The 58080-nt window shown below is 43.3% G+C and overlaps 2 protein-coding genes and 2 pseudogenes across 2 annotated transcripts; 2 read left to right on the top strand and 2 right to left on the bottom strand.

Moving 5' to 3' along the window:
• Positions 1-7195: 7195 nt before the first annotated feature.
• LOC125701100 (uncharacterized) lies at positions 7196-7922 on the top strand (annotated as a pseudogene).
• A 1091-nt stretch (positions 7923-9013) lies between these two features.
• LOC125701102 (nucleoporin NUP42-like) lies at positions 9014-15148 on the bottom strand. Its single transcript, XM_048962657.1, is given in 5 exon segments — positions 9014-9535; positions 9537-9717; positions 9720-9899; positions 9902-9940; positions 11947-15148. Coding segments are annotated over 5 exon segments (612 nt in total). The 5' UTR covers positions 12005-15148; the 3' UTR covers positions 9014-9381.
• Positions 15149-27390: 12242 nt separating this feature from the next.
• On the top strand, positions 27391-57619 carry LOC125701101 (nucleoporin NUP42-like). The gene is given in 9 exon segments (XM_048962656.1): positions 27391-27491; positions 29498-29536; positions 29539-29718; positions 29721-29901; positions 29903-42526; positions 45249-45451; positions 45880-46021; positions 46122-46207; positions 50250-57619. Coding segments are annotated over 5 exon segments (612 nt in total). The 5' UTR covers positions 27391-27433; the 3' UTR covers positions 30057-42526; positions 45249-45451; positions 45880-46021; positions 46122-46207; positions 50250-57619.
• Positions 31516-32443, bottom strand: LOC125701098 (uncharacterized; annotated as a pseudogene).
• Positions 57620-58080: the final 461 nt, after the last annotated feature.

The raw sequence follows: 58080 nt of genomic DNA, 5'->3' as shown, positions 1-58080 counted from the left end.
AGTGCAGAATGTGCTCCAGAAGGAACATCAACTTCTGTTCCAACAGAACCATAAGAAGACCGCCAACAATCACCTTGCAACAATCACCTGTCAATCAAATCATTGATAAGTACTGTACCTGCATCACAAAGCACGTTGTACTTCATGTTTCCCAAAACAGCAGGAGTTTACCCCTGACCTACTCACTCTTTGGTTCAGGCTGTGACCTGGCACCTCTGCTGCACTCCATCCCTTCACAGCCTGAACCAATGATTGAACATTAATGGAGAGGTCAAGGCTATCCCAGGGAGCTCAGGTGCAAGCAATGATTGGAAAAGGTGCTTTTCTTTAAGTGTTAGCAGCAGAGGGAGCAGTGTCTCTCTGAGTTTCTCTTCTTTTGAGTTGTTACTAGTTTCTGGAAGGGGTGAGCTAATTTTTCTTCATTACCTGCTGCTATGGTTCTTGTAGGTTATGTATGGTTACCTGTTAGGTATGGTCATATGGTCTTGTATGGTTACCTGCTGTGGTGCTTATATCCCATTAGAGAACACTGTCATTACATTCTTTTGCCACGTGACTTTGTTTAAAATATTTTCTTCAGGAGACAGCCTTTTCTCAGTTGTGTTGTTTTATTTGTCAATGCTGCTCTGTAAACCTTGCTGTGACTCTGGGCTAGGCCTGGCCACTCATCGGGGTAGAGCTGCTGCCATGATAGACACAGCTGTAGGGGGTGCAAGTTGAGTTGGGATACACGTAGCATGTGGGTTACAGGTTGTGTATGCCTGAGTATCTAATTCACACTAAAATGTCTTGGCTGTATGCATGTGGTGGCTGGAATCCCTTTGCATTGTAGAAGCAAAGTTGAGAGCCAGAAAGTAAGGGAACGCAAAATGATGAAAAAAAGAAGAAATGATCTATGGAAAATTAATTGTTACAGATGTTCTTTGATCCTGGAAAATCATAAAAATAGCCCGGGGGGGGGTGAGTAGAAAAAAAAGCAGGTAACTGTCAAAATGTTAGCTAAATACACTAAACACTAATACGCCTGTATATACGTATGTATGTATACAGATACGTAATATACATGTAGTGGAATACTGTTGAGAAGGTACATCCTCTATTGTCACACCGCCAGCATCAGCCTCTGATATTGTGGACGAATATAATCAAATAGGAGACGTTACTGTTGAAGCAGACCTCATACATACTCATTGAATCAGCTGTACAATTTTCTCTTCAGAGGCCTGATTTGTTTAGGCAATCAACACCATCAGTAAGAACATCTATTGTATAATGCACCAAGATCTACCTGACTTCCTAGTAATCGAGGTGCTGAGACTGTAACTTGTCAACTGAATCAATGTATATTGATTTTATATTGCTTTTGCCACAGTGTATTTGGTGTGTTGATTTTATGGGCACTAGACACTCACTCAGCCTCTCTCTCACTCCCCCTCCAAAGAAAGCCAGAGAGAGAGAGGAAAGCCCATGGGAATATTACCTCAGAAGTAAAACAAATTTGACTTGGGGAAAATAAATTTCATTTCTTCATCCCATTCCCTGCTCAGCAGGTCTTCCTCACCCCTCCGTTTCTGACTCCTTAATCTGTCAAAGAGTAGTTCCTCTCCGCTTTCCCTTCCTCCTCACACCTCTCCCTGATCCAGCATACGCTCTTCAGGAGCTGCAGGGTGAGCGTTGCTGGGGGCACATAGCACCTTCTCCATGACCTTCTTCCAAGGTCTTCCCACTCTTTTCTGCGATCTTTCTTCTGAGCTCCACTTCCTCTCAGCTGCCTGCTCAATGGCTAATGGGTCCTGTGGGGCAGTAGGAGGGAGTAGCAGTGGGCTGGAACTAGTTGGAGCTGGAAGAAAAAATAGACAAATTTTATTTTACCTGCTTCATCAAAGTACATACAATGGAATTTGTTTGAGAGAAGAATGAACTTTTTTATATTGCAGATGGAAGGACAGAACCTGCCTGTACAAATCTACATGAATACATGGCAGAATACCTTAGCCATTAGCAGATAACTCCTTTCTTAAAAGCGCAACTTCTGACACTCTTGACAGCAATACCTGAAATGCAGTTTGTGAGTCTTGGAAAAGGAAGGCAGACGGAAAAAAGACACCATTTAGTCAGGATTTGATTAACATTACTCCGTTGCTCTCAGTTGGTTGCAGAACTTAACCTACAATGACAGGGGGCGTCACTGACACTTTGCATCATATCTGTTTGAATTCTAGGCACCTTTCAGTCAAATTTGGCAGAGAGGAAAGAGTTTTGAAAATGTTTTGGTTTTTTGTTTTTATTTATTGAAGAGGATAATGATCCAGTTGTAGCAATAACATATTTCTATTTGAAAAGTAAGTCATAGTGGTATTCCCCAAGATCTATTTTTGAGCGTTTTTCAGACTTCACATATAGGAACTTCCTACCAGGTCAGTGACAGGTGAACACAGCTCCAACAGATAGCTGATCTCTCTGAAGGATAAAATGCACACAAGGCATGCGATTCTGAAGTTCAAAGGAGATTTCAAATGGTTGTATTTCAGTATGCTTAAATAATGTTCTACCTATTCTGCACTTCCTTAGAAAAATCTAAAATCTATTTTTCAGTAATTATCTGTTTTTCATTGAAGAAGACCTTCCAATAATTCATAAGCTTGACCTTCATTATCCCGTGTTCATTTTTATAGTTCCTCATTGCAGAAAACTGATGTGGCCCCATTTCACTAGCCATGACAACACTGAGCAGACTCATCCGTGCTAATAGACACGGCCACAAAGGGGTGCAGTGTTCAGTTGACAGCTACATCCTAGCACAATAATGGTAATCAGGATACGGTAGGAACAAACTAGTTATCTCCAAATTGTACAAGGTATCAGCACTTTTTCCTAACTTCTACAGCCTCCTCCTACTTCTGTTTACATTGCTTGACATCTGTGAATTTGACAACTACTGCCAGTACACACACACACACAAAAGGGTAATCAGATGAGTGTACTAGGCTTGTGAGATTTCTAATAATGTCTCTTACCCATTCTCCAGGGAAACCAAAGACTTCCCGATGTGTTGGATCTGGTTTACATATCAGGCCCTCTTTTTGCATTGGAAGGTTGTCACCTAGAGCAACAGCCCTTCTTTTTTGTCTTGATGGAGGAGCTCACAATATCGGAGACAGGTTGACTATCTCAGGTGACCCTCCAGCCTCTTTCTCTTCCTTTGATATCTCAGAAAAAATATGTCATTTATATTTGCATTAAAAGACAATTTTTCATTTTTTGTATCATCAGTAGCACTGGGACTTAGCATTACCTTTTGGGCTTTTGATGACCTAGACTATAAAGATATCTTTCCTTCAAGTATTTCTGATGTACAGTAAAATCAAATATTTTCCTTTGAGCTGTTTTAAAAGAGTTTGGCAGCACTGAATGTTTTTTGGTACTCAATCCAGTTCTTTGATCTTCCTCCAACATTACCTAATTCTGTTTATAAGTTGTTGTGTTTAAGTGGAAAGAACTGACTTGTGGATAAGACAAAGCAGTACTCCCCTAGCATCAGATTCACCAACTGCTCTTGCATGCATGCAGTTTCTCCAAAGGCGATAAAGGATTGCATATTTTCCATGAGAATTCTTTTTTTGCCTTTGAATATACAACATCTGAACATCCATGCTGCTTGTGATTTCATGTTCCTTCTGAAAATTCTTGCTTTTTTCCAGATAAGAAAACGTATATTTGTGTGATCTGTGTTTTATTATTTTTAGATAAAGTGATGACCGTTAGTCTACTCAGTAAGACTGACATTCACTACCTAATTTTTCCATAAGAGCGCAATCCTTATTCTTGAGATGTAGTTAATATAGCAAGGCTAGAAATGATGGAAGCCACACCGAGCTTGGTCACTACTTTAAAGGTATCATTTTAAATCATATGTATTGAAAGTGAAAATGCCTGGTCATTTCTGTAAGCTAGTTGAGCTTATTTTGATAGCATACGTTTAAAGCGTTGATCTGAATGATCTTTTGTAAATCTGGTGATATTCAGAAGGCAGACACCTTTGAAGTCTATAGAATAATATCACTTAGTTATAACAGTTATTAATCCACGTTTGCTGATGTGACTCATCCTTGTAACTGAAGGTTGGTTTTCATTATATTATTGAAGTTAAGGGAAATCAAGTAAAATTGATTTTCAAATGGATTCTAAAATTTGGTTTGTGTTTTTAATCCCTCTTTAGAGGAAGACATCATGTCAAGTGATGCAGTTTTACACAGTAGATTGAGGCCATGATCTTGGCTTTATAAACAAAGACAGCAACAGTGGTAGTGAGAATCCATGATTTTATTTTCATGCAGCTTGAATGGTCTTTTCGTACTTTTATTTAATTATTATTTCCATTTATTTTTATCATTTCCATTTATTTATTTTTTTTAATTTATGCAAGTTCTGAAAATAATCAACTGGTTTTCCCTGGCCAAAACAAAACACCATGAGGTTTCCCTCAGGTGGCCATGGCCTCTTAATTGTTTGCTCCTACTAGTGGCTTCTTCTCTACTAATCAGTTTGTAGATGAGCTGCTGAAGAATACTGAGCCATACAGATAGAGAAAGAAAAATAAAAACAACAACAAAAAAAGAAAGAAAAAAGAAACGAAGAACAAGAAAAAAACACACAATGGAAACTACGAAAAAGACAATGAGAGATACAGAATGATGAGGAAGAGAATTGTCAGCAATACCTGTAGACAGTATCTTCTAGAACTAACAGTGCAAAGGCAGATATACATATGCAATAATAACACCAAAAACAAGATCACTACTGTATTATAATTCATAAGTCATTCTCTTCTAGGAGGCAGTTCTTTTGTTTATTACATAATCCTAGAATGCAATGAAATAGCAAATATCAACTAGTAACGGTGTTACACTATCTCCAGCTCTACAATTAGACTCCTTATCTGGTTTGGACTAACGGGCTTACAGCAGGTCAGAAAAAGACTTGAGTGAATACTAAGGACAGAGAACTTTCTAAAATGTAAGCAGCTAATCAGCTGTATTTAAGCTGTAGGAAAAAAAAATTTATATGCTTTACTGTGCTTTGACTAATCATAGAAATATTGATAAGGCCCCATCCACACAGAATTCAGAGATTTACAGTACAAGGTAGTAAGAATCCCAGATGAATTTTGGTCCTTTTCTCAGAGCTGAAGTTAGAAAAGCACTGGACTGGGCTCCCCAGGGAGGTGGTTGAGTCACCATCCCTGGATGTTTTAAAATCCGTTTGGATGCGGTGCTGAGGAACATGATTTAGTAGAGGGTTGTTAGAGCAAAAGTAGTGTGGTTAGGTTATGGTTGGATTTGATGATTTTTCAGGTCTTTTCCAACCTGAGTGATTCTATGAGTGTAAGTGAGAAAACGACCTGCCAGAAATCACCAAACATAAATAGAAATTGTCTGTAGCTCTGTCAAGGGTTGAAGCCTAGCAAGAAACCTTTTTTAACGTCTTTGACCTATTTCTGAAAACTTTCTGAATTCTGCCTCTCCTCCATTCTTTACATAGCTACAATGTATTAGCCAGCTATGATTATCTCAAATTTTTTTGTACTGTTTGTACTTGCTACAGTTTTCCAGAGCACTTTGTGTATAAAACCTAAGTAGATAATCCTCACTGTACGGGGCTATGAGTCCTTTCCATTTTGATTGGAGAAGGTAAAGCCATGGAGATATTTTATTTAATTTAGGATTATCAATTTATGATCAGATATGATACAAACTATGGAACACTTACAAAGCTTTGCTTTCTGTGCTTTGATTGCTTCTGCATTTGCCAAAACTCTCTGTCCTTATTACCCTAGTTTTCCAACCAAATATGTGCTAGTCTCCAAGAAATACCAGTTTTCTTGATAATAACTTACATTGTCTCCAAAAAAGGCAGACTTCAACTGTTCAATAGGACATGTTCCGCCAAAAATAGGATACGTTCTCCTATTGGAGAAGGAACAGTTTTCTCTCATGCATATTCCATTTCCTCCCAGAAATGCCACATTTCAACCCTAAATACCACGTTTTCATCCAAAATATTTTGGATATTTTCTCCCAGAAACACCAGCGTTATCCCAAGTCGATGACGTCTTGGACCAGAAATACCACTTTTCTCTCCCTAATATTACAGTTTCCTCCAAAAATAGATCTTCTTCCAGGCTTATCGGCATTCTCTCCAACAGATGACATTTTCCCCCAGAAAGAAGGCGTAGTGCGTCCTGCATATACGTACGCCGGGCGAAGTCAAAAGCGCTCCTTTCCGATGTGCGAAGAAGAGCCCGCGACTCGGCGAAAAGCATCCGCCGGCAGTGGCTCTTTCGCGGCGATTCTCAAGTAGTCAGAATATTATGGCTGCTACTTATGTGAACAGTGTTTCTTTATGGTAAGCAGAGTAATGGGACGCAGAAGTAAAACCGAAGTCTATACTAGAGAAATTTCACCATACGAATACTGTTCGTACCTAGCAATTCCATAATCTCCTATCTTCATCATAGGTAGGAATGTTGAGCTTTTCTTTTACTATGTGTTGAGTAAAACTGCATTTTACATGTATTAAAATGTTTTAATGTAAAATGTATTAAAATGTTAATATGCTCATCAGACTTTTCTAAATAGAGTACACAGTATGCAAAAACCTGAGATCAGACAGTTTTGCTTCAATTTCCTGGATTAAAACCACTCCAGTTGTGCTGGTTATTATGTGAAATGACAAGATACGTAAAAAGATAAACTAAGTAACCACTAGAAAACACTGAGTGCTCTATTTCAGAATTTTTAACCGTTTAGCATTGTCAGGCACTAAGGATATTCTAAGTTTAGCTCAAGATGTCTTTCTTGCTTTTTACAACCTACTACTTATTTGATGACTGCTCACATACAACCCGTTAGCATTCCCATGCCTGTAACTTCCAGAATTTGCTTGTAGGCTATGTTTCTGAGATGTCTAATTATTATGATTATTTTTGCTGCATATTCTTCTTCTTTCTCTTCTGTTAAAAAAATTGAGCACATCTTTTCATTCTTTTCACTCATTCACAGCATCACCGGCTGGCTGCCCAGGGCCCCTCTCTGGGTGGCCACCAGTGAGTCACATCCTGCCCTCAGGCACAGCCCCTGTCCCTGCCACAGAGCTGGGGGCTTTGGGGCACAGGCAAGCAGGCACCACGAGAAGAATGCTGCTGCTGCTGCTGCCACTTCTGGCCCTGGCTGAAGCCTGGTTGCATCCATTCCCCTCCCCATGGGAAGCAGCAGCAGGAGGCTGTCCTGCATGCACCTGCAGGCAGCAGGCTGGCAGTGCTTGCTGCCTTTTCTCTCCTTCTGATACACGGACATGCACAAGTGCTGCTGCAACAGAGTCCACCATCTGTTACCAGAACGAGATCCAGAACTGTGAATATTGAGTACAAAGCCGAGGGCATAGATGACTTTCAGAATGCCTACATCTACTGGTACTGACAGCTGCCTGCCAGAGCTCCTGAACGGCTCCTTTCTGTGACAGCAGAATTACAAGTTTCCTATGATTTTGAATCCGATAGGAGCAGATATTTGTCTTATAAAAGTGAGAATAAAATCTGCACTCTCTCAGTTCACAGCACACAGGACGGAGATGAAGGTACCTACTGCTGTGCCTACTGGGAGTCTCATAGCGGGAGCAGCCTGCAGGCAGCCCTTACAGAAAGCTGGCTGCAGCCTGAGCGGCACACTTTGATACAAGTGCCAAGAAACACAGCAGCCTTCCTGCCCCCATCTCTCAGCCTTCAAGGCGTCCCCACAGGCTTAAGCAGAGGAAGGAATTCCAAGACGAAAGCCAAGACACTTACGTGGCACTGTCTGTGTCACTATTCTGTGCAGTCTGAATCCATCGTTTCCTCTCCCTGCCAGCAGCCGTCCTGCCCCTAATGTTCACTTTTTCAATGCTGGAATGGCGGCACTAAAGGACTTGATGCAAAATGATGGATCCGCCACAAGGAAACTGGCAGTAGGAGTTTACAGAACATGTCCTGATGTGAGCTCTGTAGTGCATGCTGCAGTCGACAAAGACCTGGAGAAGATCCAGAGCAGATTCACTCTCTTAGTCAGAGATGGGGGAGCATAACTCTGGAAAGAACATGCGGTGGTAGGGATGCTGTTTGTGGAGACAAACAACATCCAGGGTTGGTGCAGATGGCTGAGGAGGCCCATGGAGTTGTTCCAGGCATGAGGAAGTCAGGAGTTCACCATCAACTAGTCAATTTGTGCTACAAAAGCAGGCAGCACTTTCTAGGCAGGGCTGATGAAAGATGCTTCTGGGACAGACCTGGGGGTCTGAGGAGAGCAGAGTGACCTGGGGAAGGGCACAGCTGAACAACCCTGCTTTCTACGTGTGTGCTTAACAAGATTTATGGGTAAGATGAAATGGGATGTAGCAGATAGATAGACAGATAGGTGCACACAAAACAGTTGCTGGATTGAATATTTTAGGTCTTCTCTACAGTGAGAGAATTGAGTCAGATGGGGGCCCGCATTTTGAAAGTTCCCTTGCAAATACTTGGGCCAAAGATCTTGGCATCGAGTGGACTTATCTCACATTCCCTTGCATGCACCAGCTGCTGGTAAAATCCAACAGGACAGCGGGTTGTTGAAAATGAAGTTGAAGGCAATGGGGGAAGGAAGATTAAAGCAGTGGGAGAAGCATTTGGCAGAAGCCACCTGCTTGGCCAGTGCTCAAGATCTATGAGCCTAGGACCGGCGCAGTGGAAATGCTGATACCACGAGGTATCTTACTGTGAAGACTGTATGGGAGCTGCTGAATCACAGCCTGAACCTCTGGTTGATCACCTGAGGTGAGCGCTGATCAGCCCTGGGAACACAGTGAAGGCAATGCGCTGTGCTGCTGGAAGGGATGGAGCCTGGCTGCGCCTCTCTCCTGGACCCCATTGAAGAACTGACTGCCAGTGGGGAAGGGTCTCTTTTGGAGATCCCTCCTTTGGAGCTTTCCAGTGAGCCCAGGATAAGGGTAAGCCCTTTATCTATTCTTTTTGGTGTAATAACCTGCTTAGCCAAACTCTCTTGTATGTTTCTTACTTATAACACCTGGATCATCACTGATTATACAAAAGACTAAAGAAATTAAATGAGAACTTAAGTCACAGAAAAGCATTCCAACTCACTGCTCCATCACAACATTGTTTATTGGAAGAGTCACAGAACAACTTTTATTTATATATTTTGTAAATAATATAATAAAATATATTTATTTCTATTTAACTAAGACATATGTAAATAATATAGTATATTTATTTCTATTTAATTGAGGCCTATGTAAATAATATAATGTAATGCATTAATTTATATTTAATTAAGGCATATAACTTCAGAATTAACTTAAATCCTTATCATACAAAAGGTCTGCTGGTGGTGGCTTCAGAAGGACCTTTCCTAGCTTGAACTTCTTGGCTCTGAACTGCTCCAGCTCTCCGGCTGTTAGTTCCATCTTCGGTGTGTGTAACTGCCCTGCTCTGATGCCGTGTGGATGCAGGAGGCGCAGACGCGGCGCTGTGTGCAGAGGCACTGGCAGTCGGTGCGGCCAAAGCACTGCTTGCACCCAGGTGAGAAGGTTCTGTAGCTGCCTTGGGAGCAGCGACAGCAAGCGGAGCGGTGCTGGAAGGATTTGCCGCAGCAGGGCTCGCAGGGCCCGGAAGCCCAGAAGTCCATGGCCAGCGGCCGTTCCAGGAGCGTTAAGTGAGGAGCAGGCTGCGGATGGAGCTGCAGAATCCCCAGTCCCAACAGGATGGGGACAGCTGTGGGAGGACGTCACCCCGAGGGCAGGAGGACTGGAGGCAGCAGCAGAGCTCCCCACAGCTGGAGCGCTTCCAGATGAGACGCTGGGATTTGCAAGGACAAGCGGGCAGCACCGCTGCTGCTGTTGGCTGGAGAGCCTGCAGTGAGGAAATGGATAGGAAGGCTGAGGATGGGTGCACCTGCCATACTGAAACACAGTTGCGTTTCAGTGCTGCAGAAGAACACTTATCAGCGCCTGTTTAATTGCTGGTTCCTTATGCAGAAACTTACTTGGGAACCCAGTGCTTGGGGCTTACTGTCCTCCCAGTCCAAGAGAAGGTAATGGTGGAGTGACCACTTTCCAAAGTGGCTGAAAAACTTCCAAATACATCCGTGAAAACTACATTCCAACACAGGCAAGTGTCTTTCAATCCACGCTTAAAGCAAAAACCCACGTGTGCCGACCAACCGAACGTAACTGAGAAACTGATCCAAACGCTGGCCACGAGCAATCACAGAATCACAGAATCACAGAATCACAGAATCACCCGGGTTGGAAGGGACCTCAAGGATCATGTAGTTCCAACCCCCCTGCCTAGCAGGGCCACCAAACATACACATTCAGATCAGGTTGCCCAGGACCCCGTCCAACCTGGCCTTAAACACGTCCAAGGACGGGGCATCCACAACCTCCCTGGGCAGCCCGTTCCAGGGCCTAACCACTCTCCTTGTAAAGAACTTTCCCCTAACATCCAACCTAAATCTTCCCTCCTTCAACTTGGATCCATTTCCCCTACTCCTGCTGTTGTCAGCCCTTTTGAAGAGTTTACTCCCCTCCTGGGTGTAGGTTCCCTTCAGGTATTGATAGGCTGCAATGAGGTCACCCCGCAGCCTTCTCTTCTCCAGGCTGAACAAGCCCAACTCTCTCAGCCTGTCCTCGTAGGGGAGGTGCTCCAGCCCCCTGATCATCTTAGTCGCTCTCCTCTGGACCCTTTCCAAAATCTCAATGTCTTTCTTGTACTGAGGGCTCCACACCCGGACACAGTACTCCAGATGGGGCCTCACAAGAGCCGAGTAGAGAGGGACAATCACCTCCCTGTCCCTGCTGACCACCCCTCTCCTGATGGAGCCCAGGATCCCATTTGCCTTTCGAGCTGCCAGAGCGCACTGCTGGCTCATGTTCAGTCTCTCATCCATCAGGACCCCCAGGTCCTTCTCTGCCGAGCTGCTCTCAAGGACCACTCCTCCCAGCCTGTATAGGTGCCTGGGGTTCTTCCGGCCCAAATGCAAAACCCTGCACTTTGCCGTGTTGAACCTCATTAGGTTCACCCGAGCCCAGCCCTCCAGCCTGTCGAGGTCCCTCTGAATGGCATCCCTTCCTTCCACCGTATCAACTGCACCATTCAGCTTGGTGTCGTCAGCAAACTTGCTGAGGGTGCACTCAATTCCCTCATCGATGTCATTAATAAAGATGTTAAAGAGCACCGGTCCCAAGACAGACCCTTGGGGGACACCACTTGTTACCGGCCTCCACCTGGACATAGAGCCATTGACCACCACCCTCTGTCTGCGGCCTTTCAACCAATTGCTCATCCATCGGGTCGTCCACCCATCAAATCCACTTCCTTCCAATTTGGAGATGAGGATGTGGTGGGGGACCATGTCAAAGGCCTTGCTCAGGTCCAGGTAAATGACATCGGTCGCCTTCCCTTCGTCCACCAATGCCGTCACTCTATCATAGAAGGCCACAAGATTAGTTAGGCATGACCTTCCTTTGGTGAAGCCGTGCTGGCTGTCTCGGATCACATGCTCATTCTTTATGTGACCGAGCATGTTGAGCAATGGCTACTTTAAACAAAACGCTCTCAGGCTACTGTCTGCAAACACCCTAGAAGCAGGAATCTGTTGACTGACAGGCAAAAAGTAATTGCAATCACCAAAACCCCTGGAGCTCTCATTCTCCTCTCCCTTGTTCTAGTTTGCTTCATGACTCTATCTGTATCTGCTTTGGCTCAGTCTGCTCTCTGAGTGCAGAACAGTCATCTGTGCTGAAGTCTGAACCCTGAGCTCTGCCTAAATGGGAATCCTAAGAAAACCTTCACTCGATATTTAAGAGAAAAGCAATATCAGGAACAGAAGTACTTTACCTTTCCTTAACACTTACCATCGATGCTGTTCTCCAGGCATTTAAAGCCTTCAGCTCCTGCAGCCTGTTTCTCCATTGTTGCACATACTGATGGACAGCGTTTATCTAAACGTGGGAAAACACAAACATGCTTTTGTTAAGCATGGCTTTTGTTTTTTTCTTATTTGGGTCCCTTTCCCCCCCTTCCCCCCCCTTTGCCTTCTTTAAAAGGGGGAACAAGAGTGATCTGAGCTACTGCAAGGAAATTTCAGACTGGGCAATTCAGGTTTTGCCCCACTTTATGAGCAGAAACTCCTGCTTTGGATAATACGTTTTGTAGCTGCATCATTGGTGAGGCCTGTGCCACGCAGTTATCAGAAAGGGGCAGGGAGAATCATAGACCTGTTTGAGTCAGAAGGGACCTTTAAAGCCATCTGACCCAATTCCCCTGCACTGAACAGGGTCACCTATGGCCACATCAGGTTGCTCAGTTATGGCAAAGCCTTCAGGCCAGCAGCTCCTGCTGTTTTCTACTCCCTGCACAGAAAAGTGAACGTATGAGGGCATTGGTATTCAATGAGTCAAGAGCAGCCACCTGAAGAACAGGAACCACTGCTACCCTGAGCGTGTCCACAGAAAGCTCAGTTGTTCTGAATACTTACATAGTATCCTGTGCTCTCCATTGCACTGCAGTTATAATACGCCAGGTGCAGCTCCTCAGGGGAGATCTCTGGAAAGCTTGCAGGGAGGCAAACAATCAGCATGCTCCAAAGGGAATACAACAAAAATACAAAATTGCCCTCTGGAGTTACACAAGAAACGGCCAATGCGACCACTTTCCTGAAAAAATGAAAATGTAAACGAATGGCAAAGCCGACTGCGTTCCAAATGCCTGCAGGAGCCGAGTGCTGGGCATTTGCATTTCTGCTTCCTTAATTTTCCTGAGAGGAGCTTGCTCCACAAACATCACTCAGCTGATCTCCAAATGTCATCTCCTCAGGAGGCTTTGGGTAACTAACAGAACTGCACCCACAGCACTGCTGCTGCTGCTGCTGCTGCCGTGGGCTGTAACTGTCCTTTGCTGGGTTTTTCCTTGTCACCTGGACTTGAAGCACTGAAGATGACTCATTAGTCCTTAATAAAATACAGCCATTACCAAAATCAACATGTAGAACAATATTAACAGATAATTATCACCCAGCTACTTATCTGGAACTTGTTTTAGTTTCTCACTTCAGAGAAATCACAAGTACAGATTCATCAGTTTTACAAGTACTTTAAATATCAAAGTGACAATGAGCACTGGAAGTGAATTGCAGAGAGTCAATTAGCTTCTAATTCAGCTTCTAATTACTGGAGGTGGGCTTGGCAGCCAAAGAGCCAATCCAGTTCCTAGCTATACTAGAAAACTTGCACTTAGCCAGCTGGGCCTTGCCTGGAACTTGCCACTCATTTGTTCCTAAGACACAGAAACATCGTGTTGAATGCTGAACTTGAGTAGAGTTTATTCCAGCTATCCCCAGAGGCTTTTTTTTTTTTTTTTTTTTTTTTCCAGAATCCTTCCTGCAGTAAAGACTTGGGAGAAGTTGCAGCTGTGCTGCACAGCTCTCTGATCAATGGAAAGAAGATGCCTGCATGTTTTATGTTCCTGATTTCCTAGAACTTCTCAAAAATATAATTAACATACGGTAATGAAACACTGCTTGGTAACTGGGTGTCTGTGCTCTACATTCGTGTTCCTGTGGCTCCTGACAAGTGTCTGTCAAAATGAGGAAGGAAGAAGAGCATCTTGTACAGATGCTATTTATGATTTAATATTTACTACTGCCACAGGCACATTGAAATCTGCTGGAGAATGCAAAAGCAGCTGCATTCCACTATGTCAGAAGCGGATTGTTTATCAGACACCTGGTTTGAAGCCCAGTAACTCTGCAAATCATCTGTGTGTGTCTTGGAAAACAGGGAATGAGATAGATGACACCAAGCTTTTCTCTGCAGGTTAGAGCAACTGTGAGGTTTAACAAAACTGCTCACTTTGTATTCACAGAGTAAATGAGAATCAATTCACCAAGAGCAAAAATGAGCTCAGGGAGTAAGGACAGCAATATTAATATTTATTCAGTGCATCCTGTGGAGCTGTGTTGCATTTTCTGGACTGGGAGCAAATAAGAAAATTCATGGCATGGTTGCATTAGATGCCTGGAGCAGAAGCAATCATTTTCCATCCCAGTGCTGCCCAGAAGACGAATTCAGTAAGTGGAAAGCTGCAGGAGACTTCCTTAGAGTAACTCCCCCAGGCTGAGACATGAGTCAGGACAAGGCATGCAGTGATGTCACTGCCTGCATTGCCTCATGGCAGCACGTGGCAGCCACCTTTGGTACCCATTGCCATCCCTGGCCATTTAATGCCGCCTTGTGAAAACCGAAATTCTCCTTGGAACTCGTGCATCCAAGGTGAGACATAGTGCCTTAGATCGCAATAAATCACTCGGGCACTGATGTGATACAATTCCAGTTTTACTGTGCTATCAGTTCTTGCCTAGGATAAAGCATGGCAAGGTGGCTTTTTTCCTATCACACAGGACAAGCTGCAACCCTGAGAATTTGGCAATGAAGAGGAGCTGTCTGGGTCTCATCGGTGTATCAGTCACTGCAACACTCTCAAGTCAGAGAAAGCATTTTTAATTTCTGCTTAGTGGAGCCACACCACATTTTCAGTATAGGCTGGGATTCCTTTATAAAGAATTTAAGCCTTTCCATAAACAATCTTTTCCTGCTTAATAGTCTTTAGCCCACAAATGGCCCTGCCTGTAAAGCACAGAGAAAAACAGGCACCAGCATGCCTGAGGATATCCAGTGCCATGCACAGTGACTGCTCCTTTGTTTATGTATGCTTAAATCATGGCAGGCACCAGACTCCTCTTTCTAAGTCACCCAGTTTTGCCTTTAAACACCATCCCAAAGGTCTGGGCCCTTGGGCACTGCCACAGTGGAAAAGGTAAAATTACTGTAACAGCTGGTGATAATCTAGCTTCCCCAGATTCACCTCAGATCGTGTTTAATCTATGGTGCCACTGGTCACTGCTTTGCTTTGCCTGGGTAATAGGTCATTTCTGAAAGGGTTAAAAAATGATGAATGAACCCCAGGTGCCCTATCTTTACTCCGAGGCACCGTCTTCTCATTTTGACAGATACACAAAGCTGAAACTTGGTTCCACTTCCCACCTACAGATTTCCATGCAGGAGAGCCACATTTGGGGGATATGGGGGGGCAGGGGGGACATGGGGGGATTTAAGGAGGGTATGGGGGGGGTTGAGGGGGAAAGGGGGGTTAGGGGGGGCAGGGGGGATTGGGGGGAAAGGGGAGGGAGGGATGATATGGGTGGGGGGGGATGGGAAGTATATGGGAGGATGGGGGGGCATAAGGGTGGGGGGGGATGGGGACATGCAGCATATGGGGGGGTAGGGGGGATAGGGGGAATAAGGGGGGATATGGGGGGGAGGAGATGGGTGGGTGGGTGGAGAAAGGGGAAATGGGGGGGATAGGAGACATAGGGATACGGGGGGCTGGGGGGCCTATGGGGGGAAATGGGGGTTTTAGGGGGGGATGGGGAAATATGGGGAAGTGGTGGGGATTTGGAGTACAGGGGAGATATGGGGGGATATAGGGGGGTGGGGAGGGGTGGGGGGATGTGGGGGTGGGGAGGATAGGGGCATTGGGGGAGTAAGAGGGGAATGGGGAATGTGGGGGGGGAGAAAGGAAGATATGGGGGGAGGGAGGGGAATATGGGGAAATGGGGGGTATGGGGCATACGGGGGAGATGGGAGGATGGGGGGAAATAAGGGGGTGGAGTGTTTGGGGGCATTTAGGGGGCATATGGAGGGAGTTGAGAGGGAAAGGGGGGGTTGGGGGGGATGGGTGGGACAGGGGAGAATGGAGGGGGGGTGGGGAGATATGGGGTGTGGGGGGGTATGGGGGGAATATGGGGGGGGGATAAGTGTGGGTGGGGGAAATGGGGGATGCAGCATATGGGGGGTAGGGGGGATAGGGGGAATAAAGGGGGATATGAGGGGATGGGGGACTATGGGGAAATGGGGGATATGGGGGGGTGATGGGGGGATGGAGGAGAGTATGGGGGATATGGGGGGCGATGGGGGGGGCTATGTGTGGGAATGAGGGGAAATGGGGGTGTTGTGGGGGATTGGATAGATATGGGGGGGGTATGGGGGATGGGGGGACGAGGAGGGATGGAGGGAATGGGGCGAATGGGGAGGATGGAGGGTGTAGGGGGGTGGGGGGAGAAAGGGGGATTTAAGGGTGGATGGGGGGCATGGGAGGGAATATGGTGAAATGGGGGTTGTGGGGGATAGGGGGGGATGGGCAGGGGATGGGGGAAATAAGGGGGCGGAGGGTTTGGGGTGGATTTAAGCTGTGTGAGGGGGGTTGAGAGGGAAAGGGGGAGTTGGGGAGATGGAGGGGTGGGGGGGGATGGGAGTTATGGGGTGGAATAAGGGGGGGGAGGTTGGGGGGATGCAGCATATGGGGAGTTGCTAAAGGAAGACGTGTGCAGATTCTTCTATCTGGCCACTTTATACGCCAGCAGCAGACATTAAGAGAGATGGCTGCAGAGCACAGGCTGCATTTCATGGTGTGCATTTCCAGTGTGGCTCTAACAGTGCGCTCTCCTAAGGATCGTCATTTAGGTCTCATTAGCTCTTGTTAAAAGACATGATTTCAACTTCTGCCATTAGATTGTACAAATATATTATTGACACCTTGTAGTCCAACATCTCTACAGCAGCATTTCTAACTGCAATCTAAAAAAACTATAATGGAAAGAACCTCTGCATGCACCAAAAAGCACATAGAGCTTAAGGGTACGTTAAGAAAGCAGGGATTTTTACACTTCCCCTCTTTCCTATCAACTTAGAGTAGCGACATCAACAATATCTGAAACAGTAGGAAAGGATTATAAATGCTGGTGCTCAGTGACAGTAAGAGTGACCAGAATGTCTGAATTACAGCAACAGAAACTTTTTACATGGACAGTGCACAATTTTTACATGAGAAAATTCATGCAGCTGCTGCTGTGACCAATATATGGATAAGCAGCCCTTAAAGTACTTGAGATAAAGTGCTGCCGAAAAGGATCAATAAGAGGGACCCAGGAGAAATAACAAAGGGATCTATGGAGAAAACACTGGGAGGACAGAATTACAGAGGACCTGTTTAGTAGCTGATATCCTGCAAAGTATATTTCTCCTGAAAAACATCAGAGACACAGGCATCACTTTATACAAATGAAGAGGCAATGAATTACAAACTGTAATTTCTTTGTCCTTTGAGGAGGCTCTTTGTCGATCTGTAGGACCTGCATTTACACTACATGAGGCCAATTTCCACGTGCTGGAGTTTTCCCTGCTGCTTTCATTCTTCCTGCCTGTTCTGCTTTGCCTGAAGGAGAGAAGGGGAGTTAATTAATGAGCTGCATTTAAGATATACTTTCCCAGCAGCCAAATAATCATGATTATTGTTCTTAGTTTTGACTCAGATATTCAGGCATGCGTAAGACCTGCGTAGGTTCATACACCTGGGTTTGCTTGATTCCTATTTCAAAACCCACAGCCACCTGCAAAGCACCCAATACAAATTATGGATAGTGTTTGCAGTGTTTGCCTTTATCTGATGCTAAAGCAGCTGCTGAAACTTTGTCCACTCTCCAAATCCCTGAGTGGAGCTGCATTGCACAGAGGATTTCTCCTCGGAGCAGAGCTTCCCACCAAACACAAAAATGCATGACCTCATAGGCCACACTCTCTTCTGCATGCAAGTGAAGCAAGAAGGGAAGCGGGGGCACCCAGCACTGCCATCGACTCATCTCTCCACAGCATTTGTCCTCCACTCAGTTCTCCATTCAGCTCCTCACCCCCGTGGGAGGAACAGGGTTTTCTGGGAGCCTGAGACCACTGCTGCTGTGGATGAATGAATACGTTGGATAAGCCAAGTTCTCCTTCCTGCATGCTCCCCAGTGTTCTAGCAGGTGCCCCACTCCACACAATCCCCTTGCAGCCCTCAGTCCAGCTCTCTGTGAGTATGGGGTAGTGTGGCGGTGAGGAAGAATGCTTAGGAAGAGATTTGTTAACAAAAGCAAGTTACACCTAATGCCCCTTGCAGCTGCAACACTTTGCATTTGAACTGTCAAGGATCTGATCTCCTGCTCCCTGGTAAGTGCTGCATCTTCAGAGGTTGATGCTGTGTGGCATGAGGTTGTCTCAGCCCTTCATTGTTTAAGCTGGAGAGCTCTGAGGTGAGGCTGGAGCCTCTCAGCCCATTCTGATAGCACCTTGCCTGATTCATCTCAGGGGTCGTGACCTGAGCACAGAAATGTAAGAAATTCAATAAATATATAAAATGCTCACCCACCATAACAAGGCTTCCCTCTTCCATTGAGCCAGAAGAAGAAAGAGGGAGGGGAAAAAAAAAAAAAAAAAGAAAAAGAAAAAAGAAAAAAGGAAAAACATCACTTCTGTCACTTAAAAAAGTCTGTAGAGCTGTAACAGGAGAACTGAACAGATTTCCCTCTCAAAGGTTTTCCAGTGGGATTTGTTTCATCTCTTGCATTTTGCGTTCTGCTCCAGTCTTAAGCAGAAAACACACAGCTGCAGAGCACAGTGTGAAAGCAGTGCACTAGCAGAGCTGCAGCTGATTGCCTGCTCAAAGTGCTGCCCAGCCACAGCTCCTGCCCTGCACCCAGATGGTCTGCAGGGCTGAGAGGGGCTGTGAGCAGCCACAGTGCTGGGAGGAGGGGCTGTGCCCAGCTCCCACCCTCATCTTTGGCCCTAGCTGTTCTGAGAGCTACAATGTTGGCACTTTGTCTGCCTTTTTTTTTTTTTTTTTTTTGCGTCATGCCAGAGCACTTCATTGTTAGATCAGCAAATGGATTCTGTAGGATCTGTCGTGAAGCAGATGGACAACCTTAACTTTTCTGGAACACTTTACCTTTGGGAAGGGACAGGTGCACACAGGGCACTGTGCACTACAGCTGCTCAGCACATTGCTTTAGAAAGAGAGGAAAGAGAGGATTGTCTAAAATAAAATTCCACTCCAGATCTCTGCCTCCGAGATTCGTGTATTTTCCATATGCTCGTCTTTTTTTTCTTTACAGCTATATTTCACAGAAAACAAAACAAAAAGATCCTGTCCTATGACACAGAATGATCTGTCTCCCACAGACCAAGAATTTTACAAGATTTACATGGAAAGCATCAGTGAGCGAAGGTCCCTGTTCTACAAGTCACCCAGACATCCAACTATGAATTGTTTCAATGGCAATCAGGCGCACTGCTATAGAAACGGGCTTACAAAATAGGGCTTCATAGTCCTGGATATTGCGAGCATTAGATCCATATGGGTTGAACTCCCTAAGAAAGTCACATAAGCAGAAGCACACACAAAAATAGAACTTATTTTAGTTCAAACTCTGGTACATAAATACAGGAAGGTTTTACGGTTGTTAGGATCTTATGCTTTCATGACACCACAAAACGTCATAGGAAAACAGCAAAATCCTAGCAGTTTTCATTAACAGATTCTTACTAAAAAAAAAAAAAAAGGGAGGGGGGTGGGGACTTTAAAGTAGGATAGAACAGAACACTACAAAAGGAAACTTGTGAAGGTATATCAGCTTTGTGAGAACCTGTAATAAACAATGTGGATTGCTCATATCTGAGTCCATACAAGGACCCAGTCGGACCGAGAGTGCTGGAAGGAAGCTCGTGCTGCACAGAAGCTGCAAGGAAGTTCAGGCTGCAAGAAGTGCTGCGCTGAAAGAAGCAACCCCGTGCGGAGTCCTGCTTTTCTCTGGATAAGGAACAGCTCCAAGGTGGATGGAATGTATTCAGGGGTCTCTTGAGGGGTTTTTGCAGGGTAGATACAGAATTTGTTAAAATTAGGACTAGTTTGGCTCATTGCCTTTTTGTGTGTTTCGATTTGTGTTTCACACTTGTTGCAGTGTATACAAAAATGATACAGGATGCTATGAACCGTGCCTTCTTTGTTAATAAGGAAGGGGGAGATGTGGGGAAAGATGTAACTGTGAGCAAGTCAGCCAAGAGTCTATCAGACTCCTTGATAGAGCCTATCACTGTGAAACCTTGGGAGTCTGGAGTGTAAGACTGAGAGCAAATGGGCTCTGTTTGCGTCTAAGGGCAAACAGGAGATTGTGTCTGTATGCACTGTTAACCTTATACCTTATTAAATAGGTCTAGGAGTTTGAATTGCCTTCACCTGTGCTCCTCTGGCTGACTCATGGCTCGCCTCAGGTGATTAATCAGAGGTTCAGGCCGTGATTCAGCAGTTCCCATACACTCTGTTACATGACTACTCCGCTTTCTAGGTTTTTTTATTTGAGTTAAAAACTGTCAAGTGTAGGAGATGCTCTTATTCCCTAATGCTGTGAAAGTGCTTTCAGTCATATGATCTCACTTTTGCACAGGCGTTAGTTTTCTGGAGCACAACAGCAATGAAATTGAAGTCTTGAGAGGCTTGTGCTTCGAGGTTTTTTGTGTGGCTTTTTTTTTTTTTTTTTTTTTTTTTTTTTCCAGTCAAGCTGCTCTGTATTGAAGTGTGTCAAATCATCTGGTTCAAATTTGACAACTTAGCATCTAACTTAGCATCTACAAGATGCAAACTCTAAAGTTTTGGTTTTTTTTTTTTCTTTTCTCACTTCTAAAATGCTTTCCAAACTCTCTGTAGCACCTTTGAGCTTTGCAGAGCAGTTTGAGTAATGTAGTCAGTAGTGGCAGTGAGAAAGCAGTCAGGTAATGTAGTTGCTGAAGAGGCTTTCGTGGAGAATGCAATTTTAACATGTTGCCTTTGTATTTGATAGGAGCAGTTACTGGAGCGTCAAGGCGAAGATGGCTGGAATCAGCTCTGTGATATGATTCAGACCGAGCTCTGTGTGAGACCAGACGATCCCTACCTTAACATCAGACTGGTTGCTCTCTACTGTTCAAATAACAGATTAAGAGATGCTGCGCTTCACTGTCAGGAGGCGGAGAAGAAAATACCTGTAGGCTCCAGCTTGGAATGGTGTTAGTGCGTCATAAAGACGTTCTAGGTATTTAATCATGTTTTGGTCCTGTCGTAATCTGCCATGTCCTTGAAACTAGTGTTATTCTCTTAGTATCGTTACAGTGATACAGCTAATTCTCAAGTGGCTTAACTCCTTCAAATGCAGCGTCTGCTGAAACCCATGATTTGCTTAGGATTTTCTTAAGCCTTCCAGAGTTGAAAAATATGTTAATGTCTCACCTGGGGAACTGGATTATGTAGCAAGGTGTTCTGGAGAACCTCTTGCCTTCATGTAAGGATGGTGGTTTCTCATTCTCTAATGAACTTTGTTCTTTAGGAATACCTTGAATCAGTACGAGACTTGGAGTCTGATAAAAATAATTGGAGAGCTGTCAAGAAGGATCATCTGCTGGCCTATTCTAGCTTGGTTAAAAATACACTTGCTTCTAGAGATGTTCGAGAAAGCAGAGTGGCCCTTGAAAGGTATTGTTTTAACTGTTCTGCTTAAAAAAAAAAAAAGAAATGGAATATTTTTTCTGGGTCACAGAACTTCTAGCAGGCATCATGTTCAGTGATTAGCCATTTTGTGGATGGGAGAGGAGTTCCTCTGTAATAACTGCAAAGAAAAAATGTTGCTAAGGCGTGATCCCCAAGCTGTGTGTCTGAGCTACAGGCCTCAGAGAAGACTCAGTGATAGGGGTCTAGTATAAGTGGGAGGCCAGGACTTGGTTGAAAAGGAATCTTTCCTATGTTCCAGTTTTGATCGTGTGCTTCACTCTGTGAGACCGTGTGCGAATGGACCTGATGAGCTGTCTTGTACCTTCCTTGAAATGAAAGGACATTTCTACATACATGCTGGAACTTTCCTGCTGAAAATGGCACAGAACAGCGAGGCACGATGGAGAGATGCGTGTGAACTTGCAGCCTTGTGTTACCTGAAAAGTTTCCATGTAAGTCCCTGTTCAATTTGTGCATTTAGTGATTGCAATTGAATGCTCTCGCTGTACACACACTGAACACCCATATTCCAAAAACTAGCTGCTGTTTAAGGCCGTCTCCTCGCCAAATCTTACTCTTCCATACTTGTTTAAAAGATTTCAACGGGTGTGAAGAAAATCCCATCCGTTTCACTTATCAGAAGTAAATGACTCCTAAGGGCTAACAAGTGTATTTTCTGCAGTACAGCTGTTCCCTTCTCTGTAATGCAGCTAAATTAACTAATATTAAGGTTATTGAAACGGGAGGGAGGGGAATGACCTGAGTAGCTCTCACATACTTATTGCACAGACAGCAGAGCTTGATCAAGCTTAATTCTTTGCTTTATGGAATACAATCAGTTTTCCTTTTGCACAAGTGCTTGCGTTCAAAACATCGCTTTCTCTTGTGCACTCTTACAGCTGTTTGCAATTGTTCAGTTACTCACCTCGTGTCCTTTCCTGAAAAGAAACAAGCTTGTTTCCTAACTTTTAAGACTAAATGAAGTGATTTGCTTTTTATTGTCAAGAAGCTGTAGCAATTCTTTTCTTTCTTCACCAGATTCCTAAACCAAAGTCAAAACTAACGAGAGGAGATCGTGCTGGGCAAGATACGCTGGAAACGTTGGCCTGCGACCAAAAAAGCCAGTCTGGTAATAAAAAATAATAATTACAAATGTTCCATAGTTCCATTTTAATCTTATGAGCTGCTAATGTCAGAGCTAAAGGCTTGTTAAAGAGCACGTTTGGTGTCTTGGAACACACCATAAAATGTTCTGCGTTTTGGCTGCGTATGAAATGCAGAACAGTGGTTTGATCCTGACACGTACTGGGCTTTTTCTTTTTGTCTCCAGGACGTTAAAATAGAATTTAACTTTCAGTGTCTCCTAGTCTGCTGGTTTCTGCCTACTAATACACTACTTGTAAGCTTTGCTAGTCCCAAGTGTAAAAGAAAATATTGCTCTTTCCTGTCACTTTTGTTCCCTTCTTTGTTCCAACAGGTTTTCTGCTTTTTTTTTTTTTTTTTTGGTAAAGCTGAGGTAGTCATTTTCAGTCTTCACTATCCTATGGGCTGGAGATGAAAACAAAGAAAACACTGGGCATCGGGCTGAATTGTTCCTGAATAGATGAGACTGACAGCTACTTATTTTGAAGACAATTGCAGCGCCCTTATAATAAAAATACACAGTAACTGTGGAGAACTGGATTGAAAAATGCCTTGGGACTGCTGTCAGGTCATATGCTAAAAGAGTGAATTATAGGGAGAGTGTAAATTAGAAATTTGTAAATATCATAAAGGGAAATCTTGATTCCCAGTCTGAAGCAGCAGGAACAACCCACTGCATCAAATATTGTTGTCCTTGTTTAAGTTGAGTGTTCTTATGTGACATTATGTTTTTCTAGGTCATATGTTGCTGAACTTAAGGCACGGCAAGGAGGACTTCTTGAAATAAATTGTGGAATCTTTTGCAAACAAAAGTGGTTTATTTACATTGTTTGAAAGCCTCTTTGGGAGTGGAGCTTCTAAAGAGATCTTTTCTCGGCGCAGTTGATGTGGGAGATGTCAGTCCACAGGCACCAGAGCAAGGAGAACGGAGTAAATACGATATTGGTAAGAGATGCTACTTAAACTCTGCATACACATGACTCTGTATTAGAGGTTCTTCTCCAAGTGCTTCATTTGCAACAAAAGACAAGTGTCTGTCATAGCTCTTCATCATTCCCCTAATGAGAGGGTGCTTTGCAAGAAGTTTCACTTGCAGCTGCAGCTACGAGGCAGTGTCGTCATGCCAGGTTCTGAAGAATTTCTCACATACTTCCTGCTTCCACACTGTTGTCTTCTGGTCTGTTCTGATTCATTTCCAGTTGAAGCTGCCTATTGAGCTTTTTGTGCTTGTACTCTGGTAAGTGCTGATAGGAAGCCTGTACTTATTTATGTGTAATCTATGAACACAGATTAGAGGCATAAAAATGAAATAATTCCAGGATGAGTTGTGAACTAATGAGATCTTCCCATTTTTTTAAGCTTAACTTGATGATGAAGTCTGGCTTTGAATTTGAGCATAACAAGAGTAGAATGCTAGTAGCCTCCTCCTTGGCTGTTAGTGGTCAGAAACATGTAGACTATTTAGTCTAAAACTGCCGACCAGGGTGCAAAGCAATAAAGCTTATGGCCCTTTCTCTGCATATGTGTTTTTTATATCTATACGTCTGTTTTATATATTAAATAGAAGTTGATGATACTACGGCCTCTCTGAAGAAGTTTGTTCATCATGTTTTTAAATACATAACGCGTAATTTAAAAAATGGTTTGTGCTTCTTGTTTGTAGGCCAAAGATTTTCCTTGTTAGAGAAGTGTGATGTTATCTCTATTTTTTGCTTTGTCAAAACTATTGATGAGAGTTAATGTGCTTTGGTTGTGCACTACTATGAAGTAGCTATTGCTTCTGCAGAAGTTATTAGTGTAATGTCAACAGGTGCAGAAATCACTTGAAGAAAGCGACATCTTACTTGAAAATTCTTAGTTCCAGCTTGTTAGACAGAGGCAAGCAGGTGGGAGGAGGTTGGTGGGGAAGTGCTTTGATGGGAGAAATATTCAGAGCTCGCTCCTCTTGCAGTGAAACCCAGCTCTGATCAGATGCAGGTCTTCCTAACTTGGTCGCAGACTCTAGCTTCTTACAACCCTTGTTATTGCACAGGTGCTGTTTGGATGCACAGCTGTAGTCTCCAGCACCTTGCTGGAGCCTGTTTTTCTCTGTGCTTTACAGGCAGGGCCATTTGTGGGCTAAAGACTATTAAGCAGGAAAAGATTGTTTATGGAAAGGCTTAAATTCTTTATAAAGGAATCCCAGCCTATACTGAAAATGTGGTGTGGCTCCACTAAGCAGAAATTAAAAATGCTTTCTCTGACTTGAGAGTGTTGCAGTGACTGATACACCGATGAGACCCAGACAGCTCCTCTTCATTGCCAAATTCTCAGGGTTGCAGCTTGTCCTGTGTGATAGGAAAAAAGCCACCTTGCCATGCTTTATCCTAGGCAAGAACTGATAGCACAGTAAAACTGGAATTGTATCACATCAGTGCCCGAGTGATTTATTGCGATCTAAGGCACTATGTCTCACCTTGGATGCACGAGTTCCAAGGAGAATTTCGGTTTTCACAAGGCGGCATTAAATGGCCAGGGATGGCAATGGGTACCAAAGGTGGCTGCCACGTGCTGCCATGAGGCAATGCAGGCAGTGACATCACTGCATGCCTTGTCCTGACTCATGTCTCAGCCTGGGGGAGTTACTCTAAGGAAGTCTCCTGCAGCTTTCCACTTACTGAATTCGTCTTCTGGGCAGCACTGGGATGGAAAATGATTGCTTCTGCTCCAGGCATCTAATGCAACCATGCCATGAATTTTCTTATTTGCTCCCAGTCCAGAAAATGCAACACAGCTCCACAGGATGCACTGAATAAATATTAATATTGCTGTCCTTACTCCCTGAGCTCATTTTTGCTCTTGGTGAATTGATTCTCATTTACTCTGTGAATACAAAGTGAGCAGTTTTGTTAAACCTCACAGTTGCTCTAACCTGCAGAGAAAAGCTTGGTGTCATCTATCTCATTCCCTGTTTTCCAAGACACACACAGATGATTTGCAGAGTTACTGGGCTTCAAACCAGGTGTCTGATAAACAATCCGCTTCTGACATAGTGGAATGCAGCTGCTTTTGCATTCTCCAGCAGATTTCAATGTGCCTGTGGCAGTAGTAAATATTAAATCATAAATAGCATCTGTACAAGATGCTCTTCTTCCTTCCTCATTTTGACAGACACTTGTCAGGAGCCACAGGAACACGAATGTAGAGCACAGACACCCAGTTACCAAGCAGTGTTTCATTACCGTATGTTAATTATATTTTTGAGAAGTTCTAGGAAATCAGGAACATAAAACATGCAGGCATCTTCTTTCCATTGATCAGAGAGCTGTGCAGCACAGCTGCAACTTCTCCCAAGTCTTTACTGCAGGAAGGATTCTGGAAAAAAAAAAAAAAAAAAAAAAAAGCCTCTGGGGATAGCTGGAATAAACTCTACTCAAGTTCAGCATTCAACACGATGTTTCTGTGTCTTAGGAACAAATGAGTGGCAAGTTCCAGGCAAGGCCCAGCTGGCTAAGTGCAAGTTTTCTAGTATAGCTAGGAACTGGATTGGCTCTTTGGCTGCCAAGCCCACCTCCAGTAATTAGAAGCTGAATTAGAAGCTAATTGACTCTCTGCAATTCACTTCCAGTGCTCATTGTCACTTTGATATTTAAAGTACTTGTAAAACTGATGAATCTGTACTTGTGATTTCTCTGAAGTGAGAAACTAAAACAAGTTCCAGATAAGTAGCTGGGTGATAATTATCTGTTAATATTGTTCTACATGTTGATTTTGGTAATGGCTGTATTTTATTAAGGACTAATGAGTCATCTTCAGTGCTTCAAGTCCAGGTGACAAGGAAAAACCCAGCAAAGGACAGTTACAGCCCACGGCAGCAGCAGCAGCAGCAGCAGTGCTGTGGGTGCAGTTCTGTTAGTTACCCAAAGCCTCCTGAGGAGATGACATTTGGAGATCAGCTGAGTGATGTTTGTGGAGCAAGCTCCTCTCAGGAAAATTAAGGAAGCAGAAATGCAAATGCCCAGCACTCGGCTCCTGCAGGCATTTGGAACGCAGTCGGCTTTGCCATTCGTTTACATTTTCATTTTTTCAGGAAAGTGGTCGCATTGGCCGTTTCTTGTGTAACTCCAGAGGGCAATTTTGTATTTTTGTTGTATTCCCTTTGGAGCATGCTGATTGTTTGCCTCCCTGCAAGCTTTCCAGAGATCTCCCCTGAGGAGCTGCACCTGGCGTATTATAACTGCAGTGCAATGGAGAGCACAGGATACTATGTAAGTATTCAGAACAACTGAGCTTTCTGTGGACACGCTCAGGGTAGCAGTGGTTCCTGTTCTTCAGGTGGCTGCTCTTGACTCATTGAATACCAATGCCCTCATACGTTCACTTTTCTGTGCAGGGAGTAGAAAACAGCAGGAGCTGCTGGCCTGAAGGCTTTGCCATAACTGAGCAACCTGATGTGGCCATAGGTGACCCTGTTCAGTGCAGGGGAATTGGGTCAGATGGCTTTAAAGGTCCCTTCTGACTCAAACAGGTCTATGATTCTCCCTGCCCCTTTCTGATAACTGCGTGGCACAGGCCTCACCAATGATGCAGCTACAAAACGTATTATCCAAAGCAGGAGTTTCTGCTCATAAAGTGGGGCAAAACCTGAATTGCCCAGTCTGAAATTTCCTTGCAGTAGCTCAGATCACTCTTGTTCCCCCTTTTAAAGAAGGCAAAGGGGGGGGAAGGGGGGGAAAGGGACCCAAATAAGAAAAAAACAAAAGCCATGCTTAACAAAAGCATGTTTGTGTTTTCCCACGTTTAGATAAACGCTGTCCATCAGTATGTGCAACAATGGAGAAACAGGCTGCAGGAGCTGAAGGCTTTAAATGCCTGGAGAACAGCATCGATGGTAAGTGTTAAGGAAAGGTAAAGTACTTCTGTTCCTGATATTGCTTTTCTCTTAAATATCGAGTGAAGGTTTTCTTAGGATTCCCATTTAGGCAGAGCTCAGGGTTCAGACTTCAGCACAGATGACTGTTCTGCACTCAGAGAGCAGACTGAGCCAAAGCAGATACAGATAGAGTCATGAAGCAAACTAGAACAAGGGAGAGGAGAATGAGAGCTCCAGGGGTTTTGGTGATTGCAATTACTTTTTGCCTGTCAGTCAACAGATTCCTGCTTCTAGGGTGTTTGCAGACAGTAGCCTGAGAGCGTTTTGTTTAAAGTAGCCATTGCTCAACATGCTCGGTCACATAAAGAATGAGCATGTGATCCGAGACAGCCAGCACGGCTTCACCAAAGGAAGGTCATGCCTAACTAATCTTGTGGCCTTCTATGATAGAGTGACGGCATTGGTGGACGAAGGGAAGGCGACCGATGTCATTTACCTGGACCTGAGCAAGGCCTTTGACATGGTCCCCCACCACATCCTCATCTCCAAATTGGAAGGAAGTGGATTTGATGGGTGGACGACCCGATGGATGAGCAATTGGTTGAAAGGCCGCAGACAGAGGGTGGTGGTCAATGGCTCTATGTCCAGGTGGAGGCCGGTAACAAGTGGTGTCCCCCAAGGGTCTGTCTTGGGACCGGTGCTCTTTAACATCTTTATTAATGACATCGATGAGGGAATTGAGTGCACCCTCAGCAAGTTTGCTGACGACACCAAGCTGAATGGTGCAGTTGATACGGTGGAAGGAAGGGATGCCATTCAGAGGGACCTCGACAGGCTGGAGGGCTGGGCTCGGGTGAACCTAATGAGGTTCAACACGGCAAAGTGCAGGGTTTTGCATTTGGGCCGGAAGAACCCCAGGCACCTATACAGGCTGGGAGGAGTGGTCCTTGAGAGCAGCTCGGCAGAGAAGGACCTGGGGGTCCTGATGGATGAGAGACTGAACATGAGCCAGCAGTGCGCTCTGGCAGCTCGAAAGGCAAATGGGATCCTGGGCTCCATCAGGAGAGGGGTGGTCAGCAGGGACAGGGAGGTGATTGTCCCTCTCTACTCGGCTCTTGTGAGGCCCCATCTGGAGTACTGTGTCCGGGTGTGGAGCCCTCAGTACAAGAAAGACATTGAGATTTTGGAAAGGGTCCAGAGGAGAGCGACTAAGATGATCAGGGGGCTGGAGCACCTCCCCTACGAGGACAGGCTGAGAGAGTTGGGCTTGTTCAGCCTGGAGAAGAGAAGGCTGCGGGGTGACCTCATTGCAGCCTATCAATACCTGAAGGGAACCTACACCCAGGAGGGGAGTAAACTCTTCAAAAGGGCTGACAACAGCAGGACTAGGGGAAATGGATCCAAGTTGAAGGAGGGAAGATTTAGGTTGGATGTTAGGGGAAAGTTCTTTACAAGGAGAGTGGTTAGGCCCTGGAACGGGCTGCCCAGGGAGGTTGTGGATGCCCCGTCCTTGGACGTGTTTAAGGCCAGGTTGGACGGGGTCCTGGGCAACCTGATCTGAATGTGTATGTTTGGTGGCCCTGCTAGGCAGGGGGGTTGGAACTACATGATCCTTGAGGTCCCTTCCAACCCGGGTGATTCTGTGATTCTGTGATTCTGTGATTCTGTGATTGCTCGTGGCCAGCGTTTGGATCAGTTTCTCAGTTACGTTCGGTTGGTCGGCACACGTGGGTTTTTGCTTTAAGCGTGGATTGAAAGACACTTGCCTGTGTTGGAATGTAGTTTTCACGGATGTATTTGGAAGTTTTTCAGCCACTTTGGAAAGTGGTCACTCCACCATTACCTTCTCTTGGACTGGGAGGACAGTAAGCCCCAAGCACTGGGTTCCCAAGTAAGTTTCTGCATAAGGAACCAGCAATTAAACAGGCGCTGATAAGTGTTCTTCTGCAGCACTGAAACGCAACTGTGTTTCAGTATGGCAGGTGCACCCATCCTCAGCCTTCCTATCCATTTCCTCACTGCAGGCTCTCCAGCCAACAGCAGCAGCGGTGCTGCCCGCTTGTCCTTGCAAATCCCAGCGTCTCATCTGGAAGCGCTCCAGCTGTGGGGAGCTCTGCTGCTGCCTCCAGTCCTCCTGCCCTCGGGGTGACGTCCTCCCACAGCTGTCCCCATCCTGTTGGGACTGGGGATTCTGCAGCTCCATCCGCAGCCTGCTCCTCACTTAACGCTCCTGGAACGGCCGCTGGCCATGGACTTCTGGGCTTCCGGGCCCTGCGAGCCCTGCTGCGGCAAATCCTTCCAGCACCGCTCCGCTTGCTGTCGCTGCTCCCAAGGCAGCTACAGAACCTTCTCACCTGGGTGCAAGCAGTGCTTTGGCCGCACCGACTGCCAGTGCCTCTGCACACAGCGCCGCGTCTGCGCCTCCTGCATCCACACGGCATCAGAGCAGGGCAGTTACACACACCGAAGATGGAACTAACAGCCGGAGAGCTGGAGCAGTTCAGAGCCAAGAAGTTCAAGCTAGGAAAGGTCCTTCTGAAGCCACCACCAGCAGACCTTTTGTATGATAAGGATTTAAGTTAATTCTGAAGTTATATGCCTTAATTAAATATAAATTAATGCATTACATTATATTATTTACATAGGCCTCAATTAAATAGAAATAAATATACTATATTATTTACATATGTCTTAGTTAAATAGAAATAAATATATTTTATTATATTATTTACAAAATATATAAATAAAAGTTGTTCTGTGACTCTTCCAATAAACAATGTTGTGATGGAGCAGTGAGTTGGAATGCTTTTCTGTGACTTAAGTTCTCATTTAATTTCTTTAGTCTTTTGTATAATCAGTGATGATCCAGGTGTTATAAGTAAGAAACATACAAGAGAGTTTGGCTAAGCAGGTTATTACACCAAAAAGAATAGATAAAGGGCTTACCCTTATCCTGGGCTCACTGGAAAGCTCCAAAGGAGGGATCTCCAAAAGAGACCCTTCCCCACTGGCAGTCAGTTCTTCAATGGGGTCCAGGAGAGAGGCGCAGCCAGGCTCCATCCCTTCCAGCAGCACAGCGCATTGCCTTCACTGTGTTCCCAGGGCTGATCAGCGCTCACCTCAGGTGATCAACCAGAGGTTCAGGCTGTGATTCAGCAGCTCCCATACAGTCTTCACAGTAAGATACCTCGTGGTATCAGCATTTCCACTGCGCCGGTCCTAGGCTCATAGATCTTGAGCACTGGCCAAGCAGGTGGCTTCTGCCAAATGCTTCTCCCACTGCTTTAATCTTCCTTCCCCCATTGCCTTCAACTTCATTTTCAACAACCCGCTGTCCTGTTGGATTTTACCAGCAGCTGGTGCATGCAAGGGAATGTGAGATAAGTCCACTCGATGCCAAGATCTTTGGCCCAAGTATTTGCAAGGGAACTTTCAAAATGCGGGCCCCCATCTGACTCAATTCTCTCACTGTAGAGAAGACCTAAAATATTCAATCCAGCAACTGTTTTGTGTGCACCTATCTGTCTATCTATCTGCTACATCCCATTTCATCTTACCCATAAATCTTGTTAAGCACACACGTAGAAAGCAGGGTTGTTCAGCTGTGCCCTTCCCCAGGTCACTCTGCTCTCCTCAGACCCCCAGGTCTGTCCCAGAAGCATCTTTCATCAGCCCTGCCTAGAAAGTGCTGCCTGCTTTTGTAGCACAAATTGACTAGTTGATGGTGAACTCCTGACTTCCTCATGCCTGGAACAACTCCATGGGCCTCCTCAGCCATCTGCACCAACCCTGGATGTTGTTTGTCTCCACAAACAGCATCCCTACCACCGCATGTTCTTTCCAGAGTTATGCTCCCCCATCTCTGACTAAGAGAGTGAATCTGCTCTGGATCTTCTCCAGGTCTTTGTCGACTGCAGCATGCACTACAGAGCTCACATCAGGACATGTTCTGTAAACTCCTACTGCCAGTTTCCTTGTGGCGGATCCATCATTTTGCATCAAGTCCTTTAGTGCCGCCATTCCAGCATTGAAAAAGTGAACATTAGGGGCAGGACGGCTGCTGGCAGGGAGAGGAAACGATGGATTCAGACTGCACAGAATAGTGACACAGACAGTGCCACGTAAGTGTCTTGGCTTTCGTCTTGGAATTCCTTCCTCTGCTTAAGCCTGTGGGGACGCCTTGAAGGCTGAGAGATGGGGGCAGGAAGGCTGCTGTGTTTCTTGGCACTTGTATCAAAGTGTGCCGCTCAGGCTGCAGCCAGCTTTCTGTAAGGGCTGCCTGCAGGCTGCTCCCGCTATGAGACTCCCAGTAGGCACAGCAGTAGGTACCTTCATCTCCGTCCTGTGTGCTGTGAACTGAGAGAGTGCAGATTTTATTCTCACTTTTATAAGACAAATATCTGCTCCTATCGGATTCAAAATCATAGGAAACTTGTAATTCTGCTGTCACAGAAAGGAGCCGTTCAGGAGCTCTGGCAGGCAGCTGTCAGTACCAGTAGATGTAGGCATTCTGAAAGTCATCTATGCCCTCGGCTTTGTACTCAATATTCACAGTTCTGGATCTCGTTCTGGTAACAGATGGTGGACTCTGTTGCAGCAGCACTTGTGCATGTACGTGTATCAGAAGGAGAGAAAAGGCAGCAAGCACTGCCAGCCTGCTGCCTGCAGGTGCATGCAGGACAGCCTCCTGCTGCTGCTTCCCATGGGGAGGGGAATGGATGCAACCAGGCTTCAGCCAGGGCCAGAAGTGGCAGCAGCAGCAGCAGCATTCTTCTCGTGGTGCCTGCTTGCCTGTGCCCCAAAGCCCCCAGCTCTGTGGCAGGGACAGGGGCTGTGCCTGAGGGCAGGATGTGACTCACTGGTGGCCACCCAGAGAGGGGCCCTGGGCAGCCAGCCGGTGATGCTGTGAGAAAGCAGCACAACAGAGGGACCTTATAGTCTGGGCCAAACAGTACAACAAACGCAACCATTCTAGAGCCACATAGGATGTGCCTAGAATAAAGATGCAGAGGGAAGGTCTTATCTGTTTGTTCGAATGGAAATGGAACAACAAAGTCCTCTTGTCTTCTGAGACCAGGAAACCAGAAATGTTGACAAGCCACAGAACGGCAGTACTAACCTTTTAACTCCAGTGCACTGCGAGATGTGATGGTGTGGAATACTGACCAAAAAACATAAAACCAAGACAAGAGAGTGTCTCTTGAACCGAGGCTGCGTCCTGTGACGGAGTGCTGTGTAGCCATAGAGCCCCTTCACTAGTTGGGTGAGCACAATTTTTCTTTCTATGATTACTGGTCTACCTGTGAATACTTTGCCTGCTATCTCCAAGAATCTGTCAGAAGCAGTTTTGCTTCTTTGTGAGCAGGGCACCTACATTCACTTTATGTTGTGTGTTCAAAGTTGGCCTACAGTGCTAGTCTGCAGCCATATGCAAAGCACAATGAAATCATTAGGGAAAACTTGTGCCAAGACATCTGAAGGCACTTCTCCAGAAAATACAGGTGGGCAAAGCACTCTGCATGTTATCTCTGCCTTTCATCTCTTACCCCGATTCCCTGAGAAGGAAACAAAGGTGCAGAGGCTGAAAGGGAAGCACAGGGCACTCTGGCAGTCCCCCAGTAGGGATGCATGAGGGACCGTGGCTGTGCAACATGCCCACAGAGCCACTTGTCTTGAACTCTGAAAACTACCTGCAAGTCTTTGACTGCAGTGACTCTGAATAGAGTGCTCACCCTTACTACTGAGACACTAACAAGCATCTCACATAGTTACATTTAGTACAGTTGGGGCAAAGGTTCACTCTAGCTTGAATACATGGAAAACATAATTTGCTCACAAGTCCTCCTAGGGTAGCCATAATGGCTGCAATCAAATAAATCAGCGATCTCTACTTGCTGCTGTCTTCCATCCCAAACATTTCACTGTGGGAGGATAATCAGCTAAGACTACAGATGAGCCTTTAAGAAATTAGCTTAGGAGTTACTGTGCTGTGATCAAGTTACAAAACAAGAGGCTCTAATTCTTGGATTCAAAGTGCATGAAATTGCTATTCAGGGTGAAGAATGATCATTTAATAGACCAACCTACTTGCCTTTCATCTGTCTTCACCACTTTCACCACAAGGCGTACAGAAATGCCATTAGAAATTGACAGATTTCTCAGTTCATACTCAACCTCCTTTTGTAGGATAACAAAGACTTAATTGCCACCTCTAGGTTAAGGTATATCGGGGTAGGAAGGAAAATGCTTGGGTATTTCTAATGAAACTTCAAATAGATGGGATTTCATTCACCTTCATAATTTGAAAACTTGTAGCAGAGTGAATAATTTTATCATGCTTCTTTCCTGACCAGGTTTTACTGGTAACATTTTCTCGAAACCAAGGTTTAAATAAAATGACTAAAAATTAATGTGTTTAAGGTTGAAGAAAATAAACAGAGAAAACTTCTGAGTTTACCACTGAGTCTTCTGTCAAGACTCACTGCGCTATGTGAGGTTATGAGCACTACACTATGGGTTATGAGCAAGCTCTTCCATGAGGCAAATACTGGGAGGAGGACTGTACCTCTCACACAAAGGAGTTACACCAAATTCCAGTATCTTCATTTTTCAAGGCAAGGGGGACTAAGAACTGACATTTCAAGACCAAGTCAGGGAACCTACTGATTAAACACTAATGCAAACTGTCCCTTCTCTGCTATCATCAAGGAGGGACAGCTATATTAAAAAGAGAGCATAATTCTGTTGATTGATTTGTTGAGTTTCTCAAGGTTCTGACATTACAGTTAGCAGTGAAATACTGAACTCTACTTGCAGTTGGTCCTGAGGTGAGAACAGAAAATACTAGATACAACAATTCAGTTATACTTAGCTTTGTACATGTGGAATTTTAATATATTCTTCGTATCCTTAAAAGATTTCTGTGTTCATGTGTATCTCCCACGCACACATCTACTCAAAGAAACCTTGAAGAGCATCTGTTTAATCACTGATATTCTGGGTAAACTAGCCAGCTTAATATACATTCTTTTCTTATAGGCAGCATACAACCCACCTCTGACAGAAGAGTAGCTTCCAGCTGATGAACTGAATCACCTGGTTGCCTCATTGGTACTAGTACAGATCTGTCATTATTATCGTTGGCAATCTAGTAACATTAGTCTAGAGACTAATTACGCAAATGTTAAACTTGGAGAATTGGATGTCATGGGGCTCTCTGACTTCACATCCACGATATACACATTTTAAACATTTCTGAAGTGCTTTCTTTTATGAGCATTTGTCTGTTTCATCTTACAGGTGAGAAATCCAGATTTACCGTCAAATAGGTTCTACTGCAGTGCACAGCTGTTCCTTGCACTGCATTTTGGCCAGGATCTTGCATTCTCTGGGGACTCAGAGCAAAGTAATTTGTGTAAAACTAAGCAGATTAACATTTAACTCCCTTTCAGGCAAAGCCCCTGACCATGAGGCTTTCAGCTTTGCTCCTCTTGATGTTTCCTCACTATGAGCGTGAGACAACTCTACGCTGAGCAGTTCATCAGCAGGGTCTGCCTGGGATGGAAGACCCTTTCCCAGTTCTGGGCCTATTTGAAGCTGACTTTTATTTCTTCTCTCCAAAGTCTCAAGACAAGACTGAATCCCGTGTTCCTGTATTGTCCTATACTGGTCAAGTGCTCTCATCACCTTATCCAACAGCACAGCCTTAAAAGTGCACAGAACTGTGCAGCAGTTCAGGACATACAGGACTGCTGAATGTGACAGGCAGCTCCAGACACCCAGACTTGTCCGTACCAGCAGCAGGAAGCAAGGAGCACCCTGCAGCACCTCAACTTTCATCAGGTGCCTTTATGTGGGGACCTGAGTCAAGTTCCTAGCTCCCATGTGGACACCGACAGAAGGACACCTATGTTCAGGAAAGTAGTTGACTGGAAATTGAATCTCACTCTTCCTCTTCAATACTGCAGTCTTCTGTACAACGTTTTTATGAGAACAGAAAAAAAATCTGTAAAGATATGATTTAATTGAAATTTGTCACCTTCGCCTGATATTGAAGAGCACTTTCCAATTTGATACATGAAGAAGGAAAGACAGTTCAATCACTACAATCTCCACTAGGTGTTTTTTATCTCAATCCATCCAATATTTCAAATCCCTTTTTGCATCCTTGGTATTCACCCAATAGCTGATATTAAAATCCACCCCATCTTCATTCTCATTTTCATCTTTACTGATCAAAGGTATCTAAGATAATCTGTGTTCCTGAGCAGATCCCACGCAGCAGCCCAAATACAAAGTGACGTAGAATAGAAAAAAGTATATGCAATAACTGCTTCTCCTGCTGTCAGAGAATCACCGAGGTTGGAAAAGACCTGCAAGATCATCACCAACAGTTCTCACTAAACCACGTCCCTCAACACAAAATCCTTGAAACACTCCTTGAATGCCTCCAGGGTCGGTGACTCCACCACCTCCTGGGAAGCCCATTCCAGTGCCTGACCACTCTTTCAGAGCAGCAGTATTTCCTAACGTCCAACGTGAATCTCCCCTGGTGCAGCTTGAGGCCATTTCCTCTCGTCGTCTCACTGGTTACATGGGAGAAGAGGCCGAGTCCAGCTCACTGCAACTTCCCTTCAGGTAGTTAGGTAGTTAGTTCAGGTAGTTAGCTGTAAGGTCTCCCCTGAGCCTCCTCTTCAGCAGATCGAACAATCCCAGCTCCCTCAGCCAAGCTGATAACAGCCTACAACACTCTGTCAAAGGGAGGAGCTGCACAATATCATAGCAGGTTAAAATTACTCAAGTTCCCCAATAGGCAGGAAGGTAAATATTAAAACGAAAGTCCAGCTGGATCAAAATAACCAAACATATGATTTTCAATAATACAAATTTTAATTTCATTATTAGGGAGTCACAAACTTCATGGAAATCAGAAACTAGGAGGATTCACCACTTCAATAGATTTTACTAACGGTGTTTTATCATGAAGTTCTGCACTGATATCTCAGGTCTCCTATAAAGCTGCAAGTAAATCTGCCCCTCCAGCAAGTCTGCTACCTTGAACACATCCCATATCACACTGCATTTGGGAAGAGTGACAACTGCTAACTCTTCTTGTACACCTGTTTGTGCATTTACCCTGGAGGTCTCCCTTTAAGCAGTAAGCAAACGCTGTCATTGCTTCAGTTGTGTGATGAGATCAATGTCTGAAGCAGCCTGTCTGACAGTGAATCTCTGCTCTGAGGAAGAAGGTCAGATATTACACGGACTTCTTCATCATCCACATCTGTCACTTTTATCTCAATCTGTGCGTAACTGTCTTATTTTGTAGGCTTTTTCCCAGCTGCAAAGTTCAAGTCTTTCGCTTCTGCCTTGCCACACATTCCACTGGAGCCACAGATAGGTACAAGATGGGCACCTTATCAGATGTTCCCCCAGACAACAGAGGAGAAGCAGCCAGCACAGCTGCTTCTTCCACATGGCATTTCTTATCTCCCTTACAGTTCAATAAAACAGGAACAACTTCAGCTGTCAGTGAAGTGCTTTCTGAAAAGGCATGCTGCTTTGGAAAGAGTACAGCCATACTGCCACATTACAGTACAGGATGAACCACAGATAGCATACACTACAATTCACACTGAGATGTACACACATACTAAATAGAGAATTTTTTAGATGGCTTTCTTAAAGTGACTTCCAGCTTGAGGCAAGGCAAAAATAAGAGATACATGAAATGAATACATAACAAGCATTTCAAGTTAAAAAAGAAAAAAGAGCATGGCTCAGATAAGGTCATTTGCAATAGCTTAACAGCTTTTGGAATAATATTCCATGGTGATGATGAAAGACAGATGGAATCTGTGACTGTGATAAATCTTCAGTACTTAGAGATGAGCAAGGACTACATGAAAATCTTTCAAAACGGAAAGACTCACTGGTATGCCCTTACCTTGGTCAGCTGCTCCCTTTTAACTATATGCTGATGATCATAAAGACAATTGCCACAGTCTAGTTCAGGCGATGAGTAAATCCGTGGAGAATACTCAGTTCTGCAGCGCTGCCTGTCTTGTTACTTTTTTGGCAAAAAAGGCCCGTGGCTGAATGGTGCCTTCAGAAAGACCTGACATTTCCCACACGAGCCTTGAAAGGAACACGTTCTATCATCTTCTTCTCCCTACATGGAACATTCCTTCTTAGCCCAGGTTTTTGATTCAACAGAAGGGGAATGCAAGCTCATCAAATATGCCTGTAGTATGTGCGGGTACAGCTCTCCTGAGTTCTGAAAAACCACATCTTTCTTCTGCTAAAGGTGGATTTGGCACACAAATTTGCCCAGAGAATACCAGCTTCTGTATTTTCCTTCATCATTCTATTCCATTTAGTCAGAGTTGCAGCCAAACTGAGAACACCACGAGCATTGCTACAAACACCTCAAATGAACTGTAACAAGGCAGAAAGAAGATCTGAACTTTAGACTAAGGATGACAGCCCTACCATTCCTGCCTGAGTTGGTAGCCCCATTATCTGGAAGCAGTTGTGAAGTGAGAGCACACATGCACACACAGCTCCAGAAATCAGATTTCCTGCACCATGAACAGACCCCTTTCAACAGTCATTGTTTTCTCAGAACTTGCAACTTTCCACCCTGCAACAAAACATCATCCTTCAACCCAGCAGAGATCTGGGTTGCTTCCTTTATTTTTTGAAAGTTACAGTTTTTATGAGATAAGCAGAGGCCAAGGGGGGAAATTGGACATAGTGCTCATTTTCTGCTGAGCCATACCTGTAACACACTCTGGGATCCTGTTACTTTCTGCAGCAGGTCATTTTTAATTGCCTTACCATAAAATACTTCTTAAAGCACTGAACATTAAGGGATTTAAACCTCTTTAATGCTCTTGGATGGCAATCTCTCAAGACACGGTGGTCCCTGCATGGCCCCATGGTGCAGTGTGGGCTGTACCCCAGTGATGTAGCGCATGATGCCACACTCCTCAACTGTGAGCACGGTGGTGCTGTGGGTGGCATCGCAGTCAGTGACGATGATGAGGATGCAGCGTGTTTCAGGATGGGAATCATTCTCTGCCCTGAAGATGTACTCCCTGCCACACCCCCCTGCCCTTGAGGGGTAGGGGTGGGCAGGGGGCAATGGGGACAGGAAGGGGGTAGAGGTGGGTGTGGGGACACTGGGAACACAAAGAGGACCATGGGGATATTGGGAATGGACATGGGGATAGTGTGGATGGGGGGGCACTAGGGATGGCGAGGAAGGCGTAGGGACATTGGGGGCACAGAAAGGACCATGGGGAAGTGGGGGGTGGGTGGATGAACACTGGGAGGCACTGGGAGGAGGGCATGAGGTCACGGTGTGGGTTTGGGGACACTGGGGAGGTGACTGTAGGGTCACTGGGGATGGGATGGAGGGAATGGGGACACTGGGACAACAGAGGTGGGCATGGGGACGTGGGGGTGGGAGTGGAGATGGAGCATTGGGACATTGGGGTGGGTGGGGGGACACTGAAAGCACCCACAATGCAACATGGGGTGATGCACAGTGACCATGGGGTGATGTGTTCTTTTTTCTGTTGTTTCATGGCTGTATGGGAACTGTGAGGTCATAACCTAAAACAGTGATTGAGCACTTGGTGAGGGGTGTAGCCCTGCAAGCACTGGTGGGAGCAGTTCACCTGGGATGGGATGGGGCTCAGCCTGGCTCCACCCCTCCCTGACCACACTTAAGGGCTGGAAAGCATTGTGGCAGCATCTCTTCTTGGAGACTGCCTCTTTTGGGGTGGAGGATCCTTTCTTTATGTTAGGGCTGTGAGCTTCTCTTTGGTTGGTTGGTTGGTTTTTTTTTTTGTTTTTTGAGGAGGGGGAGATCCTGACCATGTAGAAGGGCTTGGAGGGGTGAAAACAACCTGGAGGCTGTTTTCTTTGGAGCATGAGTGAGTACTGGTCCTTGGAATGGGGTGAGGGATTACTTCCTTATCTCAGGGCAGCAATGCACTTTTTTGGGGGGGGGGATATCCTGCCCACATTGAAGGGCTGGCAGTTGTAAGGGCAACATCTTTACTTGCAGACTGCTTCCTTAGGAGTGTGGGATGAGCTCTAGTCCTTGGAATTGGGGTGAGTGATTTTCTTAATTTATTTTGGGGCTGTGATCTCTCTCCTTTTTGGGGGGGATTCTGACCACATCTAAGGTTTTAAGGTCTAGCAGCCATAAGGGCAGTATTTCTTCTCAGAACCTGACTCCTGTGGTGTGTGCGGTGAGTTCTGGCCCTTGGAATGGGGGTAACTGATTCCTTCTTTATTTCACAGCTGTAAGATCACCTTTTTTGGGGGGAGGGGAGTTTGTGACCACATTTAAGGTCTGGCAGCCATAAGGGCAGCATCTCTACCTGGTGGTTATTTTCTTTATCGTGTGGGGTGAGTGTTTGTCTTTGAAATGGAATGAGTGGTACCTTCTTTATTTCAGGGCTGTGAACTCTTTTTTTTTTTTTTTTTTTTTTTTTTTTTTTTTTTTTTTTTTTTTTGGGAGGGGGTCCTGGCCACGTTTAAAGGCTGGCAGCCACCTCTACCTGCAGAATGCCTTCCAGAGAGTGTGGGTGAGTATTGGCCCTCAGGAAGGAGTGAGTGATTTCTTCTTAATTTCAGGGCTGTGAGCTCTGCCATTTTTTGCATATCCTGAACTGGATTAGAGCAGTATCTGTTATGTGTGTCAGGGCATGACAGTCAGCAGTATGCTAGGGTTGCATGTAAATTGGAGAAGTATGAAAAGGCAACTGCAAATTGCACTATTTGTTACTAAAAGTTGTAAGGAGCAAGATGATCTGTTTTGTACCTTCCTCAAGGCAGTCTAATTTTTCTATAGACGAAGGTAGGGAAGGAGGTGGTTTCTTTCCCTATTTCTGCTATTTTAATGTCCTTCTCTGATTGAACTGTATCTCATTCTTTTCCTGTTCACAGTATGTTGTGCATTTCTGTATCACAAGGCTTTTAACTTTTTATAACTACCATAAACATAACATAACAAGTTGTTTTTTTCTTTTGTTTGTTTTGGTTTTTATTTGGTAAGGCTAAAAACCAATTCTACTAAGATTCTAGGCTTGTCCTACCTGAAACCCACAGGACACACACAGCCCAGCTCAGCTCACACTTCTGCCTGCTCACCCTGCCACGTCATCTGCCTCCTGGAGCAGCCCAGCCTGGCCAAGGGGCACAGGGAGGGCATAGTGCAGTGCAGACAAATAGCATGGCCCCATGCTTAATGCTTTGCAAGAAAATGATGTCAGCTTTCAAAGATTACAATTTGAAAATAGATGAATTTGGAAAGGGTCTAGAGGCCCACCAGGAGAATGATCCTGGGATGGAACAAAGTATTCTGACAGTTTTAAAGGCTGTAGATGCAAATATATGTTCCTTTCATCTTCTTTTATTGATTTTTTTAATTAGGGAGAAACCTTGCTAACTTATCTTGTTTTACAAGGATTTGTTTTGCAAGCAGGTGTTCCATTTGGGCTCTGTATCATGTGTTGGCTGCATGGATACAGCATGCAGGTGGAAAAAAATGCTGCAGACTCTGAAGAGAGTAGAAGCAGGAGAGAGGCTGCAGTGGAGGAGAGAAGAAAGATGCACTTTGAAGCAGGGAATGCCGTGCTGACATGTTTTGAAAGCACTGCAGGCAGACTCCTTCCCAAAATTTCATCCCTCTCTCAAGGTCAGTAAGTAATATTGTGCTTGCTTAGAGAGATTCTGGTTTAGCTTACTAGTGCTCCTACTGCACTTGCTTAGGGAGTTTCTGCTTGCCATCTTCTGGGGCTATCAAAAATGGATACCTGTGTGTGTGCACATGCCAAATAAAACTCATAACTCTGAGCTGCTCTGTGTAGTTTGCTTGCCTCTGCTCCTGAGACACCCTGTCTCTCCAATGCAAACATATCCTGAAACAATATTATAGGCAGAAACACATTGCAAAATGTGCTGCACATCAAGAAATGCTTTGTAAAAACAAAACAGCACAACTGGAAATAGCCTGTCACCTTAACAAATAACTTTGAACCAAGTTAAAACTCAAAGGGAATCCTTAATAAGACTTGATAATGTGGCAGCAAATCTGATGGCAAAAAAATCAAAACCATTTTCTGATTGTGAGTTTGTCTCACAAGACTGTAGCCAGCTGAACTGGAGAAATATGAAAGTCTTTTGAACAAAATTTGGAGAGTTAAACTGCTAATATCAATTCCTGTGCTTTGGCTGTGGGTGAAAATGCTCATGTTAAATACAATGGCTCAACTAATCATTTTTGTTAGAGGCATTCATAATGAATTTCAATATCAGTGAAGAAATGGCTCCTCTGGTGGCACTGAAAAACAAATAATTCTCCTGATTTATGTGAAGTAGAAAAAAACCAAAACAACATTAGAACAATTTTCTTTAACCCTTGTCAATATTTCTGGTACATCTACTGACAGTGCTCCAGTGACAGTTGGTTTAAAAAAAAGAAAGTGAGACTTATAAAATTAAGATATAATATTCTTACGTGCTTAGCAGAGGTTTGCTGGGTGTAGAGAAGTTTTCCTTGGTTTTCTTCGTCTTTTTCCAATTGACGTAATTTTCTCCTCCCTCAACCCCCATCGAACTGCGTTTTTCCTCTGCCATCACGGCAGGGAGAAGAGCGCCGGAAGCTGCGGCGTGGCTGCGCGTCGAGCCAGTCGTTGTTGTTTCCGCGGTCTCCGGTGCCCCCTCGTGGCCAATAGGTGGAATTGCGGCCGTGTTTGTTTGGCGCCGCAGGCACCAGGGCGCATGCGCACAGGGACGCGGCGCTGGTGCTCCTCGCTCTGCGCAGCGAAAACGCCGAGCTTTGTTATGGTTAATCCTCGAGGCAACAGAGCGCATGCGCCAGGACACTCATAACTAGCATTCAAATCTACAAAGCCTCGAGGTGCAGGCGAGCAGTCGATTCCTGGAGCCTGCCTCGGGAACAGACTATTGTGGCTTCCAGCGGCCCCTGCGCCCCTCGCACGCGTAATGAGGAGTCGAAAACAACGCACGCGTAGGTGAGTACTTGAAACTAATCAAGCGAAATAACCTGCCGGGCCGGGGCTGTTCGCCGCTATGTTCGCTATTACCTGGAGGACTGATGACCATAGAGAGGCGGCGGATTAGCTGAGTAGAGCGGTTAGAACGGCACTTCCGCATTTTGTACGCGCATGCGTTGTGGTGCTTGCGGGACGCAGCGGCCGTTCCGCGCATTGGCCAGGAGGTGGCAGCAGAGACCACGGAAAGAACTTTTCCGACGGGACTGGGGGAGCGGCGGCGCAGTGCCTGGCGATCCGGTCTGTGTGCTGTGAGGACGGGAGAGGAGCTCGAAGTTAGAAGTGGAGGGGTTGTGGGGGGAAAGACGAAGAAGAAAGAGGGAAACTACTCCAAACCCAGGAGAGCTGTGCCAAGTGCATATAAATAGCTTTAAAAAAAGAGGTTTTTTTTCTTTTTTTCTTCTTTCTTTTTGCCAGCATCTGCTGCATTGTTTCTAAATATTGAAATACCAAAATGCAACTACCCAGCAAATTTAACGATAATGGGATTAGAGCCCATTGGCAGAAAGTGCAGGGCCATATGAATGTTCACTCAGCCTCTGTCTTGTTTATACTTCCACGTATTTTTCTTCAAAAGCCTTTCTTTCCCTGCGGGTTTCATTTTTGGCTTTTTGTTCTTCTCATGCCATAAAATGGGAAGTTCTAGGTCCTAGCAAGTCTAAGCAGCCAGATCTAGCACAAAGCTGCAATTTTGAGTTCTGTGTGGACCATGACAGTGTTCCTACAAAGATTACCAAAAACTGCAGTTCTCCCCCTAAGTTTACAGATGGAAAAAAATTAATTCACCTGCCTAGAAAGAATTGATGTGTCACAGCTGCCATTGGCAAGATGGCCCGAGAGTTGTGTGGGTGCATCTGGCTATGAGAGGAATGTCTCTGTGGAAGGACAGCTTGTTCCCCCCTCTGATGGGGGCAGCTTCTCAGCTGCCCTACCCTGGTCTTCCTGCAGCTGGACGGATAGGCCAGAAGGGCACAGGGTGCGCAGACCCTCCCCGGCCAGCTGCAGCAGTTGCTCCTGCCAGCACTCCCTTTCCCCCCGACCATTTGCATTTTGCAGGCTGGAGCCCTGTGTGGCAGAGGAGGAGAGAGCTGCAGGCAGAAGGAAAACAAGGTGCTGGGATTCCTGCAGCTCGCTGCCAGCTGTCTTCTGTGACATTTTGGGGGTGGGAAGGGGACTGTGGGAGCACCCTCAAGGCTCTGGGCAGGAGGGAAGGAAGCAAAGATGCAGCTGCAGGCAGCGGGCTCTGAGCTGGAGCAGTGTGGCCGGGCACTGTACAGCTCCCAGTCTGGGCACACGGAGCAAATTTGTCCAGCTGAGGGCTGCAGGACTGTCCTTATCAAGCACTCCCCCATCGCACAGGTCTGCAGCGACTGCACCAGTTGCTCGAGCTCTTCCCACTGCAGGAGCTCAGAACTGACAAGAACCCTGACCAAAGCAAGTAATGGCAACATATGCACACAGATACACAGCTGATACAGAATCTGGCACTTGACAGTCCTCCCAGAGCTTCTTGCTGCTTTTTAGGCTGCTCTACAGCTGTTCTGTCCTTTTCCCCCTCATTCCCCTATGTCTTGCCCTTTTCTTCACCCTGTGCCTTCCCCATTCCTTTTCCAGGCTTTCTCCTTTCTTTCCTCGCTTCCTTCCCTGTGCCTTCCGCCTGCGATGACCCCATGTTCTGCTGCTGTTCTCAGCTGACAATCCTTAAACTGCACTTTTCAAAGACATGGGATCAGGCTGCATACTATCACTGACTTAAAAAAAAAACAAAAAAAAAAACCTAAAACACAAACAAACAAGTGCAGTATTATGTATAGATAACGAACTCTTACTTGAAAACCAATAGCATCTCCACATCCTGGAGCGTCACCATCACCCCCAGGTTGGGCTGGTGCTGCTCATCTGCCCTGCAGTGCTGCTCAAATGGCACCGGCACCTCCTGGCACGGCCTGCCACCTCCCTGTGTCACCTCTACATGTCACCTCATCTCACCTCTGCAGTTCTGACCCCACACCTGCACCCCATGTCCCCCCATGTCCTCACATGTCCCTGTGTCCCCACACATCCCCTCATGTCTCAAGTCCCCCCACATCCCCTGCCCCAATTCAGTCCATGCTGATGTCACTATGGAATTGAGGACGGGGGCAGGGATGCCTGTGGGGTGCTTGGAGTCCTGGGACAGGTTGATGGCTGTGCACAGGGGGGTGATGGTGCCCTTGGCGCACGGCTGTGACAGGGGGGTGTGAGTCATTGCCCCCAAAATGGGGCTTGTGCCCCACGCATGTGGGCAAGTTGTATGGGGAGTGCTTTCTGGAGATGATCTGTCTTTTCTCCAAATCTGCAGCGACTTCAGCAATCCCACGTCATACCGCAGCAGAAATGGGGCACTGCCGTACGTCAGCGATCTCTGACTCAAGCACAGGGGCTGCACGAAGGACACACGCTGCAGCCTCCCTGTTTCTGTGGGGTTTGGGATTGATGTTTGAGCCAAAAGGCCTCATGCTGCCATACAGGCAGGTGCTGGGTTCACCCACTGAGGACGCCAAATCCTAAAATAATGTCACAGCGGTCTTTAATTGCTGTGCAAGGAGATGACATGCATTTCTCCCTGGGGAGCTGTAAGCTGACCCCACAGTGTGGCAGACAGCACCAAAAAGGGATGCCATCCTGTACTTTCCTACCCTAGTAACTCCTGGTTCTGCTGGTACACCTCTTGTACCTGGAGCTGGCTCTCCATCTGGCTGAGACATCATCTTTAACACTTCAAAACAAGCCTAAGGAGAAAAGATTTTGGTGATGTGACATGAAAATAGACAGCACAAATATAGACCAGGATGACAGAAGATGTACATGCTGGGTGTTGAATACCATTTGGAAACCAAACTCCAGGTGAGAAGTCTTGTTTTATTTGGTTCATTTTTGCTAATCTCCCGGAGGATCAGGCAATCAGTAGATGTAAACTAGAGATGCATCACAGGGATATTCAATCAAGGTGATGCAATACATATCTAATCGTTTTTTCATAATTACAATGACTACTAGATGTTAACATGATAGTGACTCTCTTCCTAGCTTAATATATGTTAACGCTAAATTTGAAACTGGCATACTAATAAATAGGGCTTCTGAAAGAGGCGTGTTGGTAAAACCACACTTTTGTCTACTTGTTTTTCATTGTAATATCAATATATTGAAACATTTGCACAGGATCAAGTAATTGTGAGGGGATAAAACAGCACATGAGGTTATAATTACTATGTTAGGTAAAGCAGAGCATTATCAGTCTTCATTGTTGTTTTCTTTTTCTTTCCTTCCAGTTACTTGACAGTCCAGGAAATTTTTCACAGCTGAGCCATTGTGTTTTCTTCAGAAGTTAGAAATAAGATTGGCAGAGTCATGTCCGTATTCACCCACGCAGCAAAGTACTGGAAGAACTGCATTATTTCATCCCACTCTTCAGTGAGTTTCTATTATTTACCATGTAAGAACAACTTCTTTGTAATGCCTCCCTTGTAGAAAAGTGACGTGTTTATCTTCATTGCCAACCCTTGATTTCCAGTGCATGTTCAAAATAGTTGATGGGTGAAGGAATGCTGGCTGGTTTTACGCTCAGAAAAAAGCCTCCACAAGTTCACATTCAGTACAGTGAGTACACTTTTATTTTTGCTAGATGGTCTGCTGGTTTCTCTAGTCTTCTTATGTAACACGAGGGAACATTCTGTTGTTTGAATTTCTATAACTGCCTATTTTCTGTGTTCAGAGGAGTAGATTCCCTTACATATGGGGTATTTTTAACTGGGTAATGTAACTCAGAGTAATAACACATAAAAACAATCTTCTGTGTTGGTTGTTTGAAAGAAAGCTGTTTATTCATTAGAAATGTTAGAAACATAATAATCCCATTTGGTAGGTAGTTTTTCATCAGACTGTGAAGTTCCGAGTAGAAAATAGCACTTAAGTTCAATTGCACGTTGTAAGCAAGTTTTAATGACGTACACCTTTTTAAATATCCCTCAGTAATGCATGCTATTATTGTCCTCAGGACCACTGGATCGCCTTGTCCTAATGGTTCAAAGCATGCGAAAAATCTTTATCTGGAAGAATATAACTGAGATTTTTTATTGGTACACGATAGCACAATAAATTCTGTCACCTGTAATTAACTTGATGCCATAGTTCACTGCTGCAGATCTTAATGTAAAGATTGCTGGGGCAATGCTTTCAGGGCCAGAACTTCAGCCAGACTGTTGTGTGTGTGAAGGAAAGCACTGTAAATCTCTGAATTCTGTATGGATGGGGCCTTATAAATATTTCTATAGTTAGTCAAAGCACAGTGATTTTTTTTTTCCTGCAGGTTAAATACTGCTGATTAGCTGCTTACTTTTTAGACAGTTCTCTGTCCTTAGTATTTACACGAGTCTTTTTCTGACCTGCTGTAAGCCCGTTAGTCCAAACCAGATAAGGAGTCTAATTGTAGAGCTGGAGATAGTGTAACACCGTTACTAGTTGATACTTGCTATTTCATTGCATTCTAGGATTATGTAATAAACAAAAGAACTGCCTCCTAGAAGAGAATGACTTATTAATTACAATACAGTAGTGGTCTTGTTTTTGGTGTTATTATTGCATATGTATATCTGCCTTTGCACTGTTAGTTCTAGAAGATACTGTCTACAGGTATTGCTTACAATTTAAAAAAAAAAAAATTACAATTCTTATTTATTCTTGGAAATATATTTCTTGCTTGCTATGAATCAGTTAATACTGAGCCATGATATTTTGCTGTGCTAGTGCACTTTATTGAATGTATCAAAGTACATAAGACATATTGATATTGTAACAATTAAACACAGAAACAAAGACTGTGTCTAAAAAACAATTCCAAAGTTTTAGGAAGGAAGGATTATTATAGAATTCTGAGACTGCTTGATACAAGAAGAAAGTGGTTTAGGCAGATTCACATAATTTGACTTAACACACTCATTCTATATAAAAGAATTTAATCTCAAAGACTGGCAAGCAGAATTTTTAACAGGAACACTACTACGCAAATCAAAGAGCAATTCTGTTACCATGCTATGTACTAACTGCCAGACACTTGTTTGCTTTACAAAATATGCATTAATTTATCAAATTACCCCACAAAACAAACAAAACTGAAGAAAACCTATGCATTTAAAATGATTAGGATTTGACAAAGAAAAAATATAAAATGTTCAAAAGTAGCGAATCCAATTTTTGTTTCTTCAGAAACAAGCTCATTTCAGGGAAAAGCTATTAGATACTGCTATGTAAAGAAAATACAATTTATAATGTTCAGTGTTACAAATAAGAACTAATTTTGAAAAGCTAATTAGTGGATTTAATGATGGCATAACTACTTGAGCGGATGAGGAAAATGCTTGATGTCATCTATCTTAATGCCAGTAGAGACTTGGACATAGTCCCCATCATATCCTTCTTTTCAAATTCAGAATGTGTGGATTTGAAAGGTGGACTGATGAACAAAGTTTAGTCTAGTCATACCTTGAGAGTGGTGGTCATTGGCTCAATATCTGGCTAGAGAAGGTAACAAGTGGTGCTCCTCAGGGATCAGTACTGGGACCAATGCTCTTTAATATCTTCAGCAGTGACATTGACAGTGGGATCAAGTACATTCTCATCAAGTTTGTGGATGACAACAAGCTATGTGATAAGGTCAAGATGACTGAGGGATGGGATGCCACTCAGAGAGACTTAGACAGCCTTTGTCAGTGGGACAAGGAGAACCTCATGAGGTTCAAAAAATCCAAGTGCAAGGTACTGCACATGGGTAATGGCAACCAACCCCTTGTATCAATACAAGTTGAAGGATGTAAGGACAGAGAACAGCCCTGCCACAGTGGGCATAGGGATACTAGTCAATAGCAAGTGGACATGAACTAGCAGTGTGTACCCTCACAGCCCAGAAAACCTCTCCTGTCCTGGACTGCACCAAAAGAATGGTGGTCAGCAGGTCAAGGTAGATGATCCTGCCCCTCTGCTCTGCATTGGTGAGACCACATCTGGAGTACTCCATCCTGACGTGGAGTTCTCGAGTACAGAAGAGGCATGGATCTGTTAGAGCATGAGCAGAAATGGAATACCTCCCCTGTGAGGACAGGCTGAAAGAGCTGGGACTGTTCAGACTGGAAAAGAGAAGGCTCTGGGGAGATGTGATAGTAGCCTTTCAGTATCTGAAGGAGGGCTATAAGGAGAAGAGGACAGACTCTTCAGCAAGGTCTGTTGCGATAGGACAAATGTAAATGGTTTTAAAATATAAAAGGATAAATTCACATTAGATACAAAGAAGTTTTTTTTTTACTATGAAGGTGGTGAGGCACTGAAAGAAATCACCCAGAGAGGTGGTGGATGGATCACCTGTCCTTGGAGACATTCAAGATCAGGCTTGCCCAGGCTCTGAGCAACTTGTTCATATTCCTTTCAAGGGAGTTGGATTAGATGACTTTCTAACTCAGAAGATTCTGTAATTTTATGATAATACTAAACTCAAGTAATATAAGTTACCCAGCAAAGATATTCATTTCTTGCATTTAATTTTGGTATGAACCAGTTAACACTGAGCTAACCGAAGATCACTGAAATATTTCTAGAGTTTAGGCACTTTGAAACATTGGTCACAGTTCTTAAAGTATAAATTTAAGGATCTATATCTATACTTAGAATCAGGGATAAATGTTCGGGTGTTTTTTTTCTGATAATATCTTCCTCTCTCCAGTTGCCATACACTTTCTCTCTCTAAAAAAAAAAAAAAGTGTTTAATTTATATATTATTTATAAACATACAGAGATGTTTTCATCTTTGTAGACACTAATAGGTAGCTGATTCCAAGGTACACATGTCCTTAACCAAAGTTAAAACAGGATCACGACTTTCTCTCTGTTCTATTAACAGCAATTCTGTAATAGTTTTATAGCACCTACCTGAATCAGTATATCAGTATCACACATTCCGCTTGGCTAATGAGCTTCTTTTTGCAGAACCTTAATCCAAAAACAATAAAAGTGGAAAGAAATTCCCTGTTTCACTTCAGCAGACACTGAAATATATATATAAAAAAATTCTCCTTCTTGATATTTTGCCTACTTTTTTGTAACTAACTTTTTTCACTATGTAACTGTATCAAAACACTACAAAAATAATATCCACTGTACTGTTTGCACACTGTTTTGAAATGTAGTATTTATGATAAATGAATTTTACATGAAACCATTCTATTAAGCATGTTAAAATAACTGAAATTTGATTTGTCCCAAGAAAACATATGTAACTAAGCTTCTGCTTGGCTTTAAGATGCACACACATTATTTCTTTGACTTGGAAACACAAGCATGTGTGATACTTTACTGAGTTATTTCAGCTTTCTGGGAGCTGTATACTAATGCTGTGTCGTCAGAAAACTTCTGAAATGAGGGTTTGATACTCCGACATCAGTAAACAGCATAGTGCTACTGATCTGTAACCTCTCAGCAGCAAAATAGAGAAATCCATGTAATCGATTCAGTATCTGTGAGGAGAAGCAACACCTTTTAATACACTACCTCAGAGAGCTGGAAGAAAAAATAGACAAATTTTATTTTACCTGCTTCATCAAAGTACATACAATGGAATTTGTTTGAGAGAAGAATGAACTCCTTTATATTGCAGATGGAAGGACAGAACCTGCCTGTACAAATCTATCCTACGCTGACCTAAGCAGAAGCATTAGAGGTCATATAAATGTTCCTTGTCTTAGTTACTGAATCTGGTTTCTGTAATCTGAAGACACAATGAAGGTAAGGCTGCTTACACACTATTTTCAGTTGTTTTTCAGGATAATGACATAAAAATGAATTAACTGACTCTCCTCTCCTTACACTCTATTAATTGAAGATACTTGAACTGGAAAAGCAGTACGTACAAGATTTATTGTTCCCGATGGAATCTTAGTCCTGCTGCCTTTTATATCCATTCTGATATCACTGAATCAACCTGAAGTCCTATGGATAAAAGAAGGAATTATTTTAGATTTTCCCGAGGCTCAGCCTTCATCACAATATAAGATATCCAGTTGTATCACCACCATCCCTGCAACTCTCTTCCTACTCTCAAGTTTACTGGATTTCTTGTTATTTATTGATTTCCAACTTCGAAGGTCTGCGTAAGATACCTTTCTGGTTAAGCTCCTGTACTGATCTCTCTCTTTTTTGTTATTATTATTATTATTATTTTTTTTTTTTCCTCTGTAAATTAATGCTTGTTAGTGATTGCTACTTGGGTCACTATCATCTTCTGCTCTCTCATCCCAAGTGTATTACAAGAATGAGAAACTATTTATGGTTGAACTGTACTAACTCTGTCTTCCTTTATTGCACTTACCTGAAGTGCTCTAAAAGGACTCAATGAAGGACAGGGAAGTATTTTCAAATTATAGCTGTGAGTGATGACCAGAGAATAAGAAACCTCCGACCTGAAATTAGAGGAGCTGTTGACACTGGCTACAATTCTGAATAGTAGTTCAAAGCCAAAGAAGAAACAATAATATTATGTCATTCACTGGGGAAAAAAAAAAAATAATAATCCACTGTTAGATTTTTAGCAAATAAACAAGTATATATGATTACAGAGAGGGAAAAAAATGGATTTTTGGAACTGTGTCTAAGTTTGAATAAAATGCTTTTATGTGTTTACAGAATTATTCTAAAGGATGATTGTTGATCTGCTGAAGCCTTCTTGATTCTACATTTTTCTCAGTTTGAATTATAAAAACTGTAATTGTATATTCTGAACCTAGAAGAGAAAATCTAGAAGGCTATTCTGATTTTTTCTAACCATCTGTTGAAAAACATCATGAGCACTTGTTTATCTGCACTTCTGTAAGTTCTCAACATTGATTGTATTTCATTTTCTGTATCTAATTACTCTTCAGAATGATATGTTTACACTACTGGAAAACTTCTATTTTAGAGTGGAATTATGCATACAGTATTCATATGGATCTGATCAGAACTGAATAATGCAGATATTTTTATAAGTACATCTTTTGAAAGGAAAAAAGTGTCATAATATATTTAAAAACCCACCACCTTTCAAGTAATGATGATAGTATCTTTTGTGAGCTGGAAGTTCAATATGAATATTCATTAAAAATAATGATGATATCCTGACTGTCTTGTGGGAATATTACTGTAGCATCAGAAATTCCTCCTGAATTCTTCAACTGAGTTTATGCTGCCATATTTATTCTAAAATTCTGGAAATCTTGTGAAGGCAAGATGCAAGTGAGATTTGCAGTATATGCAGAACTGCATCCCAGCCTTATATATGGTAAGTGCAACATTTGCTATGTTGAATTATTATTGTTACTATTATTATAATTACTGTAGTTGTTGTTGTTGTCATTGTTACTGTTATTATTGTTAGGTTGCTTGTTTTAGCAAAGACATAAAGTGAAACAGGTAAGTAAGACAGGGATCTCCTGGAAGGAGTCCAGTGGAGGGCCATAAAGGTGATAAAAGGCTTGAAGCACCTTCCTTATGAGGAAAGGTTGAGCGACCTAGGGCTGTTCAGCCTTGAGAAAAAAAGACTCAGAGGGGATCTGGTCAGTGCCTATAAATATCTAAGGTGAGGAAAGCAAACAGACAAGGCTAGGCTCTTTTCAACAGTGCTTGGTGGTAAAACAAGGGGAGATGGCCACAAACTGAAGCACAGGATGTTCCACACACATGTGCATAAGAACTTCTTGACAGTAAGGGTAATGGAGCACTGGAACAGGCTGCCCAGAGAGTCTGTGGAGTCTCCTTCTCTGGAAATGTCAAGACACACCTTGATGCCTAGCTGTGCAACCTGGTCAAGGGAGCATGCTTTCGTAGGGAAGTTGGACTACATGATCTCTAGAGGTTCCTTCCAGACCCTACAGTTCTGTGACTCTGTGAAATACGTGAGTTGGAGTTATGATAACAGAAAGAGTTAGTGTTAGTTTTCTTAAGATCAAATACAAAAATAAAGGGAGGTTGAGAACATCATTTTCCTAATATTACTTTTCTCTGTTTAAAGGAATGGTAAATGTATATGCAAATGTTCTTATACTGAGTCTTTGCTGAAAATTGAAGCTACTTAATACAAGTGCTGAATTTGGTTTCTTCTTCACAGAAACTTTCCATATACTGACATATAAGAATGCATTACTCAGTGTAACAGGTACAGTAGTCGTTGTATAACTCTTCACTTGAATTAGTAGAGCTTGCTCAGATTCAATGATTACTTGATATTTAGCTAGCTTAAACAGAACTGAGATCACAGGAAAAAAGAGAGCATGAAGAAGTCATCAGAATTATCTAGCTGTGATTAGAAAAATACTTGCTTACATTCCTGAAGTCATCCCCTCATTTTCATGTTTACTGTCACTCTTTGTTTTTTAATGTTTCTTTAAACAGTATTAAAATGAATGAAAGTCAAAGTCCAGTTTTAACGCTTCACAAGACGTTGTGTTGTTTTGTATGCATCATGTATTATATATGTATTAAATTTCTCCAAGCTAGCCTGAAGATTTACTAACTGTACTTTGAGGCACATTTTGTATCACAGCAATTTAAAAAAATAAATAGAAATTGTCTATTATGCCGTATTAGTGGATGTAGAAATATGAGTTCATACCTTTCATTGAACTGTTTTAAAAGCCTACTTCCATTATTCAGGGGACAAATGGCCACTTAAGTTCTACCAAGATCATTCTACCATCCAGTGTTCAACCTGCATGAAGTCTAATTATCCATGCAGCTAGAGAAATGTGAAAAAGCTGAAGCACAGATCTTCTACATAACCTACTTTGCAGTATTTACAATAACATGGACTAAAACATTAGATTGGTACTCATGTAAAGTTTAATGTTTATCGTAGTGTCTCTGCACTTGACAGTAGCTAAGTAAGCCCATACATCTGTTATATTTCTTTCATGCTGCCCATGTGTCCAGCCTCTGTGCCCATCAGCAGTAATGGTCCTCAGTGCTATTACTGTAATTCAAAGGCATTAACCAGAAATTAAATGCATATTAGTTATATAGTATGAAATTATGTTAGCTGATGTGTTAAAGGCTGCAAACCACAATCTCAATAGCATTTTACAAGTACCACTGTGACAGATAAGAAACATAAGAATAGGTCTTTAGAAATATTGTGCCTGAAAACAGTTCTGAAAGCACACTGATATTTTGAAAGCATTGTTGGCTATCTGTCATCATGGTTTATCAGTAACTGACTGTCCTCAAATTCCAGACAGCTTGTATAATCATCTCCTGGTTTACTTACAGATTTAAAATGCTCACCATTCCTGATACAAGCCATTGGCTTTCTTGGCTACCTGGGCACACTGCTGGCTCATATTCAGCCAACTGTCCATCAGCACACCAAGGTCCCTTTCTGTCAGGCGGCTTTCCAGCCACTCCTCCCTAAGCCTGGGGTTGCCTGGGGTTGCTGTGACCAAAATGCTGGACCTGACACTTGATTCTATTGAAACTCATACAGTTTACCTTGGCTCATCGATTCAGGTCCCTCTGTAATGCCTTTCCTCCCTCTGACAGAACAACACTCCCTACCAACTTGGTGTTATCGGCAAACTTACTGAGGGTAAGTCATCTCATCCCCTCATCAAGATCATTAATAAGGATGTTAAATAGAAGCGGCCCTAGAACAGAGCCCTGGGGGACAATGCTTGTGACTGGCCTCCAACTGGATTTAACTCCACTGACCACAACTCTTTGAGTTCGGCCATCCAGCCAATGTTTCATCCAGCAGAGCGAATGCCCATCCAAACCATGGGCAGCCAGCTTCTCCACGAGGATGCTGTGGCGGGCAGTGTCAAAGACTTTACTGAAGACCACATCAACAGCCTTACCTTCATCCACTAAGCAGGTCATCCTGTCATAGAACGAAATCAGGTTTGTCAGACAGGATCTTCCATTCATAGACCCATACTGCCTGGGCCTGATCCCATGGCTAACCTTTAATTGATCCATGGTGGCTCCCAAGATTATCCGTTTCATGACCTTCCATGGCACCAAGGTGAGACTGATAGGTCTGTAGCTACCAGAATCATCTTCCTGGCCCTTTCTGAAGATGGTCTTCATATCTGCCAGTCTCCAGTCCACCCGGACATTCCCAGTTAGCCAGGACTGTTGAAGGATGATAGAGTGTGGTTTGGCAACCACATCCACCAACTCCCTTAGCACTCCAGGATGCAATCCATCTGGCACCAAGGAGTTGTGAGTGTCCACGTTTCAGAGCAGTGTCCAGCTTTTTCCTCTTCCTCTTCCTTTTCCTTTTCTTTTTCCTTTTCCTTGAACCAGGTCATTATTGGAAAGATTGTTGTTGTTTTTTTTTTTTAAGGATGATATTTCTATTCAGTGTGTAAGCAATCAGAAATGTTTTACTAGTGAAAAGATAGAGCACATTATTTGGAATTGATAGCTAATTTATTTTATTATGATTACCTGGAATAACTTTTGCCACAAGATTTTAATTTACATTTCTCTAATACTACTGATTTAAAGGTGACTTTAACATTCCTCAGCAGAAGCTCTTTGTGAACAATAAATCTATTTTCTCTAACAGCAGCATAGTGTCTTAGTCTCCTACATGAATGAGGTTGTAAACCAAAGTCCTATAGAAATTTATCTACGCAAAGATCATTCCCAGTGTAGTATTTTTACAGCACTACTAGTAACTGTATAATTCATATGGTATGGTCTGCTCCAGTCTTGGATAAAAGAGCTAAATATTTTAATTTAAGTGAATGATTTTGTTAGGTATAACAAGTTCAGTCCCTGCTGGTGTTACGCTGCCATTATGTCTAAAATGTACTGTAAGCTATTTCTGTTTGTGTGTATGAACTGAGCAAAGAACAGCAGTAATGTGCTCGGTGCCAGTGCATATACCATGACTGAGAGCAAAATAAATTATTTTCTTCAGATGGTAGAGGCCAAAGTAAGAAGTTAAGTTTTATTTTGCTCAGGATTTGAATGACGGTACTATAAATCATGGTATAAAAATAATAGGCTGATCCTAAATTCTTGTACTGGATACAGAGATTGCCTTCATTGCCCAGAAGTAGTGCAGATTGTAGAATTTTTTTACAACTATTGTTATTATAAATAGTCATGTGTTATTACCTAAACCCTGATGGTGGAGCAACAATTTGACTAATTTTTTTTTTTCTTACAATAATGTCATTTAGATACGGTTAAAACAGTATTCTGTTTTAAGTTATTGCAGACTGTAACATTTCAGTGCACTGAATATGAGTTTAACAATACCTAACCAATTAAGTTAATTTGACTGAAAAATGTACTACTTGTCTTTTAAAGAATAAGAATGAAAGATTGTAAGGGATTTGAAGATAATGTGGAATTGCTTAGGAAGTAATTTTTGGGCTTCTACCTGTATTTTGCTACCAGTTAAAATCTCCACAAACATTCAGTTATTTTTTTCCTGCATCTGAAAATTTAACAGTGTGAATTCATTTTTATATGGAATTATATCTAATAGAATGTCTATAAACCTTGAACATGCATTGGGTTTTATTTTAGTGAAATACGTATTTTATTGTCAATAGTCTTCTCAGGAATCAATTGTCAGTGTGCATGTCTGTTACATGGAAGGAAATAATTTATGTGTCTTCAGCACATAACATCCTTTATAAACATTCCATGTGATTTTTTGATAGCAAGCAAAAGCATGACAGATGAATGCAGAAGAGATATTTGGGGAATTTTCATGATAATATTTACTCACTATATGTAATAAGACTCCAAAGTCACTGTAAATAACTGGAATGTTACAGATATTTCAGAAAGTTACAGCAGTGCACAGTGCATGCTAGATATAACATATTGACATAACTAAGTATAATACAAAGTAATCTATTCTTTGCATTGATCTGCTCCTTGAGCTTAACACTGTTGAACAATCAGTATTCAGAACAGTAGTTTGTGATAGTTTAGATGGTAGCTGTAGGTTAATGCATGGCCTCTGAGATCCAAATGGCTGGCATACTTCAGGCAAATAAAATAATAAAATACATGAAAAAGAATATCCACTAAGATGCTAATAAGCCCAGTTGCCGTGAGAATATGTTGTCATTACAAGGCTTCTATATTTTTTTTTTCCAAAATTGTAAGAATTAATGAGAACAGTACATGTGAAAAGGCTTAGGATCTATCAGTTTCTCCAAACGACAATATAAACACATTTTCTATTGTTCAGCATGATTTTTTTCCTAATTATAAACTAAGCAAGCTAAGAGTTAGAAAAAAGCGTACATGTTAAAGCTTAATATTAAAATAATGAAGGTTATGAAGTCGAAAAAATGGAAGGTGTGGTAAGAAAGAGTGCAGGAGTGGATGATTAAAATAGAAAAAAATTGAAACCTTAGTCAAATCTTTGATTTCAACGGGGGTTTCACTTGAACAGAAAATAAAATAATCAGAGTTTCACAATTTCAATTATTATTATTATTAATGGCAGAAATATGGATAGCAATTTCAGTCTATCCAATGTTTTAATTCGCCAAGTACTAATGAAGCGGCCTACTATAAAGTGAGTAAAATCAGACTGAAATAACAGGATTTGGAATGGAGACAGAACTTACAATGTTTATTTCCTACAGTTCTTCAAGTAATAAAAATACCTAGGCAGGTTTCCTCCATCTTGAATGCAGGATTGCATATATGCAATACTGTGAAACAAGAACATTCTGCCTCTAAAACAATTTTGCATACTTCCAAATTAGCTATGTGCACGAGAAAGCAGTATGAAAATCACCTTTACCTTGCTGTACACTCGTTTATCTTGAACTCAAAACATTCTTTTGAAAACTTGCTGAAACAAAGAATATGAATTATGTTTCAGCTGCACTTTCAAGAACATATTACTGAACAATATACTGAATTTGTTATGCAAAAAGTTCTTAGATTTAGCAGCTTTCTAGATAGACTATCATACACGTTAAAAAAAAGAAAAAGAAAAAAAAAAAAAGGAGAAAATGTTACTAAAATCCAGAGCTTTTCTTTCAGTGAAAAAGAGTGTAGTCAGCATTCTAATAACAGCAATGTAGTGATGAGGATTTAAGAATAGAATAAAGTGAAATGTTGCACAACAAATTACAAACTACACTGAAAAGATGACCATGCCACAGGAAATAAATGAACAAACAAACAAACAAACAAACAAAAAACACCAAAAAAAAAACCCTGGAAAATAAACACATAACTGCAATCAAATTTAAGCAGGTCTGGAAACACCAAAAGACCAATACAAAGGTGAGCTGCAAATTCAAATCTGACATCAATAAATCTTGCTCACAGAACTGCTTTCACAGTATCACAGAAGCACACAAACACGAAAGTTGGAAAAGACCTACAAGATCATCCAATCCAACCATCCACCTATCACCAATAGTTCTCACTAAACCATGTCCCTCAACACAAAATCCTTGAAACATTCC

Source organism: Lagopus muta, chromosome 16 (assembly GCF_023343835.1).
Source record: "Lagopus muta isolate bLagMut1 chromosome 16, bLagMut1 primary, whole genome shotgun sequence".
NCBI lineage: Eukaryota > Metazoa > Chordata > Aves > Galliformes > Phasianidae > Lagopus > Lagopus muta.
Note: the sequence above shows the minus strand (reverse complement) of the source record. Positions and strands in the feature narration are given on the sequence as shown.